At 43.7% G+C, this 72089-nt stretch overlaps 2 protein-coding genes, 1 non-coding gene and 1 pseudogene across 3 annotated transcripts; all 4 read left to right on the top strand.

The window, feature by feature from the left end:
- The first annotated feature begins 442 nt into the window (after positions 1-442).
- Positions 443-1015, top strand: LOC134367605 (synaptophysin-like protein 1; annotated as a pseudogene).
- A 9930-nt stretch (positions 1016-10945) lies between these two features.
- Positions 10946-11085, top strand: LOC134368732 (U4 spliceosomal RNA). Its single transcript, XR_010022448.1, has one exon. It is a non-coding gene; the product is annotated as a U4 spliceosomal RNA (small nuclear RNA).
- A 25421-nt stretch (positions 11086-36506) lies between these two features.
- On the top strand, positions 36507-45095 carry GLOD5 (glyoxalase domain containing 5). The gene is made up of 4 exons (XM_063083005.1): positions 36507-36569; positions 40112-40249; positions 43496-43651; positions 44970-45095. The coding sequence occupies exons 1-4, from the start codon at positions 36507-36509 to the stop codon at positions 45093-45095; spliced, it is 483 nt and encodes a 160-aa protein (XP_062939075.1).
- Positions 45096-63390: 18295 nt separating this feature from the next.
- GATA1 (GATA binding protein 1) lies at positions 63391-66551 on the top strand. Its single transcript, XM_063082954.1, has 5 exons — positions 63391-63610; positions 64101-64478; positions 64591-64736; positions 65498-65623; positions 66180-66551. Exons 1-5 carry the CDS (start codon positions 63391-63393, stop codon positions 66549-66551), a joined length of 1242 nt encoding a protein of 413 aa, XP_062939024.1.
- The last annotated feature ends 5538 nt before the right edge of the window (positions 66552-72089 follow it).

Below are 72089 nucleotides of genomic sequence, written 5' to 3'. Positions count from 1 at the left end.
ACCTATAAACAGAAAGCAGTGTCACAGGCTGTCAGAAGGCTAAATAGCTCAGAGACCTTTGGAAACAGAACAGAGATCAGAGACATCACACCTGGAAACATATCCCAAATGGCTTAGAACTCCTATCACGACTTCCTCCCCTTCCCGAAGTCCTTCCTCGCCGCCAGGCTGCTCGGGTCTCGTTGGTCCCCTCCTCCACTTCCTCCGCCCCGCTGTCCTGACTCTTTCCTTCCTTCCCTCAGATGTCCGCCTTCCAGATCAACCTCACTCAACCCGCTGAAGGAGCCGCCTCCCAAAGTTTCTTTTCTTTCTTTCTTTTTCTTTTCTTTTCTTTTTTTCGTGGCTGGCGGGTACAGAAAACTGAACCCTTGACCTTGGTGTTCACAAGCCCGCGTTCTAACGGAGCTAACCGACCAGCCCCTCCCCCAACGTTTTTGAAAATAAAACTATTACAGCTACTTTTGGTATCCATTCAGATTGAATCAGGCATCATTTCAGCCACCTCCAAATGTAAATGTGTGTAACAGAGACTGGAAACCTCATGTCCTCATAGGAGATGACTCTTCTGCGCGATTCGATGTTAGCAATTCGATGTTACTTTTGCAGTCCTGTCTCTGCACTGCACTGCTGCCCTTCTGCTTTATGTTGCCTACAGGAACCTAGATCAGGATAGTCCTAAACTTCCCAGGATTGATTTTGTTGTTACTCTTGTTGCAACATTTTTATGGTTGGTGAGCACTTCAGCCTGGGCTAAAACTCTTACAGATATTAAAATAGCTACCGGTCACAATAATGTTCAGGAATTTCGGCCTTGTAAGCAGCAAGGAGTGATGTGTTATTTTGGCTCTGTGACTATATGGGTTCCCTAAATGTATCTGTGATCATTGGCTTTCTGAATATGATACTTTGGGGAGGAAATGCTTGGTTTGTGTACAAGGAAACCAGCTTACACAGTCCATCAAATACTTCTGTTTCCCATGGCCGAGGAGGTATTCCACCTCCTGCCGGAATATAATTAAAGGGAAAAATACACCGAATGAAGTCTATGTCTATACTATGACTTGTTGCCAACACCTTGAGAAGCCTTATTTGTTTCTAATAAAAGTAATGGCTTTTTCAGTAAACCAGTGAGTTTAAAATTTTGCTGCTTATTTACATAAAGCCTGTGCCTTTCCTGGGAATTTAAGATGTAAATGTATTCTCACATGTAAATTTGAAAGTTCAGGACCTACTATGAGATAATACACATTTTTAAATGAACAATAATCTTTCCACTAAGTTGTTTGCCTTCCAAAGTGTTTACATCTTAAGACATAACATATATCTTCACTCAGAAAACAGTTATATTGTTATACCTTAATAGCGAGAAAAATCTTTATTTGGAATATACACTAGTATAGATTTGTACAAATCATATACCTAAGACCTGTCTTTGTTTAAGATAAGCCTTGACTATATAAATTGTATTTAGAAAAAACATATTTACTTCAAAATTTATATCTGAATATTGTTCGTGTTAGGAAAAAATTTTAATTGCAAGACTGGGTATATGTTTTATTTCTGCTTTCCTAAATGACCTACTGTACTTAATAGGTGTACTAAAATTATGTTAGGAGCAGAGATTTGGAAATTCTAATAGATGTGTAGTTAATTCAGTAATTGTGTTGCATGAGGTATAAGCTTCTGTTATGCTGGTGGTTTAATAGGCTTGCTATATAAGTACAAAGAACATGGTTCAACTAGATATTTTTAAATATACAGGCATTACTCTCAGGGATATTTTTTTGCTGTCCTTTTTTGTTCGTGCTGTTAAAGCACAGGCTGAGACCTAATTTCCATGCAAGTAGTAAAATAATCCACCTTTTTGCAGACCCTATTCAGAGGGTTAAAAAAATTGATTGCCGGCCGAGCCCGTGGTGCACTCGGGAGAGTGTGGAGCTGGGAGCACGGCGACGCTCCGGCCGTGGGTTCGGATCCTATATAAGACTGGCCGGTGCACTCACTGGCTGAGCGCCGGTCACGAAAAAAAGACAAAAAAAAAAAAAAAATTGATTGCCTTTTTTTGAAACATTTAACATTTAGAGTCAATGAAATTGCTATTTTGAGTTTAGCATTGATATTGTGATAATAAATGTGATTCAGATTTCATGTTTCTTAAAGTTCATTCGTATTTCACAAATGAATGATTAAGGAATTATGCATCATAAACAAAGAAACCTAAGTGAGTGATATCATGGATGTGCTGTCTTTGCACATACACTCTAGTATGTTCTGAATACAGGGCCTATTCACGTTTTGCTTCCTAATCTTTTTGTTGTGCAGGGATCCGCATTTCCTATTCTTATAACATAATCATTTATATGCAAAGCACATCTTGCTATTGTATTATTTTTGTTGCTTTTGTTCATGACAAGAATTGTCAACATGAGAATGTGTATCTTTTATGAAACCAACTTAATAAAGAAGTTGAAAGGAAGAAAAAAAGAATTCCCATTATGAGACACAGAACCCAAAACAGCTCAGAGACTTCACATCCTGGACATCGATCCCCAAATCTCAGAAAGCTCGTATCTTGTTACCTCAGAGAATTCACACTCTTGGACATAGGTCACAAGACAATTCAGAGACCTCATGTCATAAACATAGATGCCTATGAGCTCATAGACCTCATGTGTTAGGACCAAGATCCTCAAAAACCCAGGAGATATCACATCATGGGGTACAGACTCCAACAAGTTACACAGAGACTTCAGACACTTCACATCTTGGACACAGACCACAAAACTGTTCAGAAACCTCCTACTCTGGTAACAAATTTCTAACAGGTTCCTAATACCTCAAAAACTTCATAGAAGGGCCGGTCCATGGCTCGCTTGGGAGAGTGTGGTGCTGATAACACCAAGGCCACAGGTTCGGATCTCTATATAGGGATGGCAGGTTGGCTCACTTGGGAGAGCGTGGTGTTGAAAACACCAAGTCAAGGGTTAGGATCCCCTTACCGGTCATCTTTTAAAAAAAAACAAAAAAACTTCATAGAAACCAACTAGCAAAGAAACCTCAATTTAAGACACAAACCCAACCAAATTCTGAGATCTCATACCCTAGGAATAGATCACTAATAAGTCAGAGGCATCACACCAAAAATATGAGAAACAACTAAAAATATGAGACCTCACACCTTGGAACATACACCAGTGATGCAGGGATTTCCTGGAATGGAACACAAACCCCGAAAGAACTCAGATAATTCATACCCTTCAGATAGCTCAAATTCCCAAACAGCTAAGAAACCTCACTCCCTGCACACAGGCTCAAAACCAGTAATCATCATACCATGAAAAAACATAACCCAGAGAAACTCAGAGACTTCATCTGTCGGGACACAGACATGGAACCACCTCAGAGACATTGCACCTTGGAACATAGACCCCAGGAGTGTTCTGTGTTCTTGCACCCAGGGACATAGTAATTCAAACAACTCACAGAAATCGCACCTTGTGACAGAGACACCCCTCCACATACACATGCACAAACACCTCAGGAACCTCACACTCTGGACACAGACTCCAAAGCTGAACAGAGAACTCATACTCTGGGACAAAATCCCACACACAGTTCAAAGACCTCAAACTCTTGAGAAAGAATACAATAAAATTCAGAGATCTCACGCCCTGAACACACATCCCAAAAGGGCCCAGATACCACACACAGAGTCACAGAGCTGGTAAGTGTTCTGTGGCCTCACAGACTAGTACACACACTCCCCAAAATGTTAGAGACTCCAACCCTGGGAAACAGACCCCAAACATTTCAGTGATCTTATTCACTGGGACAGAAACCATAAAGCATCTCAGAGACCTCATATCCTGAACACAGACCTCCACAGTTTAGAGACTTCACACCCTAGAATCAGATCCCCAAAGAGCTCAGAAACCTTATGCGGTGGGACACAGATCCACAGATATCCCAGAGACATCACACTCTGATACACAGATCCCCAAGTAGTCCAGAGACCTCCAATCCAATGACACAGACTGATAAGCAGTCCAGATAACTAATACCCTGAACTCACACCCCTAATTAATCAGAGACATCAGTCCTGGAATTGAGACCTTCCAAAAAGAATAGAGGCATCATGCCTACAAACATAACCTAAATGGTTCAGGGACCTCACCCCACGCAAGACAGATGCCAGAAGAGTTCTGATAATTTACGTTGTAAGATCAAGACACCAAAACAGCTCAGAGACCTCACACCCAAGTACACAAACTACAATCACCGTAGAGATCTCATTCCTTGAGATTCTGGCTCATAAATAGCTCAGAGACTTCAGCCACTGGAAACAGAGCTTTAATAAGTCAGAAACATCACACCTTGGGACTGAGACCCCTAAAAGGAACAGAGATTTCATGCCTGGAAATACACGATGGGATGCAGAAATCAAAAGATCCCAGAGACCTCACCCACTGGACAGACACACACACATAGCTCAGAGTTCTCAAACTCTTTGTCACAGGTTCCCAAATATCTGAAAGAAGCTTTAATCCAGATTTAAAAAACAAACAAACAAAAAAAAAAAAAAAAAAAACACCTGAATAGAACCGTGAGACCACATATTCCGGGAATGATCCTCAAACAGCATAAGGATCTTCCACTCAGAACCACAACACCCAACATAGCACAGACATAACAATAGGAAATACACAGCGTCCCTCCCAAATTAGCTCAGAGAATTCACCTCAAAGAACACAAGACCCCCAAACTGTAAAGAATTCATACCATGCTCTACCCAGAATACTAAAGAGGCTCTCCGTGCCAGGCAAGATGGAATAAATACATTTCAGCCTATCTATCCTCCTTATTACAAATAAAAACTGGACAAAAATTATAAAAGCAATGACTTCTGGAAACTGCACTATCTTTGCAACTTTTCTGTTTACCTAAAATTATTCCAAAATAAACTATGTTTTTGGAAAAGCAACTACCTGAGGATTCTGAAAATTCAACAAAAGCAGGTGGTTTGGAGAAAGGTATTAAAACTTGAGGAAGCAACCTGTGTGGGGACGAGCTTCCCTGTTTTGTTTTCTCTTTTCTCTCATGGCTTAGATGAGGATGGGCCCTGGCTATGAAGCCACAGCTGCAGTGTGGGAGGCTAACACTTTGTAGAAACTTCTGTCCAGAGAAACTTGGAAAAGGGGCACCTACAGTATGAAGAGTGTGTGAAGACCAGATCTCTGGGGATTTTCACTTTTTTCTTTTTTTTTGTCTGGCCTTGCCCAACAGTGGCCTCAGTTAAGAACTGAATAGCAGCAGTGTGGGCAGATAAATTTCCAAGAGAAATGACATCATTCTGGCCAGAGGATCGGGAAAACAGTCCCCCCAAGGCTGAAAGATATGGAGAGGAATTCTATAAAGGAGAGAGATGGAGAAAGGGATCTCCTAATTCTGTGCATGAACTGACACAAGTCTAAGTCTCACTTCTGAACTGTGCATGCATGAGCAGACCCAAAACAGCATAGCAATGGTTTTGAAGAGAGAACTGACATCAGAACTGCTGTTGACAGAGAGTGAGACAAAACTTGTGGTTTGGAGCTAAGTAAGTTGATTTCTGGTCGTCTTAATCCATTTTATGCTGCTGTAACAGAATACCCGAGACTGGGTAATTCATAATGAACAGAAATCTATTTGGTTCATAGTTCTGGAAGCTGGGAAGTCCAAGATCGAGGGGCTGCATCTGGTGAGGGCCTTCTTGCTGCCTCACCACATGGCAGAAGGAGAAAGGGCAAGAGAACACACATGTGGGAGAGAGGGCCAAACTCACTTTTATAACAAACCCACTCTTGAGATAACAAACCCACTCTTGTAATAATGACATTAATCCATTCAGGAGATCAGAGCCTTCATGACCTAATTACCTCTTAAAGATCCCACCCTTAAACACTGTTGCATTGGGGATTAAGTTTCTAGTACATGAACTTTGGGGGACACATTCAAATCATAGCACTGGTAAAACAAACAAATATTTTCAGAGGGCTTAATGAGACCTAGAGTCTAAAGAACACATGTTCAAAATGTCCATGATATAACCTAAAGTTACTGTACATACAAAGAACCAGGAAAATGCAACTAATTCTCAAGAGAAAAAACAACAAGTATCGAAATGAAATGACTCAAATGTTAAAATTTTCAGAGTTTTAAAAAGCTTTGACCCTCATGTTCCATGAAGTAAGGGTAAACACACTTGAAATGAATGGTAAGGTAGTTCTCAGCAGAGAAATATATAAAAAAGCTATAGAGTTTTAAATACTCTGTAAAGAATATAAAAACTGTAGTGAAACTATTAAAAAAAGAACCAATTGAAAATTTTAGAACTGAAAAAGATAACATTTGAAATTACAAAATTATCTGGATGGGATCAATAGAATGGATATGACAGAGGAGAGAATCACTGAACTTAAAGATAGATCAATAGAAATTATCTGATTTGAAGAACAAAGAGAAAAATATTGAAAAATATGAGTAGAACCTCAGGAACCTCTGGGAAAATATCAAAAGGTCTGATATTCATGCCATTAGAGTCTCAGAATGAGAGGAGAATGAGATTGATGTGAGAAAAAAATTGAAGAAATAATAGATCCCTGTATCGGACAGCCACAAAAAAAAAAAGAAAGAAAAAAAAAAAAGAAGTTGAAGAAATAATAGCCAAAAACTTCCCAAATTTGGGTGAAAGACATAAATTAACATACTCAAGAAGCATAGTAATCCCCCAACAGGATAAACTCAAAGAAAACCATGGCAAGAAACATTATAGTCAAATTGCTGAAAAAGAGTTAGAGAAAAACAACACATTACCTATAAGAGAACGATAATATCAATGTCTTGAGATTTCTCATCAGAAATATACAGTTGACCCTCAAACAATGTGGGAGTTAGGAGTACCAACTTCCCATGCAGTTGAAAATCTTCATATAACTTGACTCCCCAAAAACGTAGCTACTAATAGCCTACTGTTGACCGGAAGCCTTACTGATAACATAAATAGTCGATTACCCATATTTTGTATGTTACATGTATTACAAACTGTATTTTTACAATAAAGTAAGCTGGGGGGGGAAGTAAGATAGAGGGGGAGAAAAGTAAGCTAGAAAAAAAAAAATCTCCAAATTTTTCCAATATATTTATTGAAAAAAATCCACATGTATGGGGACCTGTGTAGTTCAAACCCATTTGTTCAAGGGTCAACTGTAGTGGAAAGAGACAGTGTAACATCTTAAAAGTGTTGAAGTAACAAACTGTCAACGCAGAATTTCATAGTCAGTGAAAATGACTTTCAGAAACTAGGGCAAATAAAGACATTCTCAGATGAAAGAAAATTAAAGGAATTTGTCAACAGCAGACCTGCTGTAAAAGAAATGAAAGAGCCGAAAGAGATGAAAGAAAAGAAAGAGCTGGCCAGTTAGCTCACTTGGTTATAGCATGGTACTGACAGCATCAAGATCAAGGTTTCAGATCCCCATACCAGCCATCTGCCAAAAAAAAAAAAGAAAGAAAGAAAGAAAAGAAATGATAGGGCCGACCCCGTGGCGCACTCGGGAGAGTGCGGCGCTGGGAGCACGGCAGTGCTCCCGCCGCGGGTTCGGATCCTTTATATCCTATATAAAGATGGCCGGTGCGCTCACTGGCTGAGCACGGTGCGGTAGGTCACAAAAAGACAAAAAAAAAAAAAAAAGAAAAGAAAAGAAATGATAAAGCAAAATGATACAAGAGGGAAATTGAACTTCAGGAATGAAGGAAGAGAAACAAGAATGGTAAATATCTGGCTAAATATAAATGACTATTTTTCTCCTTTTAATTTCTTTAAAATGTGAATGACTGTTCTAAGTAAAAATTTTATCATTGACTGTTGATATTTTTAATGTATGTAGATGTAATACATATGAAAAACAAACAAAATGGAGCAGGGTAAAAGGAGCTATATGTTTGCAAGGCTTTTTCATTTCACTTGAAAAGTGGAAAAATATCAACTCTAAAAATACTGTGAAAGGTTAGATGTATATATTGTAATCCATAGAGCAACCACTAAAAATTGCTGCAAAAATTCAACAGATAAAATTAAAATGTAATACTAAAAAGTATTCAAACAATCAAAACGAAAACAAGAAAGGGGAACAGAGGAACAAAAGAGAGAAGGAAAAACAGACAACAAAGAATAAAATGGTAGCCCTAAATCCAGCCATATCAATAATTACATTAAATGTAAGTGGTCTAAACCAGGAGTCAGCAAACTTTTGCTTAAAGAACCAGACAGTAAATGTTTTAGGCTTGCAGGCCATATAGTCTCTGTCAAAACTACTCACTTCTGCTGTTTTAGTGCACAACAGATGATAGTAAATGGATAAATGCTTTCTGTGTTCCAGTAAAATGTTATTTACAAAAACATTTGGTCAATTTGAAGGCCATAGGTTGTGACCCCTGGTCTAAACTCATCAATTCAAAGACAGAGATTGTCTAATTATACATACTTCTTTAAAAAATAAGATCTAACTATATGATATCTATAATAAACCTACTTTAAGCATAAAGACATAGACAGGAGAAAAGTAAAAGGATGGGAAAAAGATAAACCAGTTATGTTAATAACAAAGTAAACATCAAAACAAAGAAAGTTATCAGGAATAAAGAGGGATATTACATAATAATAAAAAGGTCAACTCAACAAGAAGACATAATAATCTTAAATGTATATGTACTTGACAACAAATCTTCAAAAAGACAAACAAAAACAATAGAAATACAAGGAGAAACAGGTGAATTCACAGGTATAGTTGGAGACTTCAACACTTCTCTTCCAGTAATAAAGAAAATAAGTAGACAGCAAATCAGTATGGATATAGAAGACTTGAACATTATTAAACAATTTGACCTAATTGACATTTATAGAGTAATTCAACCAGCAACAGCAGAATACAAAGTCTTTTCAAGTGCATGTGAACATTCACTGAAATAGACTATACTCTAAGCCATGAAACAAACTTAAACAAATTTAAAATAATTAAAAATACAAATAAAGCTTAAAACACAGAAAATATGTTCTCTGACTATAATAAAATTAAACTAGAAATCAATAACAGAAATATATCTCAAAAAACCCAAAATATTTGGAAATTAAACAACACACTTCTAAATAACACATGAGCCAAAGAGGAAATCACCAGGGAAATTACAAACTACTCTGAATTTAGTAAAAATGGAAAGATGACAAATCAAAATTTGTGGGAAGCAGCTACAGTAATGATGAGAGGGCAAAAAAAATTGGGGGGCGGGTAGCTGTCCCGTATGGGGATCTGAACCCTTGACCTTCATTGAGAGAAAAATTGATAGCATTAAAATGCTTATATAAGAAAAAAATGAAAGTTCTCAAATCAATTTTCTGAATTTTCAACTTAGGAAACTAGAGAAATAACACCTGAAGGAAGGAAATAATAAAGATAAGAGCAGAAATCAATAAAATTGAAAACAGAAAAAACAATAGAGAAAATCAATGGAACCAGTGGCCAGTTCTTTGAAAACAACAATAAAATTCAAAGTCTAGCACCAAAAGCAATACAATTTTTCTCATTAACCCCTAATTCAATGAGAGTCTCTGCAAAAATTTTCTATTGTTTCTGAAGTCTCAACTGGAAGGGAATTTAATCAAAATAACCTAATTAGCAAGCCCTTTTCACAAGAAAAATATTGCACGAGTAAAGGGAAATTTTCCCCTATGCATTGTGATTACTTGTATCATGGTTATACCATAGAAAGGTGAGGCATTTAGACCTTTGATAATATCTGTAGATTTTATCCTGGCATTTGAAAATTAGCTTGCAGTTTTGGAATCAGAAAATACTTCTGGTAGCAGTACATTCAAACAGTCATGTGAACTGAAAGATTAATGATGAAATAGTGTGGAAGGCCATTACAACTTCTTCTGTGATTAATTTATCTTCTTCATCTAAATTCCCTAACCAAAAAATTATTATTTTTATCAGTTTCTTTGGTGTGAGTTGAGGAAATCATACATTTCCTATGCTTAGCTATACTACGTTGGTTTATATCTGACTTTTTACCATTTTCAATATTGAATGAACCATTGGATACTGCTCAAAAAGCTTCAAAAGGACTTTTTCCTCACTTAATAACTGTCTACTGTTGAAAAAAATTTATCACAAAATTTACACCTGTGTTTTAGCAGTTTGAGGTTTAAATACACACAAATAAAAAACAGATACTAGCAACCACTGCAAGAATTGAAAAGATTGAATTTGAAAATCTCATAGTTCATCCGTTACATGTCAGCATGCATAGATGAACCATGAGAACTTGCAGACTAACAATAAATTGTTCTGGATATCCAACGCAAATAAGGTAAACTTCTCATTTACCTGTGACGGAGAGTAGTACTTGTAAGATGCAATCTTCCGCAATAAAGCCAGAGCTTCGGGAAGGTTTTGAGAAGCTTGGAATTCAGGAATTGGCAGACACTGAGAAGCAGGAATGTTGAGGGACTGACAGACTTTCAGCATGCTCCAGTGCTCACTGGACTAAGGCTGCTTTCAAACTGTGGTAGCTGGAGGGAGCACTTGCTGATTGGGTTGTCTAGAAGCATGGAGCTGTCACTGACTAGCTGCTTTTAGGAGGAGGGGATTTAATCACTGATTGGCTAACTTTGGGGAGGTGGCTATCACTGATTGGCTGTTTCAGGACTGTGGGTTTATCACCCAGTGATAATTGAATATATTTCTATGATTTTCTTATCAGTTCTCTTAGTGCACATGGAGGGGTAGAATTTCTGTGTCACAGCGGGTACATATCTTTAAACTTTCCTATGTAATTCCAAAGGGTTTTCCAAAGTGGCCGCATCATCTTACACTCCCATCAACAGTATATAAAGAATTACATTTTAAGCTTTGTTCAGTGGCAGTAGCTTAGCCAATGAGGTTTATCTACAGCACAATTATTGCTAATTGAAAACTTTTCCCAATACCCCACATGACGACTTGAAATATGGTCGGCATTGGTAATTTTTGACAGTCTCTATGGAGAATGAACAACAACAACAAAAAAGAATTACATTTAAAAAAATTTACCAATATGATATTATGTGATTGTATAGGTCAGGGTTCTCCAGAGAGACAGAATCAGTAGGATAGATAGATGATAGATAGATGATAGATAGATAGATAGATAGATAGATAGATAGATGGATGGATGGACGGACGGACGGACGGACGGACGGACGGACGGACAGACAGACAGACATAGACAAGAGGAAACTTATTATGGAAATTGGCTCATGTGATTATGGAGTCCAAGAAGTCCCACAATCTGACCTCTGCAAGTTGGAGAACCAGGAAAGCTTGTGGTATGATTAAGTCTGAGTCCAAAGGCCTTAAAACGAAGGGAGCCAGTAATGTAACTACCAAGCTGAGAGCAAAGGCCTGAAAACTGAGGGTGGGGGTGGGGGAGCACACTGGTATATGTCCACGTGTCCAAAGGCCCAAGAACCAGGAGCTTCTATGTCCCAGGGCAGGAGAAGAAGGTGTCCTAGCCCCAGAAGAAAGAGAAAAAATTCTCCTTCCTCTGCCTTTTTGTTCTATTTGGGTGGGCCTCATGCCTGTTCACATAGGTAAGGGTGAATCTTCTTTACTCAGTCTACTATTCAAATGCTAATCTCTTCACACCCTCACAGACACTCCCAGAAATAATGCTTTACCAGCTCTCTAGGTACCCCTTAGCCCAGTCAAATTGACAAATTAAAATTAACCATCTATTGACTTTTGGCATAAAAACAGACACGTGGACCAACAGAACAGAATAGAGAACTCAGAAATTAATCCATGTATTTACAGCCAACAAAGGTGCCAAGAACATACATTGGGTAAAGGACAGCCTCTTCAATAAATGGTGCTGGGAAAACTGGACATATATGTGTAGAAGAATGAAACTAGACCCCTATCTCTTGCCATATACCAAAATCAACTCAACATGGATGAAAGAGTTAAATATAAGACCTGAAACTATAAAACTAATAGAAGAAAACAGAGGGAAAATATTTCAGGATGTAGGACTGGGCAAAGACTTTATAAATAAGACCTCAAAAGTACTGGCAACAACAACAAAAATAAACAAATGGGATTATATCAAACTAAAAAAGCTTCTGCACAGCAAAGGAAACAATCAACAGAGTGAAAAGACAACCTACAGAATGGGAGAAAGTATTTGCAAATTACGCATCTAACAGGAGGTTAATATCCAGAATATACAAAGAACTCAAACAATTTAATAGTAAAAAACCAAATAATCTGATTAAAAATGGGCAAAGGAGCTAAATAAGCATTTCTCAAAGGAAGATATACAAATGGCAAAAAGACACATGAAAAATGCTCAACATCACTCAGCATCAGGGAAATGCAAATCAAAACCACACTGAAATATCATCTCACCCCTGTTAGATTGGCCATTATCAGAAAGACAGAACAACAAATGCTGGTGAGGATGTGGAGAAAGGGGAACCCTCCTACACTGTTGGTGGGACTGTAAACTAGCGCAGCCATCATGGAAAACAGTATGGAGGTCTCTCAAACAACTACAGATAGAACTACCATATGATCCAGCAATCCCATTGCTGGGTGTATACCCAAGGGAATGGAAATCATCATGCCAAGGGATACCTGCACTTCCATGTTTATTGCAGCTCTATTTGCAATAGCCAAGAGTAGCAACCAACCTAAATCCATCAATGTCCATCAATGGATGATTGGATAAGGAAAATGTGGCATATACAAACAATGGAAAACTTCTCAGCCATAAAAAAGAATGAAATTCTGCCACTTGCAGTAGCATGGTTGATTTTGGAGAAAATTATGTTAAGTGAAATAAACCAGGCACAGAAAAAGAAATACCACATGTTCTCACTCATAGTGGCAGCTAAAAATAAATAAATAAATAAATAAACAAATAAGCTGAACTTTCAGGAGAGAGTAGAACTGTGGTTACTAGAGGAAAGGGGAAGGGGGAGGGGGGTGAGTGAGAGGTTGGTTAAGTGACACAAAACAGCTAGATAGGAAATATAAGTTCTATTGGAGTACAGTCAAGCTAAGCATCTATAACTGACAATAATTTACTGCATGTTATCAAATGACTAGAAGAGAGGAGATTGACTGTCCTCATCACAAAGAAATGATTAAGTTTGGAGATGATGAATATGCTAATTACCCTGATTTGATCATCACACATTGTAGACATGTATTGAAATTTAAATTCAGCTCTTACCTCACAAATATGTATAATCAATATGTTTCGATTTAAAAAAAAGAAAAAAGTCACAATAAATAATTAACAATCTGGAAAAAAATAATAAAATTAACCATCATAGTGATGTCCCTCTTTATTGTTTTAATTTGCTTTTCCCCATGAATAATGAGGTGGAACATCTTTCATGTTTATTGGACATTTGGGCATCCTCTTCTCTACGGTGTCTGTTCAAATCTTTTGCCCACTTGTCTATTGACTTTCAGAAGCTTGGGGCTGTCGTTGCTTTGCTAACTCCCAGAAATTTAGTCACTGGAGTGAGGCTATCGCTGATTGGCTAATTTTCAGAGCATGTTTATGGATCCAAAGCTATCTCAAATGACCAGTGTTTACTTGATCACAGCTTGGGACTTTGGCCACCAGACAGTCTTTTCCTTTTTTCAATATGAAAAATAAGTATTTTTAATCCTCAGTCACCCCTTTTGGTCTTCAGCCAAACCCACAGGAGAGACCATAAGGGATTGTGCAGATCTTTATTTGGAGAGGTATGATTTTCAGTAGTGTTGCCATTTAGGTGATTTAAGAGCCAATTACTGTGGCTGGAAAATACCTCCAACTGCTGAGTTTTTGCAATTTATTGGAAAAAGCTAAATACAGGATTTGGGGGGCATCCTGACAAAGTCTATACAGGACACCTGGCAGCCATACCTTGGGCCCAGATGCCATATGTTTAGAAAAATGTGATTCATAACACTGATGCACTACAGTGTAACATGAACACCAACAAAACTGCGTGCCAGGCCAAGAAATAGAGCAAGGAGATGTCAGCAAATTTCTTCTGTAAAGGGCCAAATAGTAAATATTTTAGGTTTTGAGAGACACCAGGTGGTATCTGTCACCACTAGTTAACTCTGTCATTGTTATGAAAATACCCATAGACAATAAGGTAAATCAATGAGGGTGGCTGTGTTTGAATAAAACTTAATAAATGGAAACTGAAATTTGAATTTCTTATAATTTTCAAGTCACAATATATTATTTCTTTTTTTGTTGTTTGTTTCCTTGTTTTTGTTTTTTATTTTTGTTTTGTTTTGTTTGGGTGGCTGGCCGGTTTGGTGATCTTTATTCTTTTTTAAGCATTTAAAGAGGTAAGAACCCTTCAGATCCTAAAACAGCATGGTACCAGCATAAAAATAGACACTTGGACCAGTGGAGCAGAATAGAGAACCCAGAAATCACCCCTCAGGCTTACAGCCATCTGATATTTGACAAAGGGAACAAAAACATACATTGGGGAAGACTGCCTCTTCGATAAATGGTGTTAGGAAACTTGGATATCCATATGCAGAAGAATGAAACTAGACATGCACCTCTCACCATATACTAAAATCAACTCAAAATGGATTAAAGACTTAAGTAAAAGACCTGAAACTGTAAAATTACTAAGGGAAAATATAGGTGAAACACTTCAGGAACTAGGTCTGGGCACAGACTTTATGAACATGAGCCCGAAAGCACAAGCAACAAAAGAAAAAATAAACAAACAGGACTATATCAAACTAAAAACTTTTGCACAGCAAAGGAAATAATTAACAGAGTGAAACGACAACCTACAGAGTGAGAGAAAATTTTTGCTAACTGTGCATCTGACAAGGGATTAATATCCATAATATACAAGGAACGCAAGCAATTATACAGTAAAAAACCAAATAACCCAATTAATAAATGGGCAAAGGAACTGAATAGACATTTCTCAAAGGAAGACATACAAATGGCCAACAGGCACATGAAAAAATGCTCAACATCACTAGTCATCAGGGAAATGAAAATTAAAACCACATTGAGATATCATCTCATCCCAGTTAGACTGGCTATAATCAAAAAGAATGAGAAATTCTCACTTATTGGTGGGAGCTAAAAATTAATATATAAATTCACACACACACATACACACATACACACACAAACGGGGGGGGGTAAGAAGATACAACAACCACAATTATTTGAAGTTGATACAACAAACAAACAGAAAGGACATGGTTGGGGGAGGGGGGGAGGGAGAAGGGAGGGAGGTTTTGGTGATGGGGAGCATTAATCAGCTACAATGTATATCGACAAAATAAAATTAAAAAAAAAAAAAAAGAATGAGAATAACAAATGTTGGTGAGGATGTGGAGAGAAGGGAATGCACCTACACTCTTGGTGGGGCTGTAAATTAGTACAACCACTATGGAAAACAGTATGGAGGTTTCTCAAACAACGACAGATAGATCCTCCATATGATCCAGCAATCCCTCTTCTGGGTATATACCCAAAGGAATGGAAATCATCATGTCGAAGGGACACCTGCACTCCCATATTCATCGCAGCTCCATTCACAATAGCCAAGATATGGAAACAACCTAAATGTCTATCCATGGATGACTGGATAAGGAAAATGTGGTACATATACACCATGGAAAACTACTCTGCCATAAAAAAGAATGAAACTCTCCCATTTGCAACAACATGGATGAGCTTGGAGAAACTTATGTTGAGTGAAATAAGCAAAGCGCAGAGGGATAAATACTGCATGTCCTCACTCATAAGTGGGAGCTAAGGGAGAAAGAAGGAAGGAAAGAAAGACCACGGTGGTGTGTTGGACTTGCAGAGGGAGAGAACATACCTAGGGATACAAAGTGGAGTGGGGAAGGGGGGATGGGGAGGGAGGTCGGGATAATTGAGGGGATAATTGGGTGGGGGACACAGGGTATAATCACAATTTGTGGTAATGGACATGCTGCCAGTATGGATCTGGCCATCACTTCTTAGGCACGAGTGGTAACAATTTGCTTTGTACGCCATGAATATTCATAACCAATAAAAACAAAACATTAAATAAATAGATAAATAAATAAATAAATAAAAATAATGAGGTAGGAACCCTTCAGATCCCCATACCGGCCAGCCACAAAAAATAAAATTAAAAAATAAAAATAAAGAGGTAAAATCCATTGTTGGTATTATGGCCATATAGAAACAGGCAGAGGGCTAGATCAGGCACACGAGGTGTGTGTATGTTTAAGGTATACAAAATGATGTTATAAGATACATATATATAGTAAAATGATTACTATAGTGAAACAAAATTAACATATCCATCATCTTACAGAGGTACCTGTTTTCCCCCTGTGGCAAGAGCAGCTATAATCTACTCAGCAAAAATCTTGAATACAATACACTATTATTAACTATAGTCCTCACGTTGTACAGTAGATCTTTCGACTTGATCATCCTACATGTTGGCTAATTTATATCTTTTGACCTATATCTCTCCATTTCCTCCCTCCCCCCAACCTCTGTTTTGTTCTCTATCTCTACATACTTGACTTTTTTTTTAGATTCCAAACATAAGTGAGATCATGCAATATTTTTCTTTCTGTGTCCAGCTTATTTCACTCAACATAATGTCCTCCAGGTCAATCCATAATGTGGCAAATAGTAGGATCTCCTCCTTTTTTAAGACTGGATAATATTTCGGTGTATATATATACCACAATTTCTTTACCCATTTGTCCATTGATGGACACCTAGGTTGTTTCCATATCTTGGTTATTATGAATAATGCTTCAATATACATAGAAGTGCAGATATCTTTACAAGTTAGTGCTTTAATTTCCTTTGGGTATATACCCATAGGAAGAATTGGAAGAATGGTAGCTCTAGTTTTAATTTCTTTAGAAATCTCCATATTGTTTTCCATAACGGCTGTACCAATCTACATTCCCACCAACAGTGCACGATTCCCTTTTCTCCACACTCTTATCAACACTGATCTCTTGTCTTTTTGATAATAACTGTCTTAACAGGTATAAGGTGATATCTCATTGTGGTTATGATTTGCATTTCCCTGATGATTAGTGGCATTGAGCACCTTTTCATATACCTGTTGGCCACTTGTATGTCATCTTTGGAAAAATGTCTACTTGAGTCCTTTGCCCATTTTTAAATCAGGTTATATGTTTTCTTGCTATTGAGTTGTATGAGTTCTTTTAAAATCTTGGATATTAACCCCTTGTCAGATATATGGTTTGCAAATATTTTTTTCCCCAATCTGTAGGTTGCCTTTTCATTTTGCTGATTGTTTCCTTTGCTGTTCAGAAGCTTTTTAGTTTGATGTAGTCCCGTTTACAAAGGTATCTCAAAAAATTCATGGAAAGATTCATGATTTCTTCGATGTGATACCAAAAGCTCAGGCTACAAAAGTAAAAATATGAGGGTACTTCAAAAAGTTCATGGAAAAATAGAATTAAAAGATAATGCAAAATTTTCCATGAACTTTTTGAATACCCCTCATATTTTTACTTTTGTAGCCTGAGCTTTTGGTATCACATCGAAGAAATCATTGCCAAGGCCGATGACAAGGAGATTTCTCCTATGTTTTCCTCTAGGAGTTGTATGGTTTCAGGTCTGACATTTAGGTCTTTTATCCATTTTGAGTTGACTTTTGTGTATGGCGTAAGATAAGGATCCAATTTCTTTCTTTCGCATGTGGAGATCCAGTTTTCCCAGCACCATTTATTTATTTATTTATTTATTTTATTTATTTATTTTTTTTGTCTTTTTCGTGACCGGCACTCAGCCAGTGAGTGCACCGGCCATCCCTATATAGGATCCGAACCCGCGGCGGGAGCATCGCCGCGCTCCCAGCGCCGCACTCTCCCGAGTGCGCCACGGGCTTGGCCCCCAGCACCATTTATTGAAGAGACTATCCTTTCCTCATTGTGTGTTCTTGTTGCCCTTGTCAAAAACTTGTTGACCACACGTGTTTGGATTTGTTTCTGGGCTCTCTATTCTGTTCCATTGGTCTGTGTGTCTGTTTTTAGATGTGTATCTTTAAACTTTCCCAAATAATTCCAAATAGTTTTCCAAAATGGTTGCGTCATTTTACACTCCCATCAACAGTGTGTAAGCAATTACATTTTTAAAAATTTGCCAATCTGATATTATGTGATGTTCCTCTTTGTGGTTTTACTTTTCTTTTCCCTGATACGTAATGAAGTTAAACATCTTTCACATGTTTATTGGACATTTGGAGATCCTCTTCTGTAGGGTGCCTGTTCAAATCTTTTGCTCACTAGTCTATTGGCTACAAAGGATTTTTTAAAATATTTAATTAGTGGCCAACCTTTAAAAAGTAAAAGATACTCTACTAAATTGCAGTATCTGCCTTCTGTTCAGTTACTGGAAGATCTGACCACCTGTACAGCAACAGTAGGCTGGACCTGGTACAGCTGCCCTTCTAGATAGGTCATGGGATCCCCAATGTTGCCTGTGCCCACTGCCAGGTCAACTTCATTCATGAGAGGGCCAGACCCTGCAGGCACTTGAGTTTGGGACATGCTGGGGCAGCCACCCCTGACTCCATCTCCACCTCTTTCTTCACCTTCCCTTGCTATCTGGGCTCTCTGCAAACCTAGAAAAGTCAGGGAGAAATGTGGGTAAGTGTTTCCCACATGCCAGCTGGGGGTTGGCACCAGCTCCCACATTCCTCATGCCCTACATGGAACAATGGCTCTCAGGTAAGTCCTGGATCTCTTCTCCATCCTCATACCTCCGTTGATGGCCCAGGGCCCTGCATGCCCCCGACCTCATCCAGCTGTACAGTCCAGGTGTGATTGGTGAATATTTTCTCAACTTAAATAAAAGTCGTAATGGTAATATTGGTATTAAGCCCTATTCCCATTCATAGGAATGTCTAAATAAAACATCCATTTACCTTGAGTTAATGAAGAGAGCCAGGAAGGGTTTAGTTTGATTTTGTATCTGTAAAATCAACATTAGCAACTTTTAATCTTCAGTGCTTTTCATTACTAAAAAAGGCTCTCTGATGATAGGATGGAGCTGTTTTACAGATCAGGTCCAAACTCAAATGTGATTCTTCCAGAAGAAAACTGTGATTTGATGATCTATGTCCTAGATGGGAAGATGGAATTCTTGGCCCTCTTCCCACATCTTCCTGAACTTGATGCTTCTATGCTACGTTCAGGGCTGGAGTCTGGAGATCTACATTCTGTCTATGTGGCTTTGACCAAGTCACATGTCCCCTATGGGCCTCAGTTTTTCCATCTGTCCAGTAGGGAGCCAGAAGCACCATTCTAATTTGTCACAGAGTCACAGGTTTGTTGGGAGGTTACAAGACAGTGAAAATGAAGTATGTCTGAGTAATGAAATCAGCTCTCTCAGAACATAACACATTTTAAAATTATTATTACACAGAAGTTGTTTCTGTGGAGCAAAGTTGGTGGTAATGCCAGTGTGTTAGTTGCTCTATCTGCCATAACAGAACACCAAAGACTTCGGGGCTTAAACAACATTTATTTTCTCACAGTTCTAGAGGCTGAAAATCCAAGATCAAGGTGCCGGCAGGGTTGGTATCTTCTGAGGCCTCTCTCCTTGGCTTGCAGATGGCTGCCCTCTTCCTGTGTCTTCACATGGTCTTTTCTCCATCTGTGTGCATGACTGTGTCCTAATCTCCTCTTTTTCTAGGGACACCAAATGATTGGTTTAGGGCCCACCTTATCAGTCTCATTTTAACTTAATCACCTCTTTAAAGACCCTGTCTCCAAACACAGTCATATTCTGAGGTATTGGGGGCTTTAGCATACGAATTAGAGGAGGACACAATTTAGTCCATAATAGCCAGAGATAAATTTTACCTGTTTGTCTAGGATGGGGGAAGAGGAGGAGGGGGTAGGATGGATCTGGGCTGTGCTAGTTTGCTTTGGGGACACCTCAACAGGGATGGACACGTTGCTCAACAAATGGTGGCCATGGGCATCAGTATAGGCTTTGTCAATGAAAACACATCATCATAACCTTATTGTTTGGGTTAAAAAAAATTTAAATGTAGAGGATGTTGTGAAAAATTTAAACGTAGAGGATGTTGTGAAAAAAAATGCTCATTATAAAAAATGCAAAAAGTTCAGAAAAGCACAGAAATGAAAGCTTTTTAAAAAAAAAAGTCAGTCGCAATCCCACTACCAAGAGATAGCCGTTATTGGCGCCATACTGTCCACATGTACACGGATAGAAGGCGAGATGCTGGTAGAGAGACAGTCAGAGAGGTGGAAAGAAACAAAAGCAATGTATACAAATGGGCTCGTACCACCCATACATTCTACGTCAGTTCAAGTAAAAGGTGTTAGGGGTTTTTTCAATTGAATTAACAGAAGAAAAATAAATAGGTGCTGTATTAGTTTCTTATTGCTGCTGTAACAAATTGCCACAAACTTAGTGGCTGAAAGCAGCATGAATTTACTAACATACCAACCTGGATGTGGAAAGTCCAACACAGGTCTTACTGGGCTCAAATCAAGGCACCTGCTGGGCTGTGTTCCTTTCTAGAGGCTCTAGGGGAGAATCTGTTGTCTAGCGTTTTCCAGCTTCGAGAGGCCTCCACCTTCCTCAGCTCATGGTCTTCTTCCTCCAGCTTCAAAGCCAGCAACTGCAGTTGAGTCCTTCTCAAATCGCATCACTTCTGCCTCCCTCTTCTACTTTTGAGGACCCTTGTGGTGACATCAGGTCCACCGGATAATCCAGGATGATCTTCCTATTTTAAGGTCAGCTGATTAGCAACCTTCATTCCCCTTTGCCAAGTAATATAACATATTCCCAGGTTCTATCTACCACAGATGCAAAATGTCAAAAACTGCTGAGCCTCACCCACATTTTTTATCACAACATCCTCTACGTTTAAATTTTTCATAAGCCTCTATGTTAAAAAAAAAAAAAGATGATGAAAAACCTTTATCAGATAAGATGCTTTTGTCTGCAAATAACAAACCAACTTGAAGCAGCTTGACCAATAAATAAGAGAACAGATGCGCTTACAAAAGAGGAGGTGAGCTTCGGGCTGGCTCAGCGTGGGCCTGGAAGCCCCAAATTACTGCTGCCTCTCTCCTCTCTCTATCCCGAGGCTGCCAGGACTTCTGGGTGCTCAGAATAACTAACATTTGCAAAGCACCTACTACCTCAACTAGAGGACACAGGGTGCCCCAGAGAGGTCAGGTGACTTGCGTGAGGCCATACCACCAGCGAGTGGCATAGCTGCGATTCCAGCCCAGCCGCCAAACTCTATGGGGCCGGGCTCGTAAGCACCGCTCCACACTGACCCGTGCAGGGGGTGCCCTGCAGTCTGGAGGTCTGCTTTCCTTCCTGAGTGAGGGGGCTGGCCGCCCAGGTCTCCCAGCCAGGTAAGGGGCTGCCTCTTAGCCTACGCATTATGTGCAACTATGAGCCATACAGCCTGTGAAGCACCCAGGACATTCACAGGCTGCCTATTTCTTTATTTTCCCTCTGCCTGGCTGGGCTAGCTGTGGCCTCTGGAAGCCAGGGTGGTACTGAGGGAGCAGGCAAGCTTCAGCTGGAACCTCACCAGGCCTGGCGTCCTGACAGGAGCTGGGAGGAGAAGGTCTGAACCTTGCAGGTCTAGGCACAGCACCCTCAGCCACCTGTCCATCACCCTAAGGTCCAGCTATCCTGGACTACTGAGTTTTCCCCAACCACCCTTATTTGTTCTCGTTTCCAAGAGCTTCACACACGCTGTTTCTTCAGCCAGAACATTCTGTCTCCCTTTCTTCTCCTGGGCTAACTCTTTATCCTTCAGGCTTCAACTGAAATGTCCCCTTCTCCCCAAGGACACCTTTCTGGCGTCTTTCACTGTGGGAGGCTAAATAGTGGTCTTCCAAAAGACATTTACATCCTAATCTCTGGAACCTGTGAATGTGACCTTACATGGCATCAAAGGACTTTGCAGATGGGATTAAGTTAAGGATCTGGAGACAGGGAGATTATCCAGATGGACCCTAAATGTGCTCACAAGTGTCCTTATAAGAGGTAGGCAGAGGGGGATTTGAGATCAACAGAAGAGGAGAAGACACACACACAGTGGAGGAGGTAACGTGACCACGGAGGCAGAGACTAGAGTGCTGTGGCCACAAGCCAAGGAGTTCCGGCAGCCACCAGAAGCTGGAAGAGGCCAGGAATAGATTCTCCCCTAGAGCCTCCAGAGGGAGCACAGCCCTGCCCACACCTCTGTTTTGAACTTCCAGCTTCCAGAACTGAGAGAACACATTTCTGATGTTTACGACACCTGGTTTGGGGAATTTGTTACAACAGCCCCAGGACAGGAGCACACCACCTTTGGCTCTGTGGGCTGGGCCTCATCTGCACTCCCACGGCTCTGCTTCCCTTTGATAACACTCCTGATGAGCAATAGTAACTGCTTGTTTAACTGCAGACTCACTCGCCAGATTCTACGCTGTAGGACAGAAGCAGGGCTGCTGTGTTCCCGGTTATACCCCCAGCACCTGGCACCAAGCCAGGTACACAATAGGTGCTCAATAGATAATTTATTTGGTTTTTTTTTTCAATAAATAATTTAAAAGGAGGAAAGGAAGAGAGTGTGGGTAGAAGGGAGGGAGGCTCAGGGAGATGGGGCATCCACTTAAGCTTTGGGTTTTCTTGCAGGGAAGGTGGGAAACAAACTCTGTGGCCCTGAGACAGGAAGAGCGGGATTACCTCTGAGCTCCACTTGCAAGTGGCAGTGAAACGTCGGACAGAGGGAGGCTGGAAGGCCACCAGAACATCTGCTCCTTCCCAGGGCCTCCAAGGCAGGGGTATGGGCTCCAAGTGGCAGCAGCATCAAGGAAGGCCTCAGCTGCAATGAGGGCATTAGCCTGGTCAAGGGGGAGCCTTCCCTGTCTTTCTCTGGCAGCTCCTGAATCCGCAGTCCCAGATCGCAGACTTCACTTTTCTTTTCTGTCCTCCTTCAACCCGCTCAGCCTCAGCAGTTTAGAGCCATAAAGTCCAGCAGAGGCCATCTTGTCTAACCCCCTCACTGACAAATAAATGGGCAAACTGAGACACCAAGAGAGCAGGGACCTGTTCAATGTCACTCAGTATGACATCAGCAGCAGAGCTGAAGCTAGAAACTGGCACTCATTATGAGGCCCAGAAAGTCCCTTGTACACACTCAGAGTGACCTTATCAAGGACAACCAAAATGACCTTGATCCTAGAGAGAAGAGAAATCTTCGACCCTGCTGGCTGGTAGGAAACATGAGCCAAGTAGCCCCTGGAACTTTCCCATTCAAGACCCAGTGGGCCTTCTCTGCCATGCGGTAGATTCCACAGCCCAGCCCCCAGGTCTGGGTCAAAGCCACAGAGATACCAACGCATGGAGTGCCTTTGAGACCACTGAACTCAATCCTTCCTGGTACAGAAGAGGAAACCAAGGCACAGAGAGGGCAGGGGACAGAACCCAAGCCACACAGTGGTTCCAATGCAGAGCTAGGGCTAGAACTTGGGTCAACTTGCCTCCCAGTCTATGACAGATGCTTTCCACTGCTTCCCCTCCTATCTTCACCCTCATTCCCTTCCTTTCCACTACCCCATCCCCACTCTCTTCAGATGGTGAGTTGAGACTCCCTGTTCTTAAGTGGGATAAGTTCCTTCTCCAAACCAAGAGGATGAATTATGATTGGTCTAAATCGATTGTAGCAATCTCACTTCCTTTGAATAGTGATTGATCTGGGGATGAGAGTGGCATTTGATGCAGTTTTGGCCAATGGGACATAAGGGGTACTCTACAGCAAGGGCTGTTGATGTGAGGTCTGGAAGTGCAGCAGCTGTCTTGGGACTGAGGCAACAAGCATGAAGACAAAAGTCTGCATTCTTAAAGATCATCAAAATGAAAAAGGGAAGGAAACTGTGACCCTGCTCACAATATCACTGAACCTGAGACTGTCAACCTCAAATTTTCTGGTAATGGGAGGAAATAAACCCCTCTCATTTGAAGACACTCTTGTAAGGCTTTCTGTTACTTGCAAGGGGAAGAATGCCTAACTGACAAAGGCCCTTTTCACATAATCTTTTAACTGCCCTTTAGGATGGCCAGGCTATATTGTAGCATGCCCATTTTATGGATAGGGAAACTGAGCTACAGAGCCTATATGGCTTAAATGTCTTTCCTCTCCTTGAGTCCCCACAAACTCCAGACCTGGTGGAAAGGCAGGCATGTTCTTTGGGGTATAAATACACTAATAAAAAGGCAACCCACAGAATGGGAGAAAATATTTGCAAATCTGATAACCTGATAAGGGATTAATATCCAGAATATATAAAGAACTCCTAAAACTCAATGACAAAAACCCAAACAACCCAATTCAAAAACGGGCAAAGGACTTGAATAGACATTTCTCCAAAGAAGAAATTCAAATAGCCAATAAGCACATGAAAAGACGTTCAACATCACTCATTATTAAGGAAATGCAAATCAAAACCAGAATGGGATACCACCTCACAGCCCTTAAGATGGCTACTATCAAAAAACAAAAACAGAAAATAGCATATACTTGTATACAAATTTCACAACAGTATTATTTACCATAGCCAAAAAGTGGAAACAACCGAAATGTCCATTTATGAATGAATGGATAAACAAAATATATAAAACACACACACATTAAAAAAAAAAGAAAGAAAAAGAAAACAAGTGTTGACAAGGATTTGGAAGGAACCCTTGTACACAGGTGGTGGAAATGTAAAATGGGACCAGACAGTTTTTTTAAAAATTTAAAATGATTCAACAATTCCACTTCTGGCTATATAGGCAAAAGAATGGAATGTAGTTCATTGCAATAGCAAAAGAATGGAATGTAGTTCATTGCAGCATTATTCACAATAGCTAAAATGTAGGAGTATCCATTGACAGATGAATGGATAAGCAAAATATGGTGTATGTACACAATAGAATATTATTATTCAGTCTTAAAATGCAGGAAATTTGACAAATGCTACAATATGGATGAACCTTGAGGACATTACGCTAAGTGAAATAAGCCAGTCAGAAGAAGACAAATTCTGTATGATTCCTCTTATATGAGGTACCTAGAGTAGTCAAAATCATAGAGACAGGGCCGAGCCCGTGGCGCACTCGGTAGAGTGCTGCGCTGGGAGCGCGTCGACGCTCCGGCGCGGGTTCGGATCCTATATAGGAATGACCCGTGCACTCACTGGCTGAGTGCCGGTCACGGGAAAAAAAAAAAAAAAAAAATCATAGAGACAGAAAGTAGAATGGTGATTGCCAGGGGAGGGAGTGAGGAACGAGGAGTTATTGTTTAATGGGTATAGAGTTTCAGTTTTGCAAGTTGAAAAAGTTCTGCAGATGGATGGTGGTGATGGTTGCACAACATTATTGTTGGAGTGAGCAGGACTGAAGCCATGTTGGGACCTAAAGCTCCACTCCTGGGCTGCAGAGGGGGGGAGGATTTTAAAAAGGACAGTTTTTTTCTCTCCACTCTTGCTTCCCATCCCCTGACTTTCTTATCTCGCTCGCTAAGTAGGAAAACAAGGCCGAGAAGCTAATTACTTCTTTGCAAAGCTAACAGTTCTTTCTTTGAGATTTGTAGAGTTTTGAGAAATGATCAAGGCCAAATGAATGAAGCTGACCTTGGGCACCAGCCAAGCACACTGGCACAAATCAAAATCTTGCAGGGTCCTGAGATAACAGCGAAGATGAAAACAGAAACCACATGAGGCCTTGGCAAGACCTTGTACCTGACCCATAGAAACGGACCCCTCGTAACTCACGTCTCCTGCTCTCCTGCTTTTCACCTCCCACATTCCATTCCCTCAACCTTTCCTTTAAAAACCCCTCAGTAAATGTAAATCTTTGAGATGGGACAGCCTACCATCTCCTTCAACTGAATACATCTGCTTTTCTAACACCAACCATTTGACTTCTGAGTTTTTTTTCTTTCCTTTTCAAAGGAGCAGGCAGCTGGATCTGAGTCTGGTAACATTATGAATGTATTTAATATCATTGAATTGTACACTTAAAAATGGCTACAATGGTAAGTTCTATGTTTCATGTATTTTACCACAATAAAAAAAATTGGGGGGAAAAAAGAAATACACTCTCTAAACAAGCACTGTCTCAGCACATCTCATGGGCCTGTGTTTGTAGGAACACCAAACGGCCCTGGAGGTGGCCATGCTCTGGGAAGCCCTGGCTGCTGCCCCACTGGTTCTTCTGGGCTTTGTCCTGGGAGATGTGCTGGGGCCAGCAGGGGACAGGGAGGAAGCATGGTGGGTCTCGGGTGCTCAACAGAAAATGCCTTCATTCTAAAAGAAATCCGCTGTTGGAGACATTTAGTGAAATCAAAGCTATCTTCAATCCAACTATGGATTGGCTGAGTTCTACCACCTGCAGGTGTACCCTGAAGCCCATTATTAAAGCCAAGCCAAGCTACGGAGCACCTGTGCCTCATTAGCCTCTGAAGAACAGGGACCCATGTCCAGGGGGCTGGCGCAGTGGAGCCAGCGTCCAGCTCAGAGGTGCAGATGCTCTCCCGGCTGCCACTGCCACTCTGGCCTAGGTTCCCATCACCCTGGACAGACCTCTGACTGCTGTAAAGGAAGGAGCCATCTCCTAGAAGCCAGGAGGACCTCCTGGAAGAAGCATTCTCAGCTTGCAGAGAGCTTCTCCACACAGCTTTCCATCCACTGTGATTGAGGGATTCCTTCTCCTGCGGTAACAAACCAACCCAACAATGTCAGTGGTTTCACACACTAATATGGGTTTTTTTTTTTTTTATTGAAGCATAATCGATTATACATATTTTGGGGGTACAGTGTTGACTACCATCACCTGTATACAACATGTGTCGTTCAAATCAATATTATTTGCATATTCATTATTACAAATTGTAATTATTCTTTATACCCCTTACCCAATCTCTCCCCAACTCCTATCTTCCTCCCTCCTCCCACCTCTAGTAACCACAGATTTATTCTCTCCTTCTGAAAAATCAACATATTATTGTGATCTCTTCTCTTTCTTTCTCTCTTTCTTTCCTTACTTCTTTCTTAGCACACAGTTTCTTGCTCTCGTCACAGACTGTTGTGGGTGTCCTGGCTAACAGGTGAGCTACAAGTGCACGTGGTGGCTGAGGACCCCCAAGCTCCTTGGACACCGTGGCTTCACCCTCCACCAGGGCTCAAGACCTCCAAAACATGGACAAAGAGCAAATGGAGAAAGCACCACTGTTTCTTAAGGACACACATCATTTTAGCTGAAGTTCCATTCGGCAGGACTGGTCACAAGGCCCCACCCAGGGGCAGGGGATGGTGGGAAATGGAATCTCTGGCTGGTCAGCCACTTTGCAACAACTCAACATTAAGGCAGGCAAAGCGTGACTTTGGGGACAGTCAACTGTCATTGTGACACCCTGTCAGATGGCGGTCATCTTCATATTACTGACTAGGGACCTGAAGTTCAGTGCAGGCAAGTGACTCCCTCAAGGTCAAACAGCTAGATCCATGATTACAAACTAGGTGTCTACTCTTCCAGCTCCTGTCCCATGCCACTTTGACCAGCCAGCTCATGGCTTTGAATTTTACAAAGAGTCTTAGGCCTTCTCATCCATGTGGTACTTTATTTTTCAAAGCAATTTTAACTTGAGAACTTCACTTCTTCCTCAAAACGTCCTGGCAAAGGAGGTGGGAAATAAATGATTCCCGTTTTACAGATAAAGAAACTGAGTACAGTTGGCTCTGAAGAGCAGTGAGAAGACCAAGGTCACCGGCACTGCAGACCTTCCCAGCAATATGTTACAGATGTTGTCTCTTCCTCAGTCATCCTCAATATCCCTGAAAAGTGTCAGTCTGTGGGTCTTACATGGCAATTCTAAGTGCAGCCCACATTCTGGAGCCTGTCATATGCACGACCTGGGTAGTATTCAAACATCCCCCTTCATCAGTGTTCTCTGAATGTGTACCTCCAGCACCATTCCCTCCCTGATGGGGGTGACCCCAGGAGTGTCCTCTCCCCATTCTGTGTGACGGCATAATTCTCCACCTCACAGTCTGTGTGACCCCAGGAGTGTCCACTTGCCGGCCTGTGAAACACCGTGAGTGTGCACACCCCTGTGTGTGATGCCAGAGGTGTCCCCACCCCCATGTGTGTGACTCTAGGTGTATCTAAACCCTAATCTGTGTAACCACAGTTGTGACAACATACCAGTGTGTGTGGCCCCAGGAGTGGCCACCTGCAAAGTTGTGTAACACCAGCAGTGTCCATGATCTAGTCTGCATGACCCCAGGAAGGTCTATACCACAGTGTGTGTGATGTGTGAGTGTTAAAACTGCCATGTGAGTGGCCCCAGGAGTGTTAACTCCCAGGATGTGGGACCCCATGACAGTCCGCTCACTTTCTATGTGATCCCTGGAGTGGACATTGCCCAGGGTGTGCTACCCCATTTATGAAACCCCAGGGATGTCCACACAAAGTCTGTGTGACCGCGGGAGAATTCAGAATTCACATCCCAGTCTGTGTAACCGGAGGGCCACCCACACTGCAGTCCCTGTGACATCAGCCGTATCCACTCCCAAGTCCATATACCGAGCAGTGTCCATGAACTATTCTGTGAGACCACAGGAGTGTTTACATCCCAGTCTGTGACCTCTGGGGTGTCAGCTCATCATTTCTTTGACCATAGGATTGTCCATACCTCTGTCACTGAGATTGCAGGACCATCCACAACATAGCCTATGTGACCACAGGACGGTCCCCACCTCAGTCACTATGACCCCAGGAGTGTCCACACCCCAATCTCTGTGACACTAGGAGCATGCAGTCCACAATGTGTGTGATTTCAGCACTGTCCACTCCCTAGTGTGTTTAACATCAGGAGTGTCCCAAACCCCCGTGTGACCTCGAGAGTGTCCACCCTCCAGTATGGGTGACCCTTGCAGTGTTCACATCTCTCATCTATGTGACCCAAGCCTGTCCACATTCCAGTCTGAGTGACTCCATGGGGTATCCAAACCCTCATCTTTTTATTTTTTTGGTGGCTGGCCTGTAAGAGGAACAAAACACTTGACCTTCGTGTTATAACACCATGTTTTAGCCAACTGTGCTAATCAGACAGCCCTCTAACTCCCATCTTTGTGACCCCAGGTCTGTCTACCAGCACTCTGGGTGACCTCACAGTTGTCCACACCTCTGGCTGTCTGAGCCCAGGAGTGGCCACACCCCATTCTGTCTCATCCCAGGGTTTTCCACATTCCAGTCTGAGAGACCACAAGAGGTTCCACATTCCAGTCTATGTGAATCCAAGGAATCTACACCCCAGGCTGTCTGACCCCTAGGATGTCCACACCCTGGTACGACCCTAAGAATGTTCACTAGCCAGTTTGGGTGACTCAGGAGTGTCCACTCCCCAGTCTCTGTGACCCCAGAAGTGTCCACATACAAATCTGTTTGACTCTGGGAATGTCTACACCCCACTCATTGACCCCAAGACTCCCCACACCCCAGTTTGTGTGACTACAAGAGTGTCAACACCCTAGTCAATCTGACCCCAGAAGTGTCTACATCCCCCTCTGTGTGACCGCAAAAGTGTGCATTCTCCAGTGTGTGTGATTCCAGGAGTGCTCACTCCTCAGTGAATGTCCAAACCCATCTAAGTAACCCAAGACTGTCCACACTGCAGTGTGTGCTACCTCATATGGTGCCCACGCTCCAGTCTGCATTACCACAGCAGTGCACACCCTCATCTGTGTGACCCTAAGAGTGTTCACACTCCCTTCTGTGTGACTTCGCACACCTGTGTCTGTCTATGAGCACAAGGGTGTCCACACAACAGTCTGTGTGATCCCAGTAGTACCCACACAATAATTGCACAATGGCATGTTCCAAGAAAGTTCCTCATCACCACCAATCCTGCACTCCCTCTGTGGTTATGACCCATGAAGGGATGTTTGTGCCTAAATTCAGTGGATCATTTTGTCCCTAGTTCCCTCCAATGCCATGAAGTGGTTTCTTCTATTCCTATTTTCCCTCAACCTCCCAGTGGGCTATTCAATTTCCAAATACCCCTTCCCAACCTCATGCACACACACACCTGCATGTACACACATAGATGTACATCCATGTTCCCCAATGGACCATCCCAACATCAACCCCTGCAGATCTGGTAGAGAGCAAAGGCAAAGGCAGCCAACCTCCTCTGCAGACCTCAACCTATAGAGAGTAGTGGAGAAGAAGTCAGTAAATGCACCACTGATTGGAATAAAACCTTCTAGGACCCTGTGAAGTATCTACAGAAATAAAAATTGGACACTCCCTACTTCCCCACTTCCCCAGCTAGAATGTCAGCTCCATATGGGCAAGGAAATTTGCCTTATTCTCTGATGTTTCCCCACCACTTAGAACAGCACTCAGCATGCAGTACCCATTTGGGGTGTGTATTAGTCAGGGTTCTCCAGAGAGACAGAATCAATAGGATACGTTATAATTATATGAGAGGGATTTATTAGGGGAGTTAGCTCATGTGACTATGAAGAAAAGTCCCATGATAGGCCGTCTATAAACTGGATGCCAGTAGTGTGGCTCAGTCCAAACCCAAAGGCCTAAAAACCAGGGAAGCTGATGGTATCCTTGGTGTAAGTCCTGGAACACAAAAGCTGAAGAGTCTCGAGCTCTGATGTCCACAGACAGGAGAGAAGAATGTATCCCAGCTCCAGCAGACAGAGCTTCACCTCTTTCCTCTCTTTTTGTTCTCTCTGGACCCCAGCTCTAGCAGACAGAGCTTCACCTCTTTCCTCTGTCTTTTTGTTCTCTCTGGACCCCTAGCATATTGGATGATTCCCACCCACATTGAGGGTGGGTCTTTTCCACCCAGTCCACTCAGACTCTCATACTAATCTCTGCTGGCAACACCCTCACAGACACACCTGAAGAGATAGCTTTGCCAGGTTTCTCAGCATTCGTTCATCCAACCAAGTTGATACCTAGAATTAACCTTCACAGGGTGTTTACTGAATGAATGAACCTTTTGATGCAGCAATTCCACTTCTAACTCTACCACTCACACATGTGCATGGAGCTGTGTGCACAAGGCTGGTAGGAGCAAATGACTGGAAAAACCTGGTAAATGTCCATTTATAGCCAATTACTGTTGCAGTGAAATGGATGATGGGGGTTCATGTTGTACTACAGAGCACCCGCTGGACATGGTACAGAATGAGTGGGATCTGCTGAATTCCTGGAGGGGTTGCAGAGATTAATGCCACCATCAAGGACTTACAGGATGCAGGGCTGGTGATTCCCACCACATCCCATTCAACTCTCCTATTTCTCCTGTGCAGAAGACAGATGGATCTTGGAGAATGACAGTGGAGTATCATAAGCTTAACCAGGTGGTAACTCCAATTGCAGCTGCTGTACCGAATGTGGTTTTATTGCTTGAGCAAATTAATACACCCCCCTGGTACTTGGTATACAGCTATTGATCTGGCAGGTGCCTCTTTCTCCTTCCCTGACCATAAGGGCTACCAGAAGCAGTTTGCTTTCAGATGGCTAGGCCAGCAATGCACCTTCACTGTACTTTACTTTCACTGTACTTCCAGCCCTGTGTCACAATTTAGTTGACAGGGATTTTGATCACCTTTCCTTTCCACAAGATATCACACTGGTCCATTACATTGATGACATTAGGCTGATTGGACCTAGTGAGCCAGAAGTAGCAACTATTCTAGACTTATTCCTAAGATATTGTAAGAAATTCAACAAAACTTCAGGGGTCTTCCACCTCAGTGAAATTTCTAGGGGTCCAGTGGTGTGGAGCATGTCAAGATATCCCTTCTAAGGTGAAGGGTAAGTTGCTGCAGCTGGCCCCTCCTACAACGAAGAAAGGAGCACAATGCCTAATTTGCCTCTTAGGATTTTGGAGGCAACATATTCCTCATTTGGGTGTGTTACTCTGGCCCATTTACTGAGTGAGCCAAAAAACTGCTTGGTTTAGGTGGGGCCCAGAACAAGAGGAGGCTCTGCAACAGGTTCAGGCTGCTGTGCAAGCTGCTCTTCCCCTTGGGCCATATGTTCCAGAAGACCAAATGGTGCTTGACATGTCAGTGGCAGGTAGAGATGCTGTTTGGAGCCTTTGGCAGGGCCCCGCAGGTGCGTCTCAGTGCAGGCCCTTAGGATATTGGAGGAAGGCCCTACTATCCTCTGTGTATAACTAATATCCTTTTCAGATCTGCTTTTGGTCTGCTACTGGGCCTCAGCAGAGACTGAACACTTAACCATGGGCCACCAAGTTACCATGTGACCTGAGCTGCCCATCATGAACTGGGTGTTATCTGACCCAGCAAGCCATAAAGTGGAGCATGCACAGCAGCACTCCACCACCAAGTGGAAGTGGTAAATAAGTGATTGAGCCTGAGCAGGTCCTGAAGGCACAAGTAAGTTACATGAAGAAGTGACCCAAGTGCCCATAGTCCCCAGTTCTGCTACACTGCCTTCTCTCCCCTAGCCTGCACCTATGGCCTCATGGGGACTTCCTTTTGATCAGCTGACAGAGGAAGAGAAGACTATGGCCTGGTTTACAGATGATTCTGCATGATATGCAGGTGCCACCCAAAAGCAGACAGCTGTGGCACTACAGTCCCTTTCTGGGACATCCCTGAAGGACAGTGGTAAAGGGAAATCTTCTCAATGGGCAGAACTTCGGACAGTGCATCTGATTGTGCACTTTGCTTGGAAGGAGAAATGGCCAATTGTGCGATTATATACCAATTCATGGGCTATAGCCAACGGTTTGGCCAGATGGTCAGGGACTTGGAAGGAACATGATTAGAAAATTGGTAACAAGGAAATTTGGGGAAGAAGTGTGTGGACAGACCTCTCTGGGCAAAAACATGAAGTTATTTGTGTCCCACATAAATGCTCACCAAAGGATGATCTCAGCAGAAAAGGATTTTAATAATTAAGTAGATAGGATGACCCATTCTGTTGATACCAGCGAACCACTTTCCCCAGCCACCCCTGTCATCACCCAAAGGGCACATGAACAAAGTGGCCATGGTAGTAGGGATGGAGGTTACGCATGGGCTCAGCAACATGGACTTCTACTCACCAAGGCCAATCTGGCTATGGCCACTGCTGAGTGCCCATTCTGCCAGTAGCAGAGACCAACACTGAGTCCTGGATATGGCACCATTCCCTACGGTGATCAGCCAGGTACCTGATGGCAGGTTGATTACATCGGATGACTTCTATCATGGAAGATGCAGTGTTCTGTTCTTACTGGAATAGACATTTGAATACAGACTTCTGGGCTGTCCAGTTAGCTCACTTGGTTAGAGCATGGTGTGATAACACCAAGATTAAGGGTTCAGATCCCCTACTGACCAGCTGCCAGAAAAGAAAAAAACAAAAACAAAAAAACCAGATTTGTCTTCTGTGCACACAATGCTTCTGTCAAAACTACCATTTGTGGACTCACAGAGTGCCTTATCCACTGTCACGGTATTCCACAAGGCATTGCCTCTGAACAAGAAACTCATTTCACAGGCAATGAACTGTGGCAATGGGCTCATTCTAATGGAATTCACTGGTCTTACCATGTTCCTTACCATCCTGAGGCAGCTTGCTTGATAAAATAGTAGAATGGCCTCCTAGAGACTCAGTTACAGTGCCAACTAGGTGGCAATACCTTGCAGGGCTGGGGCAAGATTCTCCAGGAGGCAATATATGCTCTGAATCAGTGTCCAATATATAATGCTCTTTCTCCCGTAGCAGGATTACAGGTCCAGGAATCAATGGGTAGAAATGGCAATGGCGCCACTCACCATTATCCCTAGTGACCCTCTAGCAAATATTTTGCTTCCTCTTCCCACTATTTAATACTACTGGCATAGAGATCTTAGTTCCAGAGGGAGGAATGCTTCCAACAGGAGACACAACAATGATTTCATTGAACTGGAAGTTAAGGCTGCCACCAAGCTACTTTTGTCTCCTCGTATCCCTGAATCAACAGACCAAGAAGGGAGCTACAGTGTTGGCTGGAGTAATTCAACCTGACTACCTAGGGAAAATTGGACTGCTACTCCATAACGGAGGTGAGGAAGAGTATGTCTGGAACATAGGAGAACCCTTAGCACATCTCTTAGTACTACCATGCCCTGTGATTAAAATCAATGGAAAACTGCAATCGTCCAATCCACACAGGACTATAAATGGCCCATACCCTTCAGGAATGAAGGTTTGGGTTACCCCACCAGGTAAAAAATCCATGACCAGCTGAGATGCTTGCTGAAGGCAAAGAGATTACAGAATGGGTAGTGGAAGATGGTAGCTGTGAATACCAGGTACAACCACATGACTAGTTACAGAAACTAGGATTGTAATTGTCATGAGTATTTCCTTCTTGTTTTGTCATGAACACGTTTGTGTGTGTGTGTGTGTGTGTGTGTGTGTGTATAGCAAATATCTTTGTTTACTTTTCTCTGTTATTACCTTATCAAGCAACATAAGACATGTTGACTTTAAATCATAGTATTTAAGTACTGTTGTTTTTAAATCATGGTATTTAAGTTACAGGATATCAAGAAGAGTAAACATTGCTCAAGGACTTTACCTCCTTTTCTGGGGAAGGGGTTAGTGCATTTTCAGTTGTACGCAGGATAGTTATGTCATGTTAGGTGGAATTGTGACCTTTTTATTGTCTTCATTTGGAGATTAAGTATAAGTGCTAAGTTGACAAGGTGAACTTGTGATGGTTAATTTTACACCTACTTGACTAGGACATGGGTGCCCTGATTAAACATTATTTCTGGGGGTATCTGTGAGGGTGTTTTCAGATGAGGTTAGCTTTTGAATTGGTAGACTGAGTGAAGCAGATGGCTCTCCTCAATGTGGGTGGGCATCATTCAATCTATTGAAGGTCTGAATAGAATAAAAAGGTAGAGGAAGGGGGAATTTGCTCTCTCTGCCTGACTGCTTGAGCTGGGACATTAGTCTTCTTCCACTGACTGGGACTTATGCCATCAGCACTATACCACTGGCTCTCCTGGGTCTCCAGATTCTGATGGCAGATCGTGGGACTTCTCAGCCTCCATAATCACCTGAGCCAATTCCTTATAATAAATATTAGTTTTGTTTCTCCTATTGTTCTTTTTCTCTGCAGAACTTTGACTAATACACCCAGCAATTTCACTTCTGACTTGAACACTCCTGTATGTGCACACAGCTGTGTGCATAAGGCTGGTAGGAGCAAACAATTGGGAAAATCTTGTAAATGCCCATTTATACACAATGACTACTGCAGAGTGAAACAAATGATGGGGTTCATGTTATACCATGGAGCACATGATTCAGAATGGGTGGGACCTGCATTTACTTGAGGCAGGGAGCTTTCTACAGGACTCACTGTTAACAGGGAAAAGCAAGTGGAAGCTGGTTATGGTGACCATGTGTATACATGTGCACACACACTATGGAAACATAGAGAAAAGTGTCTGGAAGCAAACACCAGGAACTGACCCCAGCGATCATTTTTGGGAACAGGGGATGGGGATGACCTGTATAGTCCATGTACTGATGTGTTGTTCAAAACTTATATACAAACCTGTATTCATGTATTATTTGCATAACTCTTTTTAAAAGAAAATCACATGCTCAAAAACAATATCTACAGCAGAGTATTTATGTTGGGGGTAACTAGGGTGTGTCTACAGATGAGAATCTCAAATTCATATGCCCTAGGGGCCAGACAGGTAACCCGCAAGAGAGAAGGGGGCTCAGCTCAGGGTGAGGTCAACAGCAATGGGGCAGAAGAATGTCCTTGACTCTCAGCAGCAGAGGGTGAGAGTGGGGTGAGGGGTCAGTGGTCATGGGGAAGACCCCAGATCTCATGCTCCAGGAGAATCCAGAAACATCACACCCTGGGACATAGAACTCTTAATAGCTTAGAGATCTTGGCACAGAAACAGACCCATAATAAGTCAGAGTGGTCGTACCCTAACTCAGCTCATAACTGCACACCCTGGACAGAGACTCCCAAAGAGATCTGAGATTTCACACTCTGGAGACAAACCCTTAAGTAGACCAGAGGCCTCATACCCTAAAATAAAGGTCCCTTCCATACATCAGGATGGGTGATTTTCCCGTCGCCTTAAGAAGTAACCCCTTATACAATCCACCTTAAGCTTTTGCTTTCAAGGCAAAACGTCAGAGTTTCACGTCAAAGTCCTTGCACTTGCACCACCTACCCCTGTCTCCACCCACAGTCCTCAGCCTGTGGCCTCCCATTCCTGCCCCTTGATCTCCAGACACTGAGCCAGAAGGTTGTCTGGAGGCCCCAAGACAAGGACACCTACCCCACCATGCTGCGTCGTCTGACCTCCAGGCTGCCGGTCAGAAGATGGGATGGGACTGTAGAAAAACAGGTGAACAGGGTTGCCCTGGGGGGTCTGGGGCATGGGTGTTGGCACCGAGGCTGGGGATCCTCCAGCCCAGGTCTGGTAACCTGTTCTACTCGGTCGGCTCCCCTGGTGCGCTGACCTCCATTTCCCTGTCCTCCTCCCTCTTCCTCTTTCAAAGACAAGCAGAGGGCAGCAGAGGCACACAGAAAGGCCCTGCTCTAACCCATGGAGGGCCTGGTCCATGTGTCTGCAGGGGTGGGACTGCACTGGGGGTTGGGGGGGTGGGACTGCGCTGAGGGTGGCTGCTCCCTCTGGGTGGCTCAGGGGGAGCCAGTTCAGCCAGGGACAGGTGGAGAGACACAAAGGTAGCTCATGGGGCACTTCCCTGAGGGTATCATGATAGGGCATGTGGGGAGGAGCCAAGAAACACAGTGCTGACCTTGAGGTTTGCAAGAAGAATGCAGGGGCCCCCACAGCCTAAAGGGGACCTTGAAGAGGACTGTGGGACGGTAGAATCCTTCCCTGTAGAGGAGGCCAAAGGAGAGACGGCATCATGTTCTGGGTACTCTGACCATACCTATTGTATAGGGCTGTTATGAGAAATGAAATGGATTATATTTTGTATAGCATTTACAGTGGGGCTTGGCACACAGCAAGCCTTATGATTACTATGGCTTGGTCATCTTTTACAAAGCAGGCTCTGTAACTTCGCCTCCAAGACCTGCATGATCTGGCCCCTGCCTTCCCCTCCCCCTTATCCCTCACTCACTCTTGGATTCTAAGCCATTCCAGCCTTCTTCCTGTTCCTTAAGAGAGCCATCCCTGCTCAAACTTGGATTTTCAAAGCAGGATCTGAGGAGTGAGTCTGAGTTAGCAGGGCATTGAATAATGGGAGGAATTGGTTGACTATCAAAATAGACTATCAAAATTGGGAGAATGCGGCTAAAGCAGTACTTAGGGGAAATCTGAAGCTCTAAATGCATAGATCAGAAAAGTAGAAAACTCGAAAATCCATTACCTGAGCTTTCATATCAAGAAGCTGGAAAAGGAATAGGAAATTGAACATTAAGAAAGTAGAAGGGGGGCCGGCCCGTGGCTCACTCGGGAGAGTGTGGTGCTGATAACACCAAGGCCCCGGGTTCAGATCCCATATAGGGATGGCAGGTTAGCTCACTGGGTGAGCATGGTGCTAACAACACCAAATCAAGGGTTAAGATCCCCTTACCGGTCATCTTTAAAAAAAAAAAAAAAAAAATAGAAGGGAATTATAAAGATAAGAGCAGAAACTGGTGAAATAGAAAGTAAACATACAATAGAGAAAATCAACAATGTCAAAAGTTGATTCCTTGAAAAGATTAATAAAATATTAGTAATTTCTGTTTTCTCCTAAGAAATTAAGAGAAAAATATAAATAACGGATATCAGGAATGAAAAGGGGGTGCTATTACAGATTCTACAGACATTTAAAGGTTGATATTTTTAAACATATAACTTTACTTTCAATGGAGCCCAAATATCAATAATTTTCTCATTCCACTGCTTCTGTGTCCATGTGGATCTTCTGTATATAGGAGGAGAGCAGAACTCAGCAACTTTGCTAATGCCTCCTCCACTCATGAAAATAGAACCACACAGTATTTTTTTAGCTGGGGTTCAATGAAATCAATTGTTTAAAATGTACTGGTTTGACTGGAATTAAACACAGTGGAACAGAAAATAACACAGGATAGAGTAGAAATGGAATGGGATGGAATAGGATAGAAGAGAATAGCAGTCAGAATATGTGCCAAGCATCGCACATAATTATTGTAGCAGATATTCATTAATTGAACAAACACCATTGAACTAGCTGTTTGAGAAACAGTGGGGAACAAAACAGGAAGAAAAGCCTGCTTTTATGAAGCTTACATTCTGTTCAGGAAGACAGGTATTAGCTCGTGCAAAGGCCCTGAGGCTAAAAGGTAAATGAATAGCCCTTATGAGGAATAGGCAAAAGGACAGTGTGGCTTGGAGTTCAAGAACAATGGATGAGGCAATTAAGATGTATTAGTAGAATGACTCAATGTGACACTTATCTCTTCCTCCACTGTTCTTGGAGTGCCAAACCTTTCCCAGATCTGCCTACATAAATACTAAAGTATCTCTTAAAAAAAAAAAAAAAAAAAGGAACAATAGATGAGACTGTAGAGATTAGGGGTCATGGTAAAATGTCTGGATTCCCAGCAGCAGCAGCAGCAGCAGCAACAGCAACAGCATTAACCCTTTCATAGTACTTGATATCTGTCAGGCATTGTCCTAAGCCCTTAAAAATACAATCCTTTTTTTTTTTTTTTTTTTTTTTGGCAGCTGGCCAGTACTGGTATCTGAATCCTTGACCTTGGTGTTAGTTACAACACCATGCTCTAACCAAATGAGCTAACCAGCTGGCCCCTGACTTTTTAAAAATCTTCACAACAATCCTGTAAGATATGTATCTGCCATGAGCACGCTCCACTGTTTTCTTGTTGTCTTTCTCCTTCCAGAGGGGTAGAGGTGAAGATTAGGGGAGTGAAGACCGAGACCAAACCCTCCCTTGTTTTCTCCAAACTGGAAACTCATATATAAAATTATGCCTATTTCATAGAAGGGAAAACCAAGGCACGAAGAGATTAATTAAATGTCAGTCTGGCTCCAGAGTCTTTTATTTTTTATTTTTATTTTTTATTTTTTTATTTTTTTTTAAAGATGACCGGTAAGGGAATCTTAACCCTTGACTTGGTGTGGTCAGCACCACGCTCACCCAGTGAGCGAACCGGCCATCCGTATATGGGATCCGAACCCGGGGCCTTGGTGTTATTAGCACCGCACTCTCCCGAGTGAGCCACGGGCCGGCCCTCCAGAGTCTTTTAATCACTGTACTCTGCTACCTTTAGTGCCAGACCACACACATGTTATGATCCTGTAGCAGTTGTAATGCAAATATACAAATTACTAAAGAATGCAAGTCAAGAGAAAGATCTGGTGGGAAGGATGCTCAGGGTGGAGAATGGAAGGCAGGGCAGGTAAGTCTTCCACTGGGTGTCAAGGTAGGTCTGTAAACACACCTGGCCAGAAACATTTATTTCATCTGAGATGCTCACTTCTGTGATCACACCGGCAGAGTGGGAAAGGAGGACCTGGGTAACATTGGCCAATGGGGGGCATGTGCTCATAGGGTTGGACCTCCTTCTTTGTCTTGCCATTTCTTGGAAGAGAAATGAATTCCAGTTTGGAGAAAACAAGTGAGGGTTTGGTCTTGGTCTCCACTCCCCTAATCTTCACCTCTACCCCTCTGGAAGGAGAAAGACAACAAGAAAACAGTGGAGCGTGGTCATGGCAGACACGTGGACTCTTGCAAATCCACGCACAGGCAATAGAGTCTACTAAAGTTTTATGGAATTTTCCCTTTGAAATGGGGATGAGGAGGAAGTATAGTAATTGGAGAGGTGAGGGGAGGTAAGGAGAAGGGAACACGGGAGTGACCAGAGGCAATGTGATCATTTCTGACTCCCCCATGCTCCACTGTTTTGAATCCCCCCCCTCCCCAGTCACGGAGAGACAGAAGTCAGACCACTTCACCATGTCTTATCCATAGACTTGACCACATTGTGATGACAGTAAAGAGCATCAAAGATACCACCACGTTTTATTCCAAGATCCTGGGCATGGAGGTCACGACTTTCAAGGTAACCACTTCCTCAAATGCCAAACTGCAGCTGAACTAAAATTTGATTATAACACTTTAAAATATAACTTAACTCCAAGAACAAAAACAGGAAATCTGAGAGAAAAGATAAAAAAAGGATCAATGGAGGAGATTCCAAACTCTAAATAGTGGAACTTCCAGAGAGAAAATGGAGAAAAAGCAGTGGAGGAAATGATCATACAAATAATGTAAGAGAACTTTGCAGTGTTTACATGGAAAGAGTTAGCTGAGTATCCAGCACACTGACACTTAGATATATCCTTATGAAATTATAGAACATCAAACTGAAAAAGTTGATCCTAAGAGCTTTCAGAGAGATTAAAAAGTAGACCATCTACAAAGAAAAAAGAAACATGCAAATATGAGAGTTTGTAAGAGTCACACCAGAGACCAGAAGACAATAGAAGGACACCTTCAAGGTTCAGAAGAAAAAAATTTCAACCTAGAATTAGTTTGGTTGAATTAGTTTGCTCAACCAAACTATTAATCAAATGTAAGTGTAGAATAAAGCATTCTTAGACATAAAAATCTCAAGAAATTTGCCCACTTGCTTTGAAAATTACTTGAGGGTATGCTTGAGGGAAAAATGAGTGATTACACTAGGAAAAAGGAAGACACAGAAGGCAGGATGCAGTGGATCCCAAGAGGATGATCCCGGAAAGATACTTAGAGAACAATCAGTCCAGGTTGGAACAGGAGAAAGAAATGTCCCAGGAAGGAGCGATCCAAGGAAAAAAGATTTCCAGAGGTTGGATACTATCCTTAAGAATTTGGAACAACTTCAAAAGCGGTATATGCAGAGAAAGCAAAAAAAATATGTGTTTTACCAAGATGTCCTTCAGCAGGTAAATGGATAAACTGTGGTACATCCAGACAATGGAATGTTATTCAGCGATAAAAAGAAATGAGCTATGAGGCCATGAAAAGACATGGAAACTTAAATGCATATTACTAAGTGAAAGAAACCAATCTGAAAAGGCTACATATTGTATGATACCAACTATATGATATTCTGAAAAAGGAAAAACTATATAGATAGTAAAAAGATCAGTGATTGCCAGGGGTTAGTGGGAGGGAGGGATGAATAGGCGGAGCATGGAGGATTTGGGGGCAGTAAAACTACTCGTATGATACTACAATGGTAGATATGTCATTACACATTTATCCAAGCCCATAGAATGTACAATATGAATAACGAATCCTAAGGGTCACCTAAGGAGTTTCGGTGATAATGATGTGTCAATGTAGGTTCATTGATTGTAACAAATACACAACTCTGGTGGGGGATGTTGATAACGGGGGAGGCTGTACATGTGTGGGGCAGGGGAAATTTCTGTACTTTCCTCTCAATTTTGCTGTGAACCTAAAATTGCTCTAACACACACACACACACACACACACACACACACACACACACACGAGGGTACAGCAAAAAAACATGGAAAAATAGAATTAAAAGATAATACACATCTTTCCATGAACTTTTTGAAGTACCCTCATATATAAGTGAAATTGAAAGGGCCCATGGAATAACAAGCAGGGTAAAAATTTTAAAACTAACATGGAACACTATGCAGAAAAATGTGTTATGCAACATCAGACTGGATGTATGCACAGCAACATGGACAGGTCTTAAAAGGATCATGCAGACTGAAAGATGAAGAAACAGAATCAGGTCTGCAGCATAGTACCATTTAGAACAAACACCCATGAAACAATAATATACTTTTTACAATAACTTATGTAAATCATAGGCTGCACATCCAACACATTATAATGGTTGTGTGAGGTGGGGACAGGAATAGAGAATGGAGAGAAAAAGATTAAATGCATAAATACAACAAGAGGCAGGCCTTGCATGGGCCAATGATAATAATGTATTCAGACACACTGGAGTGAAATTTCAGAACTTCTAGGGTCTAGAAAAGTCCTAAAAGCTGCAGGAGTGGAAGGTGGATGTATTACCAACAAAAGAATGAAAACCGGCTTAACATCAGACTTATCAGCAACATCAGATTCAGGGAAGACAATGAAGCCACGTATTTCAAAGGCTGTGGGGAAAATAACCTGCAACCTAGAATTCTATACTGAGCCAAACTATTGTTCAGGTGTAAAAGTTAAATAAAGCCATTTTCTGTAGAATGGATGTGGTATCAGTTATGCTGATATAAAAGAAAGAGACAGAAAAATTATAAAAGAAATAGCAGAAGTTGTGATGAAGTACAGGAGAGGGAGGAGGCATGAAGAGGACAGCAAGGCTGACAAGATACCATCTGTAGGGAGGCTGGCTGGTTAGTTCAATTGGTTGGATTGTGGCCTTGTAACACCAAGGTCAAGGGTTCTAATCCCTATACAGGCCAGCCGCAAAAAAAAAAAGATACCATCTGTAGTTGATCTATCAAAAAATAAATATGCAAAAAAATAAAAACATGCAAGTGGGTTACTCAAAACTGTAAAGGAGCCAAAAGAGGAACTGAAAATGATGATAGAATTCTGTTTGGAGGGGTAGGGATGAGGATGAGCTAAATCCTCACTTACCATAGCAGGGAGCTGATAGAGAAGATCTAAAGTTGCTAAATCAAGAAATAATGGTGCATCAGTTAGGGATTGTGTTTGGAGGCATATAGGAGAAAACCCAGCTAACAGTGGGTTAAATAAGACAGAGTTTTCTTTTTCTTTCATTGAACATGCAGCCCAGAGGTAGGCAGTCAGGGCTCGGGCAGAGGCTGGGAAGAAGGAGGAAATGAGTGGGCAAAAAGGGCCAGCTCAGTGGGGCAGGGAGGTTCCCAGAAGCCACACCACGACCTCTGCCTACATCACATTGTCTAGACCATCCACTTGGCTTCCCTTACATGGCCTCCCAACAAGGAATGCTGGGAAATGTAGGCTTTTAAAGCTGGGCACACAGTTGACCCCAATGAAATTTAGGCTGTGTTTATAAGAAAAAGGGGGGATATGTATATTGCAGGCAAATTGCTCTCTGCCATGGGTGGTATAAACATAGTTATTTGGAGATATGGAAATAATTTTGAGAAGAAATAAATACACAAAATGCACATTAAAAGCAGTTGCCTCTAGGGAATGAGACTTGGGTGGAGCAAGGGGCTGTTGGTTAGTAGCCCTATTCTACTTTTTTTTTTTTTAACCTTGTTGGGGTAGGTAGTGGGTCTTTAACTCACACTCATCTTGGAGGTTTAGTTCTAGATTGTTTTCTCTCCCCCAATAGGGTAACCGGAAAGCATTATGTTTTGGAGACCAGAAATTTAACCTTCATGAGGTGGGAAAGGAATTTGAACCCAAAGCTGCTCACCCAGTTCCTGGCTCCCTGGACATATGTCTGATCACAAAGATGCCTTTGGAGGAAATGATCCAGTACCTCAAGGTGAGTGGGACTTCTGAGTTTTTGAGAAGGCTGCTGCAGACACAGTGAATACAGAAGTAGGGGCCAGGGAGGTCTGCCTCAAACTTCAGACATAACCGGTTTCATCACCTCCAGGTAATGCCTGGACACAAGTATTTACTTCATTATTTTGGTTGATATCATTTTTTCATGTAAACAAACATTTTAAAAGGAAACTTTACATCACTCATATAAAAAATTATACCTAAATTCTTTTACATAAATACATTTATATACGTTCAGCCAAATACAGATGGTTCCCAACTTACGATGGTTCTACTTATGAATTTTTGACTTTACAATGGGTTTATCAGGAGGTAACCCCATTGTAAATCGAGGAGCTCCTTACGACTTATAATAGGGTTGCAGTTTCTACTAAAGGCGAATTGTTTTCACATCATTGTAAAGTCAAAAAATTTTAAGTCAAACCATCTTAAGTTGAGGACCTTACCATCTGTTGTGCTGCCAGCATTAAATGCACTTTCCACTTAAGATATTTCAATTTATGATGGGTTTATCAGGACATAGCCACATCGAAACTCAAGGAGCATCTGTATATGAAAATCCCATTATATCTTGGTATAAAGGGAAAGTAACTGCAAAAAACAACAACTATAAAAGCATAACGATGTCATTAGATTCTAGCCACTTCCATTCCCTGAACTCTCTGGGCCTGACATTACAAAGAGAGATTTGGCAAGTGGTGAAGGAGATACTAAGGACTTGTAAGCATCCACCACAGACTTTCTTCTTGGTATAATAAGAAGGATTGAAAGAGGATTGAAGAGGGAATAACTGCTGATTTGCTGTTATTTAATTTGATGTCTCTGTAACACTTAAGATAATTTCATGTAAAGGGGGCATCGGTTTCCCTTTTGCAGAACACAGATCCAGGTCTTGAATATATTCTGTGCAAATAAAATGGACTCCTTCTTTGGGAAGTATCAGTGAAAAAGACTGGTTTGGAAGAAAAGTGGGTAAAGCTTAGGGGTTAAGAGTATGGACTTTGGTCCAGACTGCTCGGGTTTGAATTCTGGCTCTGCCACTTACTAAATAATACTAGATACTATTATTGTCCCCATTTTACAGATGAGGAAACTGAGGCATGGGGCAGTCAGGTAGTTTGCCCAAGGCCATACAGCTGATAAGTGGCTGGAGCAGGATGAGGGAAGGAAGAATGGTAGGAGACGAGGTCAAAAAGATACAGGGGTGTTCTAGGGTCCTCGAAGCCACCATAAGGGATTAAATTCTGGTCTTACACATAGATGTGATGAATGACTTTTGTCTTCTTCCATTTCAGGCTTGTAATCTCCCCATTGAGGAGGGTCCAGTGCTCAGGACGGGGGCAAAAGGACCTATTATGTCCATCTACTTCCGAGATCCCGACAGAAATCTGATTGAGGTGTCCAACTACATCTCCTCGTGATGGAGACTGGCCCTCCTCCATTCCATCTCCCACGATGTCGCCCTCTCCCTTCCTTCCTGCAAACCCTTGTCCAGGCCCAGAGACCTCCAAGGACTAGCACTTCACACATCCTGCTGGGGGAACCAGAGACAGGTTTGGACCAAACCTACATGTCTGATGTCCTCCATCCAGGCTGCCCCAATAAATGAATAGTCTCTCAGTTAATATGAGCTCTTCACTATGATTGTCTTGGTGCTGTGTAGGGGTGTTTGTCTAGGGTGTGAGATCTCTGAGCTGTTGAGAGGTCTGTGACCAGTGTATGACATCACTGAGGACCAAATCCACAGTCGTCACTCTGGGATTCAAGACCTCTGACAGATTTCTCCTGATCAGTGAACCCATCCTTCTTCATCCTTTTCTAACTCACCTAACTCCTCCAGCTGCTGCCTGCTGTTTCCTCCACCCACTGCCTGCTGCTTCCTCCACCCCATAGGCCTCACTGGACCCTAGGATCTCTGTGATTCTCATGGGACCTTCCAGAACCAGCCCAGATGATGCTACCTCCTCCTGCAGAGCCTCCTCTGGTCTCACTCCCAGGGTATTCAGCACTTTCTACCTTTGGATCTGGTAGGCGCAGATTCATCTCAATTGAGGCTCAGCTCCTGACAGAGTAGGTGGGACAAGGTCAAGATTCCTCTGTTTCTGTCCCCCTCCATCACCACCACACTATTCACTCATTCAGTCAGCTAAAAAAATGTCTACTGAGCATCTGCTGTGTGCTAGGCCCTGTTCTAGGCATTGGAGAGACAGTGTCAAATGAAAGAGATAAGCATATCTATGTTTGTGGAGCTGCCATTCTAATGAGAAATAATATAATAAAATCAAGTAACTAAAATATTAAGTATGGAGAAAAAGAAAACATGGAAAAGAGGGAATACAGATAAAAATTGCCGGGGCAGTTCACAGTGTTTAATGGGATGGTCCAAGAAGCCCGGCTGAGAAGACATTTGAGCACAAACCTGAAAAAGTGAAAGAATTAGCCACACAGCTGTCTGGAGGCAGAGCACAGCATGCAGAGAGCACAGTCAGTACAAAGGCCCTGAGGCATGCATGTATCTGGTGTGTGTGAGGAACAGTGAGGAGGTGGTGGGAGGAGTGAGGGGTCACATGGGGGAGGGCCTCGAGGGACATGGTGAGGGCCTTGGCTTTTACTCTGAGTGAGGGGAGCCACAGGAGGGTCATGAACAGAGGAGAAATGGGATCTGACTTAGGATTTAACAGGCTTCCTCTGGTTGCTTTGTGGGAAATAGACTGTGGGGGTGAGGGCAGAAGCATGGGACCAGTGATGAGGAGACCACTGCAGCAGTCCAGGTGAGCCATGACTGTGGTGGCAGGGGAGGTGATAAAAAAAAAAAAGTGGTTAGATTCACAGGGCTCACTAGTTACTCAGTTGGTTAGAGCACAGTATTATAACACCAAGGTCAAGAAGGTCAAGGGTTCCGATCCCCATACCAGCCAGCCACCAAAAAAAAAGGTTCCATTCTGGAGATATTCTGAAGCTAGAGAGACTGGATGAGTTCACCAAGAGAGAAAATGTGAGCTAGAGAAGAGGCCCGAGGACATTTACAGTTCTGAAGCAAGAGGAGGCACAGGCAAATGAGTCAGACAAGGAGGAAGGAGAGTGTGCACATGCGTGAGTGAGTGAGTGGCACAGGAAAGGGCATGTATGAGAGCCTCTTGAAGGAGCCTCTAGTCTGTGAACTTTGGTATCTAAGCAGTCCCCAGAGGGTAGTTCAGCCGGACCCTATGAGCAAACCCCCAGGGAGGCCCAAAAATGCTGGGAAGAGAGGAAGTGTGAAGATGTGAGTAAGGCTTTGCCAAAAGCTGTTGCAGGTTTCCTTCCTAATTTTAAGAGACAGCTTGTGTTGGACCCAGACTTGATATGTTTGGAGAGAGATGATTTATGGGAGGAAGGAAGGGAAGAAAGAAGAAAGATAGAAAGGCAGGCAGCCAGGCAGGTGGGTGCATAGGTGAGTGAGTAGGTGAATGGATGGATGGGTAGATGGACTGATATCTCCTGCCCCTTGTAGAAACTCCTTCACATGTGTGTGCAAGAGAGAGGAATATGAGTTTGTACATTGCAGATTTGCTGTAATAGGGAAAAAACTAGAAACAACCCAAATGTTCATCAGCAGATGAATGGTTAAACAGACTGTGGTATATCCACTGCATGGAATATTACTCAGCAATAAAAGAGAATAAACTTATGAGGCCAACAATATTCTGATAACAAAACCAGACAAAGACATAACAAGAAAAGAAAACTATAGACCAATATCTCTCCTGAATATAGATGAAAAATCTTCAACAAAATACAAGTACATAGAATCTAGCAACATATAAAAAGGATTATATACTATGACCAAGTGAGATCTATCTCAGAAATGCAAGGTGGTTTCAACATACAAAAATCAATCAATGTAATACACCACATTAATAGGATAAAGGATGAACATCACATGATTTTCTCAGTAGATGCAGAAAGAGCATTTGACAAAATTCAACACCCATTCATGATATATATATATATAAATTTTAAAAATCACTCAACAAACTAGAAATAGAACTTCCTCAACCTGATAAAGGGTATCTACAAAAATAGCCACAGCTAATTTCATACTTAATGATGAAAGTCTGAAAGCTCTCACTGTACAAAACACTATTGAAAGAAATTAAAGAGGACAGAAAAAGGTGGATGGACAGTCAATGCACTCAGATCGGAAAAATTAAGATCGTGAAAATGTCCATTCTACCCAAAGCGATCTACAGACTCAGTGCAATCCTCATCAAAATACCAATGACATTCTTCACAGAAATAGAAAAAACAATCCTGACATTCATGTGGAACAACAAAAGACCCCAATAGCCAAAGCAATCCTCAGCAAAAAAAATAAAGCTGGAGGCATAACACTACCCAATTTCAAATTATATTATAAAGCTATTGTAACCACAACAGCATGGTACTGGCATAAAAACAAATGATCAGATCAATGGAACAAATAGAAAACCTGGGAATCAACCCACATACTTATAGCCAACTAATCTTTGACAAAGGCAGCAAGAACATACACTGGCAAAAAGACTGCCTCTTCAATAAATGGTGCTGGGAAAATTGAACATCCATATGCAGAAGAATGAAACTGGACCTATACCTCTCACCATATACCCAAATCAACTCAAAATGGATTAAAGACTTAAATATAAGACCCAACACCATAAAATTACTAAAACAAAACATAGGGGAAACATTCCAAGAAACAGGACTGGGCAAAGACTTTATGAATAAGACCCCAAAAGCACAAGCAACAAAAGAAAAAATAAACAAGTGGGATTATATCAAACTAAAAAACTTCTGCACAGCAAAGAAAACAATCAACAGAGTGGAAACACAACGTACAGAATGGGAAAAAATATTGGCAAACTATACATCCAACAAGGGATTAATATCTAGAATACATAAGGAACTCAAACAACTCTACAGTAAAAAAACAAATAATCCAGTTAAAAAATGGACAAAGCAGTGACAACCACTGAGCCGCCACTGGAATTGCCTCAGGCCCCCTAGCTGGGGCAGTGGGGGACTGAGGGCCTCAGCCGTGCACCCCCGCCCCCGCCACATCCACTTCCAGCTTAGCAATGACCACAGAGCTGCCACCAGAAGCGCCCATGCTCCTGGGTTGGGGGCTGCCAAAGGCCTCAACCACAACCCCAAAAGTCCATATCCAGCCAAGCCACAACTGAGCTGCCGCCAGAAGTCCCCTGAGCTCCCCTGCCAGAATGAGCGGACCAGGGAGCCACAGGCCTCAACCACGCCCCCCATTCCACACCAACCCTCCTTCCCCTTTTCCCTCCCCCTCCCCCAAATTGCTCTGCAACATCTTAGAATGTAAAATAATAATAATAATAAATAAATAATTTTTTTTGAAATGGGCAAGGGAGGTGAACATACATTTTTCAAAGGAAGACATACGAATAGCCAACAGGTACATGAAAAAATGCTCAACATCACTAAACATGAGGGAAATGCAAATGAAAACCACACTGAGATATCATCTCACCCCAGTTAGACTGGCCATGATCAAAGCAAAAATTTCAAATGCTGGCATGGATGCAGAGAAAGGGGAACCCTTCTACACTGTTGATCGACTGTAAACTAGTGCAGCCATTATGGAATACAGTATGGAGGTTTCTCACACAACTACAGATAGAACTACCATATGATCCAGCAATCCCACTACTGGGTATATATCCAAAGGAACAGAAATTATCATATAAAAGGGATACCTGCACTCCCATGTTTGTCACAACTCTATTTAAAATAGCCAAGAAATGGAACCAACTTAAATGTCCATCGACAGATGACAGCCCCAACTTAAATGTCCACCCACGGACGACTAGATAAGGAAAATGTGGTATATATACACAATGGAAAACTTCTCAGCCATAAAAAAGAATGAAATTCTCCCATTTGCAGCAACATGGATGAGCCTGGAGAAAATTATGTTAAGTGAAATAAGCCAGACACAGAAAGAGAAATACCACATATCCTTACTCATAACTGGGTGCTAAGAAAGAAGGAAAGAAAGAAAGATAAATAAATAGAAAAAAAGACAAGACAACAATAATACATTGAACTTTCAGAAGGAAAGAACAAACCTAAGGATACTAGAGATGCAGGGGATGGAGGGGGGTTGGGGAGTGATAGGCTGGGTAAGGGGAATCAAGAAAAATTACAATTCGTAATAATAAATATGCTAATAATAAATAAATAAATATTTAGAATATTTTTTAAATGTCTGAAAGCTTTCCCCAGAAGATCAGGAACGACACAAGGATGTCCCATTTCACCATTTCTTTTCAACACTGTACTGCATATTCTTGCCAGGGTTATTAGGCAAGAAAAAGAAATAAAAGGAATTCATATTAGAAAGGAAGATGTAAAACTATCTCTACTTGCAGATGACATCATGTACACAATAAAACCATTAGAGCACCATCAGTGTGTATATACACACACACACACATATATATATATGCTCAGCAAAGTTGCAGGATACAAGATTTTGTACAAGATCATACAAAACTTAATCATGTACACTAGCAACTAACAGTTCAAAAGCAAAATTAAAGTGCTCGCTTCGGCAGCACATATACAAAAGCAAAATTAAAAAAACAATTCCATTTACAAAAGACTTGTACACTAAAAACTATAAAATATTATTTAAAAAACTTAAAGACCTAAATAAATAGGAAGACATGATATGCTAATAGATTGAAAGATTTTATAGTGTTAAGATGGCAATACTCCCCAAATTGATCTACAGATTTAATGCAATCCCTATCAGAATCCCAGCTTGCTTCTTTGCAGAAATGGACTATCTGATTCTAAAATTCATGTGGAAGGGCTAGAACCCAAAATAGCTATAACAATCTTGAAAAAGAAAAATAGAGTTGGAGGATTCACACCTACCAATTAAAAAACTTACTACATCACTACAGTAATCAAGACTATGTGGTACTGGCATAAAAATAGACATATAGATTAATGAAATAGAATTGAGAGTCCAGAAATAAACTCATATGTTACAGGCAACTGATTTTTGACAAGTGTGCCAAGACAATTCAATGGGGAAAGAATAGTCTTTTCAACAAATGGTGCTGGGATAGCTGGAAATCCACATGCAAAAGAAGAAAGATGGACTCCTACTTCACATCATATACAAAAATTAATTCAAAATGGATGAAAGACCTAAATGTAAGAGCTAAAACTATAAAACTTTTAGAAGAAAACATAGGCATAAGCCTTCATGTCCTTGGATTAGGCAACGGTTTCTTAGATCTGATATCTAAAGCATAAGCAGACAAAGAAAAAAATAGATAAATTAGACTTTTGTTTGTTTTTTTTTAAAGATGACCGGTAAAGGGATCTTAACCCTTGACTTGGTGTTGTCAGCACCACGCTCACCGAGTGAGCTAACCGGCCATCCCTATATGGGATCCAAACCCACGGCCTTGGTGTTATCAGCACCACACTCTCCTGAGTGAGCCACGGGCCAGTCCCTAAATTAGACTTTTACTTCAAAGGATACTCTTGAGAAAGTGAAAAGACATTCCAGAGAATAGGATAAAATATTTGCAAATCATATATCTGATAAGGATCTAGTATCCAGGATATATAAAGAACTCTTACTACTCAATGATTAAAAAGACACATAACCCAATTCAAAATGGGCAAAGGATTTAAATAGACATTTCTTTCTCTCTAAAGAAGATATACAAATGGCCAATAAGCACATGAGAAGATGCTCAACATCAGTAGTCATTTGGGAGATGCAAATAAAAACCACAATGACATTCCACTTCATACCCAATACTACAATCAAAAAGAGGGACAATAACAAATGTTGGAGAGAATGTGGTTCAATTGGAACCCTCATACAACTGCTGTGGAAAACACTTTTGTGGTTTCTTAAAAAGCTAAACACAGAATTACCATATAACCCTGCAATTCCATTCCTAGGTATATACCCAAGAAAACTGAAAAGATATTCCCACATAAAAACTTTTACATGAATATTCATAGCAGCATTATTAAAGATAGCCAAAAATGTCCATTAATGTATAAATGGATAAGCATAATGTGGTATTTTCATACAATGGACTATTATTCAACTACAAAAAGGAATGAAGTACCAATCAATACATGCTACAATATGAGTGAACCTTAAAAACTTTATGTGAAATGAAAAAAGCCAGACAGAAAAGGCCACATACTGTATGATTGTATTTATATAAAATATCCAGAACAGGCAAATCCATAGAGACAAAGAGTAGATTAGTGGTTGCCAGGGGCTAGGGGGAGGGGAAATGGAATGAGGAGTGAATGTTAATAGATACAGGGTTTCTTTTGGGGGTGATGAAAATATTCTGGAATTAGCTAGTGGATAGTTGCACAGACTTGTGAATATACTCTGCTTGAATATCCCCCCCAAATTTAATCCCCCTTGTAACTGTTGAGGGTGAGAAATCCTATTATGGGAATTGAAAGGTAGGGCCTTGAAGAAGTGGACTCTAGGAGCAGGCCATAGTGAATGGAATAATAATGGTGGTCAGGGGCATGGTTCTGAAGGATTTAAAAGAGCACATGAGAAGTTAGTCTCTGCTTCCCCATTTTCTGCTATGTGAGACCCCTGGGTCACTGTCACTACTACCAAGGCCTTCACCAGCTGTGTTCCTTGAACTTTGGACTTCCCAGCCTCCAAAACTGTGAGCAATAAATTTTGTTTGCTTTATAAAATACCCAGTTCCATGTATTTTGTTAGAAGCAACAGAAATGGACTAATACAGAAAAGAAGTGTACCAGAGAAGTGGGTTGTTGTTTTATAACAAATACTTAAAAATGTGGAAGCGGCTTTGGAACTGGGTGTTGAGGAAAAGCTGAAAGAATTTGAAGGAGCAGGCTAGAAAAAGCCTAGCTGCTGGTGGGAGTTGGGAACACAAGAAAACCAGGGAAAGTTTGTTGGAACTTTTTAGACACTGGTTAAATGGTGGTGAGCAGAATGTTGATAGAAATATGGACAGTAAAGGCCATTCTGAGAAGATCTTAGATGTAACTGAGAAGGAGCTTGTTGGGAAAATAAAATAATTTAGTCAGGCTCCCCTCACCTCAGAGCCAGTTCAGGGCAGATCAGTAAATATTGTGTATGTGGGTGGAGTGCATGTGCCTGCAAGGCGGTGCCACTTTGGCTGGTTTTCACTGCCTCAGGCACCCACCCTGCGTGGCCATGTTTTTCCAGACCTGCAGCTTCCAAGGACCGTGTGGCCGGTTACCTAGCTTATAGACCTGCATGGAGGGGTCTGGTGACACAGCCTGGCGTGTGATGGGTTTGTGACCCAGGCTTGAGGGGTCTGGGGGCTCCAGACCCAGCCCTAGCTCAACCATCGGCCCGGTCAGTGCAGGATTATCGGCAGGTAAAAGAGCCGCGACAACTAGCGTGGTTGCCTAGCTTTACAATTGGCGTCACGAACAGGATTAAGAGCTAGACAATTGGAATCCCTGTGAGGATTCCAGGCCTTTTTCATAGCCAGACAAATTGGCGATTTCGGCAGGATTAAGCTAGACAGAGTTCTTTGGAAATGGGGGCAAAGATCATCCTTGCTATGAACTGGCAAGGAATTTGGCTGCATTCTCTTCATGCCTGAAAGTATTATGGAATGTGGAATTTAAAGGTGCTGACCCAGGGTATTTGGTGGAAGAAATTTATAAGCAGCAAAACATTCAGGAAGCTGCATGGCTACTTGCATCAGCCTACACTGAGTTATGGCAGAAAAGGCATGACATAAAGCCCAGAATTTATAATTAAAAGGGAAGCAGAGCATAAAGATTTGGAAAATGTGCAGCATACCACGCAGAAAAGAAGCAGAAAGCATTTTCAGGATAACAATTCAAGGGTGTAGCCCAGCCATTGTCTGCTAAGGAGATTAGTACAGAAGAAAGGGATTATCAAGAGAAGGGGGAAAAGAACTTGAAGGCATTTCAGAGGCTGCATCTTCCATTTCAGGCCCAGAGGCCAAGAGAGACAGAACAGTTTTGGGGAACAGGCCCGAGGCGCCCTCCATGGGCTCACTGCCCAGGGCCACCTTGGAAAGCTGCTTCCAGCATCAGCACCCCAGCTGCTTTGGCTGCTCCAGCTGTGGCTAAATTGGCCCCAGGTGTGGCTGGACCTGAAGCTTTGGGAGATACAAGCGGAAGCCATGGCAGCATCCACGTGGTGTTAGGTCTGCAGGCTCGCAGAATGCCAGAGCTGTGGAGGCTTGGGAGCCTCCACCCTGATTTCAAAGGATGTATGGAAAAGCCTGGGCGGACTCACTGCAAACAACCTTCACTAGAGCAATGCTGAATGGAAACATGGGGTTGCAGTTGTGGCAGAAAAACCCCAACAGCACCATGCCTAGTGGAGCCATGAGAGCCTCCATGGAGACCCCAGACTTGTGAAGCTACCAGAGTGGAACACCAGCATGGGAGAGCTAAGTATGGCCTGAGACCAGGAAAGCCATAGGAATGGAACTGCCCGAGGACTTACAGACCCAACCCCCACACCAGCATGCAGAGGACATCGAACAAGGAGTCAAGGTACATGATTTACCAGCTTTGAGATTTAATGCCTGCTCTGCTGGGTTTTAGACTTGTTTGGGACCTGTTACCCTTTCTTTTGACCTATTTCTCTCTTTTTGAATGGGAGTATGTACCCTATGTTTGTCCCACCATTGTATCTTGGAAGTAGATAACTTGTTTTGATTTCACAGATAGAACTTTAAACTTTAGACTTTTGAGTTGAAACAAGTTAAGACTTTGGGGATGAAATAAATGTATTTGTATGTGAAGAGGACATGAGTTGGGGGGGCCAGGGGGCAGAATGCCTTGGGTTGAATGTCCCCCCAAAACAATCCCCTCTGTAACTACTGAGGGTAAGAAATCCTATTATGGGAATTGAAGGGTAGGGCCTTGAAGAGGTGATTTAGGACCATGCCATAGTGAATGGATTAATAATGTTGGTCAGGGGCATGGTTCTGAGGGCTTTAAAAGGAGAGCACATAAGGAGCTATCTCTCTCTGCTCTGCCATTTTCTGCCATCTGAGACCCCTGGGTCACTGTCACTACCACCAAGGCCTTCACCAGCTGTGTTCCCTGGACTTGGGACTTCCCAGCCTCTGAAACTGTAAGCAATAAATTTTGTTTTCTTTATAAAATACCCAGTTCTGTGTATTTTGTTAAAAGCAAAAGAAACGGACTAATACATACTCGTACTAACCACTGAATTGTACATTTTAAAAGGGTGGATTTTATGGTATGTGAATTACATCTCAATAAAAGGAAAAAGATAAAAAAGAATGAACTATTGATATACACAACAACCTGGAAGAATGTCACAGATATTATGCTGAGCAAAAGAAACACATACTGTATGATTCCATTTACATGAAGTGCAAAAACGGACCCAAAACCCCAGTATCAGATGGTATTTATGGGTACCTACATATGTAGTAATGGAGAAAAAAATACTCATGAGGAAGATAAACACCCAGTGCAAGGCAGCAGAAGGAAGGAGGGAAATGGAATTGGTGCAAGGACTGCAACTGTACCTGTAATATCTCATTTCTTTTAAAAACGATCTGAATATTCAGCCATGAAACTGATAGTCAACTCTGTACCTCATAAATATGTACAAGCAATTATGTTTCAATTCAAACAAAACAAATATATAAAATAAAAAGGATCTGAAGTAAATAAGGCAAAATATTAATGTTTGACAAAAGTGAATGCTTGTTAAAGCATCCTTTATACTTTTGGGGGCAAAACCAGCCAACAGTTTGGTTCCGAGGCCTAACGTTTGACTCCTTAGCCAGGCTTTGGTTGTTTTCCTCATTACTACTGACACTGAGGTGAGTCAGGCTCTGTCCCCACCCTGGTGGACTCCACTGTCTGGAAGAGACAAAAGTAGTCTAAATGCCGTGGGCTTGGACCAAGCAGGGGACTAGAACCCCAGATGATGCTAGGAGGGAGGGAACCAACCAGGGGAGGCTTCCAGGAAGAGAGGACATTGGAGCTAAGTCTCAAATGGAGGGCTGACAGAGAGGACATGGTAGCCTGGACACCCCACCCCCACTCCCGCCCCCGTCTCCCCCAAACCCTGGCCTGGCCCCCACTGATTCCCTTATCTACCCACTCCCAGCTGCCTCCCTGCTGGCTGAACTGTCGCCGCAGACTTCTGGGCCTGTGTCCCCTCCATGGCGATGGGGGAGGGAATGGAGTGAGGTCTGGCCTCAGAGCCTCAGGGTTTCTAGCTCTGGATGGAGGCAGGGCTCTGAGGTGCCCCATTCCCCACCCTCTACTTCTCTTTCTGAGCCCTTTGTCACTTCCAGGAATAAAGGAATGAGGTGTGAGTCCAGCAGCCCCAGCCTGCCCTTCCCTCTGAGGACAAATTTCCCTACCTTGCTCCCAACATTGCACTTGCTGTTTCTAATAATAATAACAATGATGACAGTCATCGTTTACAGAGCTCACCATTTATGGTGTGTCAGGCAAGCCCCGTCCTCAGTGGTACATTCGATGTGGGGCATCTATGATTACACCCATTTTCTAAAGAAACTGAGGCTCAGGGGTGTTTTGTCCAAGAATCAGGCAACAAATCAGTGTCAGAGCTGAAACAAGAACCCACGGCTGTGGATGAACATCTTCATTTCTCAGCACCTACTCCCAGTCTGGAAGATAGGGGTGATTATACACACTTACACCACACGGATTTGGTGAGAACGGGATAAAATTATGCTTGGAAAGCTCTTAGCACAGTGCCTGGGGTTGCTCAACAAACAATGCTGCTGCTGCTGTTACAATTATTAAATTAATGCTAGTAAAACTATTAGTATCAGAATTAGTGTTATTATCATTATTGTTCTTGTTAGAATTAGAATAATAATTACTAGTTTTAGAATTATGGGGCTAGCTGGTTAAATCAGTTATAAGACCAAGGTCAAGTGTTTGGATCCCCGTACTGGCCAGCCACCAAAAAAAAAAAAAAATTAGTATTAGTAATAGTATTAATAATAGTATTAGTGTTAGATTAGAATTAGTATTATTATTAGATTAGTATTCTATTACTATTAAAATTAGCACTAGTGCTAGTATCAATATTAGAATTAATTTTAGTATTACTATTGGTGTTAGCATACTATTAGCATTAGTACTAGTATTAGTAGAGTTAGGAAGGGCTGAGTACTATCCTTATACAGTAGGTACTCTTATTAAATAAATAAGAATATTTAACATTTATTGAGGCTTCAGATTCAAGTGAGTTAAAATCACTTAACTTGAATTAAAACTTAAGTCTCCCCATCACCCTATGTAGTTATTATTATTACCCTATTTTTACAGATGTGGAACTGAGGTCCAGAGGGGATAGTAACTCATTCAGTCACTTGACCAGTTGGCGCTTAGGGAAGTCTGTGAACAAGGTGGGCTGGCTCCAGAGTCCATGTCCTGAGACCACTGCCACTTAAGTCATAGCTGTCTCTGTTGGTGTTCTTCTTACAAATGAAGGCTCAGTATGGGGTGTAGCACACAGCAGGAGCTCAATAAATGGGAAGTCGTGGCCTTGCTTTCTTTTCTTCTCAAACTTCCCATTTTGCATATGAGGACACTGAGGCTCAGAGGGGTAAGATGAGAATGGTAAACTTCCTCTGAGGTGGGCCAGTGGGCGAGCAGACCCCACTGACTGGGGCTCCATCCTTGCCGTCTGTAGGTCTCAGTCTCCCCACCTGTAGAATGGGTGGTCAGGAGAGCTCCCTGTCCCATGGAGTTCCAGGGCCATGACTGGGGAGTCTTACCTCCTGTCCTATGGGGACCCAAGTTGGACATCTACTGTGTGCATGTGTGTCAGATGATTTTATATGAAGAAAGTGCTCAGAGCAGGCTATGCACAGGTCTATGTCAGTATGAGAAACTGTGGTTGTCGTTAATATTTGGGGCAGTGGAGTAGACAGGAGGGTGGGGGCTGGGGTACAGAGGCCCAGCAACCCTCCAGGGTCCATTGCAGTGGGCTGAGGGCAGAGCCACAGGCCACATAGACCCACATCAATCCACATCCCCCTGTCCCACCTGCCCCGCACCGCCTGCCCAGGGCTTATCCCAGGCTGCCTCCTGGGGTCTCATGAACTTCCTCTCAGACTCTGCCTCTGAATCTCTGTCTCTGTCCCCCTCTCTACAACATCGTCTCTGTCTCCCTTCTCAGTTTCTTCACTTGCGTCCCTGGCCTCTGTCACTTTCAGGTTTTACCTTTTGCCTCCGGTCCATCTCTGTCTCTCGTTCTCTCTTTGCCTCTCTCTACAGATCTGTCTTTAACTGTCTCTGGCTCTCTCTGGGTGTCCTGCCTTCTCTTTTTGTCTTTCCTTTCTTTCTGTGCCCTCTCTCTGCCTCCTTCCACCTCTCTCTCTCTCACACACACACTTTCTGTGCCTCCCCATTTCCATGTCTCTACATCTGTCTCTGTTTCTGTTCCTGTCCCTGTCTCTCTGCCTCTCTCTGTCTCTTCTTCTCTATCCCCTCCTCTTCCCTACCCTATCCCACTCCTTGACGACCCACAGAGGAACCAACCCCGGGTCCCACCTCATTTCCCCGCCTCCAAGGCAGCATGGCGGGCAAGAAGTTAAGGCTGCTGTCCTTGGGTGCCCCCCCATACCCCGCCCCCATCTCAAGACAGCCTGTTACTGCTGCGGCGTCAACAGCCACTGTCGCATCCATCTGATAAGACTTATCTGCTACGCCAGGGCAGGCCAGAGCTGGCGTAAGCCCTAGTGGGGCACTGAATGAGTATGCCCCTGCCTCCAGCCAGCCTTGGCTGGGCCTGGGTCATCAAGGCGTCCCACAGGCTCTGGTTCCAATTACACCGAACCTCTCTGAGCCTCATTTTTCTCACCTGCAAAATGGGTACAACCACATTTCTTTTCTCCCTGTGGCCAGGAGGACTCATATGTAAGGGTCCAGCCCATACCTGGCCCAGCACACAGTAAGGGCTTTACTCACTGAAAAGCCCAGTGGAGTCACGAAACCCTGTCTGCTATTTTCATTCATCTTGGTTTCAGCCCATTTCACTTGGCTGGACACTGAAGTCCATGGGAGCCCAAATTGAGTAGGGTCCAAATATCTATGGGGTAAGCAGGCAGGGTGGAGGAGGTGCCCCAGTGCCCAAGAGGTGCCCCTGAAGCAGGGGGCCCACCCTCTCCCCTAGACCGCCCCACCCACTGGGGCACCAGCCACTCCCTGGGGAGGAGGGAGGAGGAAGAGGGGAGGAGGGGAGGAGGGAGGGAGGGAAGAAGGGAGCCTCAAAGGCCAAGGCCAGCCAAGACACCCCCTGGAATCACACTGAGCTCACCACATCCCCAAGGCGGCTGAACCTTCCGCACCAACCCAGGTCAGTCTCAGCTCCCAAGGAGCCCCCAGCAAGGCAAACCCCGGGCCTACTGCCCCTAACCTCATGGCTACTCCCCGAGCCTGCTCCAGGGTCTCCAACCCACCACTGGTCCCCAAAGTGTCAGCCACCCCTGAATCCCTTCACAACTCCTCTGTCTTTCCAATCCTCATCTCTACTCTAAATCTACCCCCAACCCCCACTTCTCTCTGCCCTGACTCCCTCCCACTCCTTCCAAGACATCTGCTTCCCTGATCCCTTAACTTCACTCTACATACCCCCAGGTCTGTCTCCCCTAAACACCTACTCTGCCCCCACAAAATATGCCTTCATCCCCCAAAATCCTATCTCTGCCCCAGATCTGATTTCCACTGACGCAGACTTATCTCTGTCTCCCTGAGTTCTCCCCCAAACCTCACTTTTATTGCCCCAAGGCTATTTCTGCTTCCAAACCCCTTATCTGCTCCACAACACCCTTGTCTCTCCCCCAAACTCTCTGATCCCCCAAACCTGTCTCTGACCCGCCAAACCCTAGCTCCATCCTCTTAACCCCACCTCTGCCTCTCAAACCCTGTATTTGTTCCCTGTGACTTCTGATTTCCCCAAATGGTTTTTTCTCCCAACCTGCTCAACAAAATGTCTTTGTAACTCTAAACACCAAGTCTACTCCCCCAAAATCTGTTCTGCCACATGAACCCTCATGTCTGCCTTCCCTAAACTCTATCTTAGCCGTAAAACATGTCTCTGTTCCCCGAATCCCTCTGGCTCCAAATCTTTCTCTACCCCAATTCCATCTTGGCTTCTCGAACTCCTCCTGTGTTCCCATAGCCCATCTCTAATCATCAGCCACATTTCTGTCTGCCCAAACTAATCTATGACTCCTAAACTCCATCTCTGCTCCAGCAAAACCCTTGGACACCCCCCCCCCATCCCAAACCTTTCTTCAACCTTCAGAATCTGTCTCTGACCCTGAAGGTACATCTCTAACTTTTCAACTTTATCCCTGACTCCCAAACTTCACCTCTGATTCCCCAACCTTGTCTCTATTTTCCTATTTCTGAACCCAAAAAGTGTCTCTGAACTTCCAAGCTTTCTCTGCTCCTCAAACCCCATATTTGCTTCCCCCAAACTCCACTACTATACCCCAAACCTCTGATTCCTCAACCCCATATCTGACCCTCAAGCTCCACCTCTAACCCCCCAAGCCCCATATCTGCCCCCCAGACCCTATGTCTGCTCCCTTCAGTCCTGTGAGACCCTCCCTTGAGGGCTGGGACAGGGATGTTACCTGGGGTGAGGGGCTGGGGCCGAGGGAAAGTTGAGAGTGCCAGGCTGCTGCCTGCCTGCTGTTGGGGCAGCACTCACTCTAGTGGGGCAGCTGATAAGGAGCTTTCATATCCCCCAGCCTCGAGATAAACTTTATCTCTCTCCGGAGAGTGATAACTAGGGGTGGGGGGGCTGGGCCCCTGCCACAGGAGGGGTGGGCAGCCGTGGACTTGCCAAGGTGAGAGATGCTGGGGTGGGCGGCAGTGGGGCTGAAGGGAGACTATGGGGGGTAGAGACTATGAAGGGAGACTAAGGTGAGTATAAGAGAATGAGGGAATAGTGGTGATAGAGAAAGAAAGAGAGCAAGAAACAAACAGTGAGACCGAGAAGGGAGGGAAAAACAAAGAGAGATGGGGAGAAAAAGACAGAAACACAGAGACAGAGAAAAAGAGCAAGAGACATGAAGAGAGGGAAAGGAGAAACAGACAGAGAGACAGAGGCTCAAAGAAAGAGTAAGAGACAGAGAGACAGCAAGAGAGAGGGAGACCCAGGAGCAGAAAAGGAGAGACAGGAATGCAAACAGTGAGAGATCTCCACAGATAGAACTGTGGGGAGACAGAGACTAACAAAGGATTAGAGACAGAGAGGGAAGAGATGGAGGCCAGGATGGGAAAGCAGGACACTCCCTCCAGGGAGGGACAGTGGGAACCCTGAGTCCGAGGAGGTGGTGGTAGTGGGCATGGCCACAGGCCTGTGTCTTTCTTAGCACAACTCCAACCTGGCCCCAACCCTCAGCCCATCTACACCACCGGTCATGTAGGTGAGTGTGGGGGTGGTTTGAAGGTGGCCTTCACTCCATCTCCATCACTCCATTCTACAGGCAGGGAAACTGAGCAGTCAGAGGCAGGGGCAGGTTTCTCGCCTCCTTGTCCTGGGCTGTGTGCACTAGGGTATGGTCAGGGATATGGGAATAGTAAAAGAGGCATGGAAATAAGCTCAGAGGGCCCAAAGAGAGAGAAACAGAGGGAAGAAACAAATAAGCAGAATGAGACAGAGTGGGAGAGATGCAGAAATGTTCAGAGAGAGATGAGTGGAGAGTAAAGAAAGAGAGACACATTGAGAGAGAAACACAAAGAGCGAAAGAGACAGAATTAAAGATGGAGAGAGACAGAGAAACATGGAAAGACAGAAAAAGGGAGGGAAAACATTAAACATTTGTAAAAGCACAGAGAGAGAGGGAAGACACATCACAGAAGCATAGAAGATAGGGGAGAAGTACAGAGTCAAACTGGAGGAGAAACAGTCAGAGGAAAAGAGATCCAGGGAGACAGAGAAGCAGAGACAGAGCTACACACAAGACAAGCCAGAGGCAAAGGGTCATCTCACAGGTCTTAGCTCAGCTCTGTCACCACTTCCAATATAGCACATGGGGAAACTAAGGCCTGGGAATGGTGGGAATTGAAGGAGCCTGAAAGCAGAACTACATACAGCAGACCTCTCCAAGGGAGAGGGTATGAGTAGAGGGAACAACTCCCACCTCTCACCCTCCTTAGAGGAAGCCAGTGGCCTTGAGGCGATTTCAAAAGTTGGGCGGGGATGGCAGAGATAAGCAGTGGGGGGTACTGACCCCCCCCATGGGGCAGGGAGGAACTGAGGGGGCCTTCTGTCTGCAGACCCAACAGAGGTGGGGGAGGAGGAGTCAAGCCGGAAACCATGGGGTTTCTGAGAAAGTCAGAGGGCAAGATGCAACAGATAGGGATGAAGTTGGGGAGCACAGAAGGGTGAACCCCAAGGTTCTGGAGGTAGTAACCAAAGGGTTCAAGGGACCCTGGTTCTGCACCCCATCCCAGCCCCACACAGCCTCTTCTAGAGGGGGAGGGAAGCAAGGCTGGGGGGCAGGAGGAGAATAAGAAGAGGAAGTGGGGGAAGAGGAGATGAGGAAAGAGAAAACGATGAGCAGAAAAGGATAGCAAAGAAGAGGAGAAGGATGAAGAAAAAGAAGGGAGGGGAAAATGAGTAGGAGGAGGAAAGAGGACTGGAGGAGTATATGTAGACAGGGAAGAGGGAAATAAGATGCATGAGAAAGGAGGAGGGAAGAGGAGGGAAAGAAGGAGGAGGGAGAGGAGGGAAAGAAGGAGGGAGAGGAGGGAAAGAAGGAGGAGGGAGAGGAGGGAGAGGAAGAGGAGGGAGAAGAGGAGGAGGGAGAGGAGGTGGAAGGAGAGGAGGAGGAGGGAGAGGAGGGAGAGAAGAGAAGGGAACAAGGAAGAGGGGGAATGGGAGAGGAAAGGAGGAGGGTAAGGAGGAAATGGAGAGGTGGGGGAGTAGAAAAAGGAGGAGGAAGAGGAGAATGAGGAAGGAGTGGGAAGAAAAGGAAGAGGGGGAAGAAGAGGAGGAGAAAGGAGAATTGAGTGAGAGAAGAAAGGAAGAGGGCCGAGCCCGTGGCGCACTTGGTAGAGTGCTGCCCTGGGAGCGCAGCGACGCTCCCGCCGCGGGTTCGGATCCTATATAGGACTGACCAGTGCACTCACTGGCTGAGTGCCGGTCACGAAAAAACGAGCAAAAAAAAAAAGGAAGAGAAGAGATGGGAGTACAGATGGGAGGAGGTCAGATGGGAGGAAGGGAGGAGGAGGAGAAGGGCAAAAGAAGAAAGAAAAGAGGGAATGGGAGGGAGGAAGAGGAGGGGAAGAAAGAGGAGAAGGCAGAGAAGGGAGCAAATGAGAGTAGAGGAAGAGGAGAGGAAAGACAAATGGGGAAAGAAGAGGAAACGATGAAGAAGGTGAAAGGAGGGGAGGATAGGAAGTGAGAGGATGGAGGGGAAGACAAGGGAGAGGTGAAGGAATGGGAAAGGAGAAGAGGGAAAAAGGTGAGGAGGACAAGGGGAATGGGAAGGTGGAGAGGAATATGGAGACTGAAGAGGTGAGTGGAAGGAGGGGAAAGGTTAGAGGAGCAGGTGGAGAGGTAAGGGGAGGAGGATTTCTGTGTCTGAGGACCCCTCCTGTCCTCACAGGTTAAACACCAGAGGCCCCATGGAGTTTCCTGGCCTGGGGGCCCTGGGGCCCTCAGAGCCCCTGCCTCAGTTTATGGATCCTGCCCTGGTGTCCCCATCACCAGAGTCAGGGGTCTTCTTCCCCTCTGGGCCTGAGGGCTTAGATGCAGCAGCCTCGTCTACTGCCACGAGCACGGCCAGTGCAGCAGCTGCTGCACTGGCCTACTACAGGGATGCTGAGGCCTACAGACACTCTCCAGGTAACTCCATTAGATGTCTGTCTTAGCATTATGGATGCTGTTGGGGTTGCCATGGAGATCCTTAGCCAGGGGGGAATCCCAGTAGGAGGTCATCTTGGAAAAGGGTGGAAGCTTTTCATATGGACGTGCTGAATACTTTCTCTAGTTAAGCCCAGACCTAAGAATTCCAATGTTCCTCAACCTGCCATACTGAGAAGCAATACTGGAAATATCCAGTGGTTGCCCTAGTTGTCAAGTGATCTGTGGGGCTACAAATTACAACAGTCATCCTCAAAGCCCATTTGGAAATGGTTGGAAGTTATTGCAGATGCCATAGTGACCAGTGGTGCTCAGGACCCAGTGGCCAGCAGCTGTTCTGGCAACCTGTGGAAAGGTTGGAAACTTGGCCAACATGTTGGGGCTGTTGGGGACTGTAGCACTCTGGAAGTGGGATGACCTTAGACTGATCTCCCCTCTTTTTTCCTTCCTTCCCCTACCTGCGCCCCAACAGTCTTTCAGGTATACCCATTGCTCAACTGTATGGAGGGCATCCCAGGGGGCTCACCATATGCTGGCTGGGCCTATGGCAAGGCAGGGCTCTACCCTGCCTCAACTGTGTGCCCTACCCGCGAGGCCTCACCTCCCCAGGCCCCAGAAGATCCAGACGGAAAAGGCAGCACCAGCTTCCTGGAAACCTTGAAGACAGAGCGGCTAAGTCCAGACCTCTTGACCCTGGGTCCTGCACTGCCTTCATCACTCTCCGTCCCCAGCAGTGCTTATGGGAGTCCTGACTTTTCCAGTACTTTCTTTTCTCCCACTGGGAGCCCCCTCAATTCAGCAGCCTATTCCTCCCCCAAGCTTCGTGGAACCCTGCCCCTGCCTCCCTGTGGTGAGGACCTCAAAAAGGGACAGGGAGTTTGAAATGTGGGGCGGGGGGAGGATGGCCCAAGGCAAAGTTGAGCTGAGCCAGTCTCCCTCTTCCCCTCTGTCCACCCCACCAGAGGCCAGGGAGTGTGTGAACTGTGGAGCAACAGCCACTCCACTGTGGCGGAGGGACAGGACAGGCCACTACCTATGCAATGCTTGTGGCCTCTATCACAAGATGAATGGGCAGAACAGGCCCCTCATTCGGCCCAAGAAGCGCCTGGTAAGACTGCAGGCCTGCCTCACCTTATACAGGAATCCCTATCCTCACATCACATAGAACCCTGTCTTCATCCCGTACAAGAACGCACATCCTCCCATTGTATAGGAACTCCTGTCCTCATACTTACAGGAAACTACTGCCTGCCACCTTTATAGGAACCCCTGTTCTAATGCTGTATTGAAACCCTTGCCCTCATCCTGCATAGAAATCCCTGCCCTCAGCCTGCATAGGAACCCATACCTGACACTGTACAGAAACTACCACTCTTTCCCCACATAGGAACTTCTGCCCTGGTCCTATACAAGAACTCCTATCCTCAACTTACCCTTATAGGCTTGTCCTCAAACCATACAGAAACCTTTGCCCTCACACTGCATAGCAGTGTTTTCATCCTTGGCTTCACACTGGAATCACCCTGGGTCCCTTCCCCAAGATGTGCTGATTTAATTGGAGTAGGGTAGTGCCTGAACATCAGAATTGTTTTTTGACCCAAGTGATTCCAATATAAGGCCAAAGTTGAGAACCACTGATGTAGTCCCCAATAGAATACAAAACAAAAAAACCTTATTCCAGACAGGAACTCTTGTCCTTGCCTCATACCAAATCCTCAGGCATCACCCTGTAAATGCCCGTCCTTGCCCTGTGCAGGAAGTCCTGCCTTCAACCTGACCCTCACCTCTTGGGTAACAGGAGGCCCTGTGAGCCCTTTATCCCCACTTCCACCTCCCCAGGGCACTGATCTCATATCCTCTTATCTCTAGATTGTCAGCAAACGGGCAGGTACTCAGTGCACCAACTGCCAGACAACCACCACAACACTGTGGCGGAGAAATGCCAGTGGAGATCCTGTGTGCAATGCCTGCGGCCTCTACTACAAACTACACCAGGTGACGCCTGCTCCATGGAGCCTCCCTCCTGTTTTCCCCTCCTCACTGTTCTTGTTCTACCCTGAGTCTTCTCTTCCCGTAACCATTCCTCCTCTCTTTCCCCCCTCCCTCTCCCTTTTCCTTCCTCACACTTTGCTACCCTTTCTCCCTCCTCTTTTCTACTTTCTCCCTTCTCTCTTCCCTCCTTCTTTCTTCCTTCTCTATTCCCTCCTCCCTCCCTCCATCTCCTTCCTTCTTCCACTCCCTCCTCTCTTCCTCCTCCATCTCCTGGCTCCTTCCCCTACTCTTTTCCCCACCTCCAGTCATCAGCTCACTTCTACTCTACTGCCCTAGACCGTGGGCAGCTCTAATCAGCGTTAGAGGTTTTCCCAAGCCCAGGACCTCACAACCTCAGGATTCCTCGGGACCATCTCTGGGCCACACCTAGGGAGCATTCCCCAAGTCCTTGAACCAATTACCTGTTCTTAAAGAAATGGGGTGGAGGGGACATCCCTGGGCAAGACATAGAGAAACAAGGTCTGGAGTTGGGAAATACCTATGGCCTCTCTTTTGGCAGGTGAACCGACCACTGACCATGCGGAAGGATGGTATTCAAACTCGAAACCGCAAGGCATCTGGAAAAGGGAAAAAAAAACGGGGGTCGAGTCTGGGAGGTACAGGAGCAGCCGAAGGACCAGCTGGCGGCTTCATGGTGGTGGCTGGGGGCAGCAGTAGTGGGAATTGTGAAGAGGTGGCCTCAGGCTTGACACTGGGCCCCCCAGGTACTGCCCATCTATACCAGGGCCTAGGCCCCGTGGTGTTGTCAGGGCCTGTTAGCCACCTCATGCCTTTCCCTGGGCCCCTGCTGGGCTCACCCACAGGCTCCTTCCCCACAGGCCCTGTGCCTCCTACCACCAGCACTACTGTGGTAGCTCCACTCAGCTCATGAGGGCACATCACATAGCCTCAAGCACTGCTCCTCTTATAGCCAGCAGTGTGTGCAATCCCACTCCCCGGGCTCCAGACACCCCCCGGCCTGGACCTTCAAAGCTTTTGTAAAGTAAAACCACCAAAGTCTTGACATTAGAGGTGTGAGTTTGTGTGTGACTGACTCAACAGTAGTGTCAGGCGAGGTGTGTAGCAGTGTCTGCAGTTCTTTGATGACAGTGTATGGCTGCAATGTACGACCATGTGAGGCTGGGTGAGGTGGCACATGTGACACTTCATGATTGAGGGTTATGATGTGCGATTGCAACAGTGTAAGTGAAACTTCGTGTGATAGCAACTGGGTGGTTCCATACATCATGGTGAGAGATGGTGTGTAACCTGCTGACTATGGGGGTGAGGGGAGTGAGATGGTGTATTAGTCCATTTCTGTTGCTTATAACAAAATAATGGAACTGGGTACTTTGTAAGAAAATTAAATTTATTGCTTACAGTTTCAGAGGCTGGGAAGTCCACAGTGCAGTGAACACATCTGGTGAGGGTCTTGATGGTGACAACAGCAACCCATGGGTCTCACACTGCAAGATGGTGGAAGCAGAGAGAGCAGAAACTAACCTCCTCATTCACTGTCTTTTTAAAGCCCTCCAAACCACGCCCATGATCACCATTTTTAATCCATTCACTATGGCATGGTCCTACAATCTAATCACCTCTTTAAGGCCCCACCTTTCAATTAACATGATAGGATTTCCCACCCTCTTAACACAGTCACAGTGGGGATCAAGTTTGGGGGGGGACACTCAATCCAAAGCAGATGGTATGTGTGCCACTGGGAAACTGTATGAGAGCACTGAAGTGTGTGAGCCACAGTGGGTGATGAGGAAGTGAGTGGGGCACGACTCTGGGTGATCGTGGAGACAGTGTGACAGCATATGCTGGGCACAGAATCTGGACTGATAAATATTGTTGGAATGCTGAACAAGAACTGCATGTGATCGTGTGTGTGTCAGTCAGGATGTCTTTGTGGGTCTGGTAACAGCAATATTTCTCTGCAAGTCTCCGTGCATGTGCATGGGTGTGCGTGTGTGTGCATATCATGTGACATGTGCCACATCACGGTATCTGAGTAGCTGACAACAAGAGCAGCTCTGTGTACGTTTGCTGGTGAAGGCATCAATGTGCATAGTTCCAGAAGGTGTAAGTTAGGGACTCTCTTCCAAGGGACGAAAGCACATTCAGGAAAGGAAAGGGGGGAAGGGTGGGGCTGGAATGGCAGCTGGCAAGGTGAGAAGGCCAGAGAGTGGGGTCATCTGTGCATCATCCTGTTAGTCATCTGTCCTCTCTCTTCTCTCTCTTTCTCTCTCGACCCAGCTCAGCCTGCAGCCCTGTAGAAAATGGTGGAGAATAAGGGGAAGAGTAGGAGGACAAAATAGCCCCTGGAAGTGATATTTAGACTCTATAGGTGGAGAGTTCCACACAGTGCCAACTCCCTCCCCAATCCTCCTACTGAGCTGGGTGAACTGCTCCCCTCAGAGTGGAATCTGTTCTTCAACTTAACAATTACATGGGAGCATACTGAGTCACGTGACATCCTAAGGCCACACAGCTGGTGGCAAGGGGCAGAGTCCATGTGCTCAGCCTCTACACTACTCAGCTGCCCCCCACAGCAAGCTGCACCATTTATTGAGTGCTCACCGTGTGTCAGGCAACAGCCTGGGAGGCTTCAGCTACTTTAGTTTATTAACACTTGAAAAAAGAAAAAACTACTCTGAGGAAAGTATACTAATATTCATTTTACTAATGAAAAGGTGAGGCTCAGAACTGATGAGTAACCTGCCCTGACCACACCAAGTTTAAGGAATGCATTTTGGATGGGGTGACACCCCCACTCCCACCCACCGCAGCAAAAGAATACTGCTCACACTTCATTCAGCTACTTTACTTTATGGCTTCTTCCCCAGAGCCCCAGACGTGGGGGTTGCGGGAGCCCAAAGATGCTGAACATATTATGGGTAAGCAGCTGTCCTCCACAGAACAACACCCAATCAGCTAGTCGCCACTGAGTAGCCCACTGCAGGATCACAGTAGGCTACACTATTGTGGTGATTGTCCAGAAAGGCCCTGACCCTGTAAAAGCTGCCTGCTTGGCCTCGCCATAGAAGCCCAGCCTTCACACCCAGGAGGAGCCCCTGTCCTCATCTTGAACAGAAACCCCTCTCAGAACCTGTGCTGGACCTTGTTCAAGAGCCACGGGCCTCCCCCTTATAAGAACAGCTGCCCGAGCCTGGTACAGGAGGCCAGCTCTGAAACCCTAAGGGAAACCTTTATCTAATTATTAACAGGAAACCCATCCTGATCCTGGACAGGAACACCAGCTCTCACCTCATATAGGAGGAACCCCTGTCCTCCCCCAGTACAGGAACCTCTCTGCTTTACCCTGGTTAGGAATCTCTGAACCCACACTGTAAGAAAGTCCCCGTACCACCCGACAGGAACACCTGTCCTAATCCTCTACACGAGCTTTGATCTCTCTATAGAAATCCTGTCTTCACCTCAGACAGGAACACCTCTGTCTACACACTGTGTTGCAGCCCTGCCCTCCAGGTAAACACCTCACTCACAATAAACCTAGTTCTGAACCATGGACCCAGCTCTCTCTCCACAGAAATCCCTGTCCTCAACCTTTTCAGGTACCTGATTGCATGTGGAAGCCCTTGCCTTCACTGTTGGCAATGACCTCTGACATCGCCCTGCACAACAATCTCTGATCTCATACCCTACCCTGCAGAGTGCACAGGAATACACGATCCAACTCTCAACACGAACCTCTGTCTTGAACTTGTATAGAAAACCCTTTCTTGATCCTGTGGCAAGGACGCCTGTCCTGACCCTCTATTTTAAGACCCAACCGCATTCTATACAGGCACGTCTGGCCTCACCTGGTACAGGACCCCCTGCTCACTGGACAGGTGCCATTTCCTGATGCCATAGAAGGCTCCCTGTTCTCAGACTGCATTAGTTCCACTGCCCTGACCCTCTTCAGGAAGTCTGGCCTTATAACTGTACCAGAACCTCTGACTGGACTCTGTAGAAAAACTTTCTCCTGAACCTCAACAGAAATCCTTTACTTTACTCATTTATAGGAATCTCTGTTCTCATCCTTTATAGAAATTCCTAACCTTACTCTCTGGACCCTGAACAGGAAGACCTGATGTGATTCTTTATAATAGCCCTTGCCCTGGCCTTGTCCTGTAAGCCCCACCCTCCCCCTGTATGGGAACCCCTGTCCAAACCCAACAGAAGAAGCAGTAACCCGAATCTCTGAAAGAACCAGTGTCCTAACTCTGCACAGGATCTTTGTCCTGACCCTGCACAGGACTACCCTCTACGACTCCTGGCAGGGACCTGTGCCCTGAGCTGGTACAGAAAACCCTGCCCTTACACTCAACAGGAACCTGTCATTTGCCTCTTTAGAGGAATGCAAGGAATGAACCAGTATAAAATCACCTACACTGTAGAGGAACCTCTGTTCTGACCTTTTTAAGCAACCCATAATCTGAATCACCATGAACACCTGTGTAGAACCCATACAAGAACCCCTGGCCTAACCCCCAACAGGATCACTTGACCTGTCTGTCTCCAGGAACCTAACTCTGATTGTATGCAAAAATACCTGGCCTGATATGTTGTGATCTTCTCGCCTGACTGTCTACAGAAAACCACTCTCCTAGCCTCAAAAGGAACACATAACCTTAACCTACAAAGGAAAAAATGCCTTCACACCCTTGGGGATCAAGTTTCCAATGAATGAACTTTTGGGGGACACATTTTGACCCACAGCAAGCACCAACCATCGTATTTTCCTACAATCCTGCCATACCAGGTAATAGAATCATTCTCCTGACCCCAAACAGGAAACACTAACTGGATCCTACAGAGAAACCCCTATCCCTACACAGGAAAAGAATTCCTGTCCCAATGCTTTAAAGAGAATTCTCTATAGCAGTGTTGTCCAACAGAAATATAATGCAAGTCACATATGTAATTTGAAATTTCCATGTAGCCACATTAAAGAGAAAAAAGAAACTGATAAAATTAATTTTAATAAAATATTAACATACTTTTACTTTACCCAGTATGTCCAAATATTATGTCAAAACATAAGCAAAATTATTGAGATTTTAAATTTTTTATACTAAGTTTTTGAAATCCGGTGTGAACTTTTCACTTACAGCACATCTCAAATTGTACTAGCCACATTTCAAGGACAGTAGCCACATGTGGCTAGTGGCTACCATATTGGAAACTAGGTCTGTGGAGTCTATAGAATCCTGCAGTAGACACTGCCATAGGCTCATCGAAACCTGTTTCCTTTCTTCCTGAGCTCACTCTATCTATTCCAACCTCTTTTGCAGTTAGATGTGAACGTGTGACAGTTTTGACCAATGGAGTACAGGCAGAAGTGACATACACCACTTCCAGGCCTGGCCCATAAAAACCTCTCATGCAATCCTCTACTCTCTCTCTTTCCCCATCTACCAACTGAATAATGAGAACTCCAAGGACCTAGAGAAGAGCAGAGTCACAAAATAGAAGTTGCCTTGGTCCATGAATGATCAGTAGTAAATATTCAGATTAGATATTGTATGAACAAGAAGTAAACATTTATTTGTTAAGCCCATGAGATTCTGGATTTGGTTGTTACAGTAGCTAGCATAATTTAGCCTAATTAATAACAATCTTTACCCGAATCTTGACTTAAACACCTGATCTAAATGTCTATATGAACACAAGCTCTGAACCTGCAGAAACACCTGTACTAGGACCAGTACCTGGACAAGTACTAGACCACCTGATCTATTTGTTGTAACCTGTCATAATGCAGTCTAAGAAGCCCCATCCTGAATTTGTACAGGAATCCATAGTCTGGAGCTCTCTAGAAACTACTGTCTTGTCATGTATAGAAATCCCTGCTTGATTCGGTAAAGGAACAACACTATAGAACTATAGAAATCCCCATCCTCACTCTGTCCAGAACATTTGCTTGACCCAGTAGAGAAACACCAGAAGTGACCTGACCCTGCCCGTGAATCCCTGTCCTCACACCTCACACAAAAGTAATACCTCTCCTCACGGAACCCCTGCCCTCATCCTGTAAAATAATCCCAGCCAGATAAAGGAAACCAAGGACTGACACTCTACAACAGGGATCAGCAAACTATGGCCTTCAGGCCAAAGCCAGACTTCAGATGTTTTATATTTTTAAAGGGAAAAAAGAAGGAAAAAGAATATGTCACAGAGACCATATGTGACCTGCAAAGCCTAAAATATTTATTCATTACTGGCTCTTTATAAAGTTTGCTGACCTCCTGCTCTACAGGAACCTCTGTTTTGACTGTGCAGAAAAATGGGCCTCAGCCCTTTTCAAGACTCCCTACTCTATTTTGCAGGCATCACAACTCCAGAATGTTCCTCAGTGTGTATCAGTGTACTCATATGTTTTCTTTGGTGTGTGCAGAGGTTTAAATGTCTTAGGTGTGTG

Source organism: Cynocephalus volans, chromosome X, assembly GCF_027409185.1.
Source record: "Cynocephalus volans isolate mCynVol1 chromosome X, mCynVol1.pri, whole genome shotgun sequence".
In the NCBI taxonomy this organism is placed as follows: domain Eukaryota; kingdom Metazoa; phylum Chordata; class Mammalia; order Dermoptera; family Cynocephalidae; genus Cynocephalus; species Cynocephalus volans.
Note: the sequence above shows the minus strand (reverse complement) of the source record. Positions and strands in the feature narration are given on the sequence as shown.

What these genes read in the sequence shown, in the direction of transcription:
- GLOD5 (XM_063083005.1), top strand. Translation starts at nt 36,507, where the DNA reads ATGCTGCGTCGTCTGACCTCCAGGCTGCCGGTCAGAAGATGGGATGGG. An exon ending in ATGGGACTGTAGAAAAACAG is followed by an intron (nt 36,570 to 40,111) that starts GTGAACAGGGTT and finishes CCCCCTCCCCAG; the next exon opens with TCACGGAGAGACAGAAGTCA. An exon ending in TGGAGGTCACGACTTTCAAG is followed by an intron (nt 40,250 to 43,495) that starts GTAACCACTTCC and finishes CTCCCCCAATAG; the next exon opens with GGTAACCGGAAAGCATTATG.
- GATA1 (XM_063082954.1), top strand. Translation starts at nt 63,391, where the DNA reads ATGGAGTTTCCTGGCCTGGGGGCCCTGGGGCCCTCAGAGCCCCTGCCT. An exon ending in GGCCTACAGACACTCTCCAG is followed by an intron (nt 63,611 to 64,100) that starts GTAACTCCATTA and finishes GCGCCCCAACAG; the next exon opens with TCTTTCAGGTATACCCATTG. An exon ending in CCTGCCCCTGCCTCCCTGTG is followed by an intron (nt 64,479 to 64,590) that starts GTGAGGACCTCA and finishes CCACCCCACCAG; the next exon opens with AGGCCAGGGAGTGTGTGAAC.